Source organism: Mercenaria mercenaria, chromosome 1 (assembly GCF_021730395.1).
Source record: "Mercenaria mercenaria strain notata chromosome 1, MADL_Memer_1, whole genome shotgun sequence".
Classification (NCBI taxonomy): domain Eukaryota; kingdom Metazoa; phylum Mollusca; class Bivalvia; order Venerida; family Veneridae; genus Mercenaria; species Mercenaria mercenaria.
Window position 1 is genome coordinate 55,518,520 of NC_069361.1, and position 71,929 is coordinate 55,590,448.

The 71,929-nt window shown below is 36.2% G+C and overlaps 5 protein-coding genes across 8 annotated transcripts; 2 read left to right on the forward strand and 3 right to left on the reverse strand.

Annotated features, from left to right (window-relative positions):
• The first annotated feature begins 9,146 nt into the window (after positions 1-9,146).
• LOC123536932 (cartilage acidic protein 1-like) lies at positions 9,147-19,633 on the forward strand. 2 transcript variants are annotated; one of them, XM_045320447.2, is made up of 8 exons: positions 9,147-9,613; positions 9,894-10,154; positions 11,347-11,457; positions 12,108-13,021; positions 15,055-15,099; positions 17,879-17,903; positions 18,478-18,548; positions 19,179-19,633. In XM_045320447.2, exons 1-8 carry the CDS (start codon positions 9,334-9,336, stop codon positions 19,383-19,385), a joined length of 1,914 nt encoding a protein of 637 aa, XP_045176382.2. In that variant the 5' UTR covers positions 9,147-9,333; the 3' UTR covers positions 19,386-19,633. The 2 variants fall into 2 exon arrangements, with proteins under 2 accessions (XP_045176382.2, XP_053404350.1); XM_053548375.1 differs by lacking the exons at positions 17,879-17,903; positions 18,478-18,548; positions 19,179-19,633 and adding an exon at positions 16,604-17,562.
• Positions 19,634-20,804: 1,171 nt separating this feature from the next.
• On the reverse strand, positions 20,805-29,301 carry LOC123536940 (galactose mutarotase-like). The gene is made up of 8 exons (XM_053548379.1): positions 29,141-29,301; positions 26,265-26,392; positions 25,611-25,768; positions 24,937-25,146; positions 23,909-23,990; positions 22,329-22,473; positions 21,356-21,527; positions 20,805-20,962 (listed from the first exon to the last, which is right to left on the reverse strand). The coding sequence occupies exons 1-8, from the start codon at positions 29,194-29,196 to the stop codon at positions 20,879-20,881; spliced, it is 1,035 nt and encodes a 344-aa protein (XP_053404354.1). The 5' UTR covers positions 29,197-29,301; the 3' UTR covers positions 20,805-20,878.
• A 1,247-nt stretch (positions 29,302-30,548) lies between these two features.
• Positions 30,549-41,382, reverse strand: LOC123536908 (galactose mutarotase-like). Its single transcript, XM_045320409.2, has 9 exons — positions 41,115-41,382; positions 38,821-38,887; positions 38,147-38,274; positions 37,009-37,166; positions 35,484-35,693; positions 35,066-35,147; positions 33,293-33,437; positions 31,804-31,975; positions 30,549-31,441 (listed from the first exon to the last, which is right to left on the reverse strand). The coding sequence occupies exons 1-9, from the start codon at positions 41,227-41,229 to the stop codon at positions 31,358-31,360; spliced, it is 1,161 nt and encodes a 386-aa protein (XP_045176344.2). The 5' UTR covers positions 41,230-41,382; the 3' UTR covers positions 30,549-31,357.
• Positions 41,383-41,579: 197 nt separating this feature from the next.
• On the reverse strand, positions 41,580-45,230 carry LOC123536914 (ubiquitin-like-conjugating enzyme ATG10). 2 transcript variants are annotated; one of them, XR_008371747.1, is made up of 3 exons: positions 44,541-45,230; positions 43,780-43,851; positions 41,580-42,528 (listed from the first exon to the last, which is right to left on the reverse strand). XR_008371747.1 is itself a non-coding variant. In XM_045320422.2 (3 exons), exons 1-2 carry the CDS (start codon positions 45,148-45,150, stop codon positions 43,847-43,849), a joined length of 615 nt encoding a protein of 204 aa, XP_045176357.2. In that variant the 5' UTR covers positions 45,151-45,225; the 3' UTR covers positions 41,580-42,528; positions 43,799-43,846. The 2 variants fall into 2 exon arrangements, 1 of the variants encoding a protein (XP_045176357.2); XM_045320422.2 differs by having other exon boundaries at positions 43,799-43,851; positions 44,541-45,225.
• Positions 43,389-58,473, forward strand: LOC123536923 (AP-2 complex subunit sigma). 2 transcript variants are annotated; one of them, XM_053548388.1, is made up of 4 exons: positions 43,389-43,436; positions 45,577-45,726; positions 50,871-51,044; positions 56,749-58,473. In XM_053548388.1, exons 1-4 carry the CDS (start codon positions 43,392-43,394, stop codon positions 56,848-56,850), a joined length of 471 nt encoding a protein of 156 aa, XP_053404363.1. In that variant the 5' UTR covers positions 43,389-43,391; the 3' UTR covers positions 56,851-58,473. The 2 variants fall into 2 exon arrangements, with proteins under 2 accessions (XP_053404363.1, XP_053404367.1); XM_053548392.1 differs by lacking the exon at positions 43,389-43,436 and adding an exon at positions 45,286-45,426.
• The last annotated feature ends 13,456 nt before the right edge of the window (positions 58,474-71,929 follow it).

Sequence of the window (71,929 nt, forward strand, 5' to 3'; positions counted from 1 at the left end):
TGCCGAAACATTTAAGAACATGCGTTCTTGCTCGCACATTTTGTATTACAAGCAAAATAAATGATATTCAACAACTGAGATGAAAAAAATACAACAGGATTTCGCGCTCTATTCAAGAATGTTTACAAAGATGGTATTATTATTATTATTATTATTATTAGTAGTAGTAGTAGTAGTAGTAGTAGTAGTAGTAGTAGTAGTAGTAGTTTTTTGTTTTCGCTCTCTTTTTTGGCGGGGGAGTTGGGTGGGGGCGGTTACCGTCGCACCGATACACTTATAAGTCATATGGCGAATTTCCAGCTTTGATGGTGGAGGAAGAACCCAGGTGCTCATCCAATCATTATTTCATCTCGAGCGGGTACCTGGGTAGAACTACCGACCTTCCGTAAGCCAACTGGATGGCTTCATCACATGAAGAATTCAACGCCACAGGTGAGGATCGAACCCGACCTAAACGGCACCAGTATTAGTAGAAGAAGCGGTGGTGGCGGAGTGGTAGTGTGGTGGTAGTAGAAGAAGAAGTAGTAGTAGTAGTAGAAGTAGTAGAAGTACCAATAGTAGTACTAGTAGTAGTAGTAGTAATGGTAGTCAGTAGTAATAGTAGCAGTAGTTAGTAACAGCTGTAGTAGTAGTAATAGAAGTAGTAGTAGTACTTAGTACTAGTAGCAGTAGTAGTTGTAGTAGTAGTAGAAGAAATGGTAGTGAGTAGTAATAGTAACAGTAGTAGTAGTAGTAGTAGAAGAAGTGAGTAGTAGCAGTAGTAGTCGTAGTAGTAGTAGCAGCAGTAGTGGTTGTTAGTAGTCGTAGCAATAGAAGTAGTAGTAGTAGCAATAACAGAAGTAGTAGTAGCAGTTAGCAGTAGTAGTAGTAATTAGCAGTAGAAGTAGTAGTAGTAGTAGTAGTAGCAGCAGTAGTGGTTGTTAGAAGTAGTAAGAAGTTAGTAGTAGTAGTAGTAGTAGTAGTAGTAGTAGTAGTAGTAGTAGTAGAAAGTAGCAGTAGTAGTAGTAAGTAATTGGTGGGCGGATAGCTCAGTGGTTTGCACACTGGCCTTCCAATCCTGAGGTCTAGGGTTCGATCCCCGGCAGCTACTCGGGAATTTTCAGAAACGCTTTTCAGTGTTTCCCACCCAACTAGAGGTGTACTGATCAGAAACCAAGGCAATCCTTGCGTGTATCAGTGCTATACACTGGGCACGTTAAAGAACTAGGCTGTCTATTCGCAACGAGCTAGGCTAAGTTAGCCGGACAAGCCTGTATCTGATTTCTGATCTCTCTGTCGTGGGGTCTTTGTCTCACTCTGTCCCTCTGGTCAGATCGCTCTGTGTCTGTACTAGTAGAGGATGAATTATGCACCCTGTGTGGTTGCATTTGAACTATGTAAAGTGCCTTTGAACGTGAAATTGATCATGAAAAGGGCGCTATATAAATCTGGTATAATAATAATAATAATGAGTAGTAGTAAGTAGTTGTAGTAGCAGTAGTGGTGGTTAGTAGTTGTAAGTAGTTGGTAGTAATAGTAATAAGTAGTTGTAGTAGTTAGTAGTAGTAGTACGTAGTAGTGGTAGTAGCAGTAGTAGAAGTAGCAGAAGTAGTGGTTGTTAGTAGTAATAAGTAATTGGTGGTAGAAGCAATAAGTAGTGGTAGTAGTAGTAGTAGTAGTAGTAGTAGTAGTAGTAGTAATAAGTAGAAGTAGAAAAAGAAGAAGATAGTAGCAGTAGTAGTCGTAGTAGTAGCAATAGTGGTAGTTAGTAGTAAGTAGTAGTAGTACATGTAGACCCCAGGGGCCCCTCCGTGCATTATTTCATCACGAGCGGGCACCTAGGTAGAACCACCGACCTTCCGTAAACCAGCTGGATCGCTTCCTCACATGGAGAATTCAACGCCTCGAGTGAAGCTCGAACCCGAGTGAGGCTCGAACCCACATCGACGAGGGGCAAGTGATTTGAAGTCAGCGACCTTAACCACTCGGCCACGGATGCCCCTTTAGTAGTAGTAGTAATAGTAGTAGTAGTAATAGCAGTAGTGGTTGTTTGTAGTAGTAAGTAGTTGATGGTATAAGCAATAAGTAGTGGTAGTAGAAGCTAGTAATTAATAGTAGTAGTTAGTAGTTGTAGTAGTAGCAGTTATTAGTTGTATTTTTAGTAGTAGTAGTAGTGGTAGTTAGCAGTTGTAGTAATGGCAGTAGTAGTAGCTAGTAAGTGTGGTTGTAGTAGTAGTAGTGGTAGTTCGTAGTAGTAAGTAGCTGGTAGTAGTAATAATAAGTAGTAGTATTAGTGGTTGTAGCAGAAGTGAGTAGTAGCAGTAGTAGTAGTAGTAGTAGTAGCAGCAGTAGTGGTAGTTAGTAGTAATAAGTAGTACTTGTAGTAGTAATAGTGGTAGTAGTTAGTAGATATAGTTACTAGTAAGTAGATGGTAGAAATAGTAATAAGTAGTAGGTAGTAGTTATAAGTTGAAGTGATTGTTAGTAGTAGTAAGTAGTTGTTAGTAGAAGCAATTAGTAGTGGTAGTAGCTAGTAGTTAGTAGTAATAGTAGTAGCTAGTAGTAGTAGTTAGTAGTTGTAGTAGTAGCTAGTAATTGTGGTTGTAGCAGTAGAAGTAGTTGTTAGTAAGTAGTTGGTAGAAGTAGTAGTAATAAGAAGTAGTAGTAGTAGTAGTAGAAGTGAGTAGTAGCAGTAGTAGTCGTAGTAGTAGTAGCCGTAGTTAGTAGTAGTAAGTAGTGGTAGTAGTTAGTAGTTGGTAGTAGTAGTAGTTATAAGTAGTATTAGTAGTAAAAGATGTGAGTAGTAGCAGTAGTAGTCGTAGTAGTAGTAGTAGCAGTAGTGGTAGTTAGTAGTAGTAAGTAGTGGTAGTAGTATAATTGTAGTAGTAGTAGGAGTAGTAGTAATAGTAGTAGTAAGTAGGTGGTAGTAGTAGTAGTAATAAGTAGTAGTCAGTAGTAGCAGCAGTAGTAATGGAAGTTAGTAGTAGTAAGAAGTAAGTAGTTAGTAGTAGGAGGAGGAGAGAGGAGGAGGAGTAGTTATTAGATATAGTAGCAGTTAGTAGTAGTAATAAGTAATTGCAGTAGCTGTAGTGGTAGTTAGTATTAGTGAGTAATTGGTAGTAGTAGTAGTAATAAATAGTAGTAATAGTAGTAATGGTTAGTAGTAACAGCAGTAGTCGTAAAAATAGTAGTTAGCAGCAGTAGCAGTAGTAGTACTATTTTAAAATAGTAGTTATAGACGTAATAGTAGTAGTAATAGTTAGTAATAGTAGTAGTAGTAGTAGTAGTAGTAGTAGCTAGTAGTAGCAGTAGAAGTAGTAGTAGTCGTCCTAGTAGAAGTAATTAGCAGTAGTAGTGGTAGAAACAGTAGAAGCAGTAGTAGTAGTAGTAGTAGTGGTGGTTAGAAGTGGTAGTAGTGGTAGTAGTAGTAGTAGTAGTAATAGTTAAAAGTAGTAATAGTAGTAGTAATAGTAGTAGGTAGTAGTAGCAGTTGTAGTTAGTAGTAGTTAAAAGTAGTTAAAAGTAGTAATAGTTGTAGTAGAAGAAGTAGTAGTAGTTAGTAGTAGCAGTTGTAATTAGTAGTAGTAGTAGTGGAAGCAGTAGTAGTGGTTACAAGTAGTTTTTTTGGTTGGATTTAACGTCGCACCGACACATGATAGGTCAGTAGTAGTAGTAGTAGTAGTAGTAGTTAGTAGTTAGAACTAGCAGTTGTAGTTAATAGTAGTAGTAGAATTAGTAGTAGAAGAAGTAGTAGTAGTAGTGGTGGTTACAAGTAGTAGTAGTAGTAGTAGTAGTAGTAGTTAGTAGTTAGAACTAGCAGTTGTAGTTAGTAGTAGTAGTAGAAGTAGTAGTAGAAGAAGAAGTAGAAGTAGTAGTAGTAGTTAGTAGTAGTTAGAAGTAGTAATAGTAGTTAGAAGTAGTAGTTGTAATAGTAATAATAGTGGTAGTAATGTAAGAAAAGGATTTCCCTCTGTGTGCGGAGTGATTGCGCGAGTCATCGGGATGGTATAAAGGAATCTAGAAACAGTGAATATAAGTTCGTATAGGAGTTGTAAAAATGTGTGATCTTTGCTGGAGAGGTATAAGGGGTGCTTAAATCTATGGTGAAATATATACTGCTTATAATCATAAAGCCTTTTGTTAAGATGAAAAATTAGTCTGTACGAGGCCATCATATATCTGAAATATGAGCCGCACTATGAGCCGCAACCAACAAGTGCGACAGTCTGGTCAGTATCCATGCTGTTCGCTAATAAAGCCTATTGCAATCAGAGAAACCGTTAGCGAACAGCATGGATCATGACCAGACTGCGCAAATGCGCAGGCTGGTCTGGGTCCATGCTGGTCGCAAACGCACTATGTTGGTTGCGGCTCATATATACATTTACATTTATCATCCAAGACAGCTGAACAAAAGAGGTTCAACAGATATGTAGTTGTAGGAAACATACAACCATCATAGTAGTAAATGAGATTCATGACTTACTCCACATATAATGACTTGAATTGACTAATTGAAGATGTATTTTAATGTAATTTGAAAGAGCATTCTTTCTGAGTAATTCAATGTTAGGTTTCGAAGGATAAAAGGAATCTGAAAGTTCTGCTTTGAATGTCTGAACAGAACATAAATGAGCCGCACCATGAGAAAACCAACATAGTGGGTTTGCGACCAGCATGGATCCAGACCAGCCTGCGCATCCGCGCAGTCTGGTCAGGCTCCATGCTGTTCGCTTTTAAAGCCTATTGGAATTGGAGAAACTGTTAGCGAACAGCATGGATCCTGACCAGACTGCGCGGATGCGCAGGCTGGTCTGGATCCATGCTGGTCGCACACCCACTATGTTGGTTTTCCCATGGCACGGCTCAAATCTATTTCTGTGGTAAATTGGAGCAATAGGTCGTTAAGACTTTTGTACAACTAAATAGCTTCTTGAAAAATAACCCTTTCCGGAAATGTCACCCAGTTCAATTCAAGGAATAATTCAGCAGAAGGAGTATTAAATCCTTTATCAAGAATTTACGTTGCAGCCCTCTTTGAAATTTAATAATTATATCTTTTGATGAAGAAGAACAGTTACCGCAATTGTTACAGTAGCCATAAGTGTGGTACAATGTAAGATAAAGATATAAGCTGTTGCGCGAAATTGTAAATATGTTTGGAGGGGGGTGGGGTATGAGTTGCGGGATGTTTGGAGGGGGTAGGGTAGGAGTTGCGGGATGGGAAGAAATAATACGAGATAGAAATTAGCGTGGCGAATGTAAAAAAAAGGGGAAATTTGTAGATAGGTACTCGGGGAGGTAGAAGTGTATGCGCGTTTGGTTCGAAATGAGGGATACTAAGAAACTATAAGAAAAGTATTATATAATAGTATTATAAAGTAAATGTAAGATTAAAATATGGTGTAGGCGATATGGGATGCATGGAGGATGGGGAGACTGTGGAACCAAGTGTTTAAATGAATTTGAGAAACAATATGAGATATAAACTAGTGTGAGGAATGCATTTAAGGGTGGTGTATGAGGGATATTAAGAAAACATATGAGCTATATCCCTGTAAACATGAAGTCATTGGGCCAACGACGAAAAACCGTCAAAGGATAATCGTTGTTGGGCCACTGTTGGCCCAACAATGATTAATAAGTATTGTAAATACAGCTGTTGGGCCAACGTTGAACCAACGTTGAATTTCATTCACAGATATCTCTGCATTGGCCCAATATTGATTTTCAGAGAAAGACTTATACAGAGAAAACATCGTTGGCCCAACGTTGGCCCAACGTTGGCCGATTAAAAATAATAATATAATAATTATATATTTTACAGGTGAATGTTTTATCACAAGCTCCTACAGGTATACACGTTGTGTACGTGTAACATGCAATATTTAATTAATAATTAAATACTTTTCTGCACCAATTCGTAATCAGTTAAATCTGGGCTAATTAAACCTAAAATTTATCTGCAGCCGTAATGACATTTTGAACTATTTCAAATCTACTACCTTGAAAAAGAAAGTTAAAAAAAAAAAAAAAAACACTACTAACTCTATAACAAATATCTAATTTTATACAGTCATAAAATGTTTACAATTAATCTGTTGAGTATTCCAGAACATGAACTCTCGTTAACCCGGGTTATGTAAGAAATCCCAGAAAATGTGGTTGATTTTGCTCTCTAGGCCAGATTTCTAGCTGCATATATGTGAAGTAAAGGAAACTGTTATACATGTGATAGATCTAGATTTAACAAAAACCCGGTCTACCAGCTATAAACTGTAAGTAGAAGTTTTTGAATATATTTTATAAAGTTGTGGAATCAAGTAAACAGAGAATTTCTTAATCCTGTATGCAAGTAATATCCATGTGAGTTAAACATACGTTAAATATTTTTATCTAAAGCCGGCGGATGGCACTTGTGTTGAGTATTAAATTCTTTAAATGAAATAACTCATATTCTCGTTAATTCTAACATATTTTTCTCGGTTAAATACAGACAAAAATAAATTTCATACATTTTACGCAAGTTTATATCCAGAGGTTTATGTGCATTTCTTTTGTTATATTGTTATCAATTTGACGTAGATGGTTTAATCAACATTATGATTTTTTTTTACAGGGTGCTGTTCAAGAAAGTAATAATGGAGTGCCTAGCATTGTGGTGCACAAGAAAAAACAAGAAGAAAAAAAAGGAAAGCAGCAACTTCAGTGAGAAAAGAAAACAATTAAACAGAACTTGGATATATAATGAGTTAATATACAGAGAGTTATTCACTTTTAAATCAGTGGGATTTAATAAGTGACTGTAAAAAGAAACATATTTAGATTTATAAAAGGCTGGAATCAATAATTGACATGTTGTAGTGATGAAATATTCTGTTATATTTCTTCAGGAAAATTGCAAACAAACTTTAAATTACTGTTAGATTTCTTTTTGTTAAAGTTTAACAAAATCACAACTATTTGAAAATAAAATACTTACTAAATAATGTTAGTTTTAGTCTTTTTTTCAGTTTCGTAATCGTTGGGATAGCGTTGGCCCAACGCTGGACCAACCATGATAGACGAAAAAATGCTGTTGGCCCAATGGAGGGCCAACGATAAGTGCAGGATACCAGTTGTTGGCCCAATGGAGGGCCAACGATATGTGTAGGATTCCAGTCGTTGGGCCAACGGTGTACCAACCGTTGGGCCAACGTTGCGCCAATTAGCAAAATGGCGTTGGGCCAACGTTGGAAATCTTCGTTGGGCCAACGAAGAGTCTGCCGTTGGCCCAACGTTGGGCCAACGCATGTCTGCTATCTGGGATAATTAAGTAAGTGTAATAAATGTAAATTAAATAGAGACGTGATGCAGAAAGTATATTAGGGTGAGGGCACTTGGGTAATCCGAAAGCGATGGGTGTTAGAGGAAATCTAAGAAACAATTGGAGATACAAGTTAGTGTAGGAAAAGTAAAAAAACGGTGGTGGGTAGGGGTTGTAGTCACGGGGTAAAACAGAGTGGGTAGGGCACAGAAGTGGGGTTAAGAGAAATACAGGTAATAAAAAATTGTTATAACTGAAATTGAGAAGCATTCCATAAAATTTAGCCAACGCTATTACAAAACCTGACTCCAATGACGTTGACCTTTGAGGTACCTCGCCCTAAATCAATAGATGTCTGCCCCTTACTGAGATCGATCTTTATGTTTTGCTGATTGTAGGCACAGTAGTTTAGAAGATATAATGGAACTGAGAAGCAAGCTTGTCTGACTGACTGGCGTAAGTTGCCTTGAACTTTAGGATAAATGCAGGTTTTTCCTGCACTAAGACTAAACCTTATGTTAAGTGATTGTAATAAGGACGGTAGTTAAAAAAGATATAATAAAGTTGTGAGAAACTTGCCATAAAACCTTTAACCTGGATGCAAGGGCGACGCCGACGCACTGATGGGCACAATGCTCTTTCTTATTCTTCGAATACTAGCTGATTTTAGAGTGAAAATAATATATAAGTCGGACGAAATTCGGCCAAATATTTTCCGCTAAGCGGAAGTTAGCGGAAGTAACACTAAGTTGGAGTTTGCTAGCAACATTTTAAATGCATATGATAAGCAGACGAGAGGATAATGTAAATATTCCACATCTGCTCTAACTTGTAGTTTGTTTCATTTCACAGCACATATATCTTAATGTTAATTTTCCTGTTAAGTAAACACTATCATTAACACTAACCATTGAAAGATAAAAAAAAAAAATATTTCCATTGAATTTATCATTGTTTCAATTTACTTAATTTTTATCCCGTATGCACGTATCCATTTGAGACATTAAGCACCGCAATAAAGGGTTTAGCCGCTTTCTGCACTGAGGTGAAGATAATAATGTTTATGCTAACAGTTATCAACATTCTGTTCTCAAACATTCTGACGGGAGCAAGAGTAATATGTAAATATACCCTTTTTTGGAAATTCGACTTGCTTTTGACGTAGTACGTAATACAACTAACTAAAAGCGTCTCGTCCCAATCATGGAATATAATTTAAACGATAGAATAGCATTGGGTTTGTTATAAGGGATACTTTCAGTTTTCAGTAATTTAAAAGTATTCTTGTGAGTAAATAGTAGGCCCCCTACAATTCAGGCTAGATGTATTTTCTTTCTACTTTTACTGAAGAGCGTTTCAAAACAATCTTAGATATAAGAAGAATAATTAAGATAGGAATAATAAAGTAAATGCATATTAAATTGAACGCAGCCGTCGAACTGGGATAACAGTAGAACTAATAAGGAAAAAAATAAATAAAATGAACCATAATCATTAAGATAAAAGCCATAAACAATCCATTAAATCAGAATTTTTAAATTCAATTTGTTTTGCCTCTAACTGATGATGTTACCCAGCGCATATAAATAAATTAGATAAATGATCTGAAGTGTGGTTGTTACATTAAAAAGAAAGCACTTTTGCACACATGGCAGTTATAATTAAACCTTACCAATTATTAATAAAGATATTTATAAATAATTATTATCAAAAGGAAAAGACTAACCTTCCGGCTATTTATATAAAATTTATTTTTAGACTAAGATACTCCGCCCTTGAACTACTCGTGACCTTAACGGAGTTTCACGAAAAAATCCGAGGAGACGCGATTACTCAGTACTTCGTACGTGGAAACTTCCATTCAATACGTAGTTAACCGAACTTTGACGCGTTTACAAATAAGGAAGTCAAGGGAGGCAATCGTTTTGTTATGTAAACACACACGTGCTTTCATAACAGTTCTACCGGTGGTTATGTAAATTGGACAGTTAGCACGTTTATTTCCATGTTTAAACATATTTTCTAGAGTACAGACGAAAGACAGCACGATGCATTTGTTTCAGTTTTGTGCAATCTTTATTTTAATTAATAATAGTCATGGAATATTTGTGAAAGAAAATTGGCTAGACGGTATACGGACTAACCAAAAAAATTACGGAATAGCTGTTTCGGATGTAAACAACGATGGGGATCCGGATTTTATTGTGGCCGGGTACAATGGTGCCAACTTTGTCTTCACATATGATAAAACGTCCGGGACTGTGACAAACATTGCACAGGAGGGAACTCCCTACGCTAGTCTGCGGGATACGCCCGGTGCAGCAATAGGTATGTTTCTTTTAATTTGCATGCATGCGTCTACAGGCTATTCTTATGTGGATTTGTTGAGTGGAGTGGGGCGGGGAGGGTTACAGGTTGATATATGCACTGTACTGCCAACATTTGGCTACGAACATTTTCTCTGAAATTGTCACCCGTGGAGCTTTTGAAAGATCGTTTAATTAGTCCATATATAAAATAAATGGATCAGAACGCTAGTGTAGTGTCATATTATAGAAACACTCTAGACTTGTTTATTATATATAGTTTTACATTGCATTTTCCACAGGAGTTGCTGCCTGTGACATCGATGGGGATGGGAAGGAAGAGATTTATTTCCTCAACACAAATCAGGCGTATGCAGGACGTTCAGCTTATGGTGACAAAATATTTAAATTGCGTAATGGACGGTACGACGATCTGTTCTCCGACAGAGTTAATGACAACATGCCGGCGAAAGGGTTCGCCGGTAGGTCAGTCGCTTGTGTGGACAGAAAAGGAACGGGAAAATATTCGTTCGTGCTGGCAACATATTCCGCTTATGGTGAAGGTGAGTATATTTGATTAATACTTGTTGCCCTCTCAACATCTTAAAATTCTTAAGGCACCAACTCTTAACCTTTCCGCCAAGATTATTGAAAAGTCCTAGTCTAACTCGTAACTTCTAGTTATCACTTTCAATTTCATTGTATTTTGATGTTATATGCGGGCAGACTGTCACGGGGGTGGGGGGGGGATACTAAAGTCAGAGACTGGGTCTATAAATACATGAACGCGGATTTAAATTTTGTATTTACAGGTAGTGATACACTGGAGACAGATAAATGTAATTTTATCTTGCAAGTGTTAAACTAAAATAAAGAAAATAAAATGAAGATGTAACTAGTTTACTACAGAGATGAAACCCATTCATGCCGCATCTTACATCGTTTGCGGAAAAAAGATGAATACTGAAATCTTACATATTTAGTCATGTTGACCGTTAAACTGTCTGATCGTGAACTGTCTCAACATCTTGCATAGACACTGTCATCATGAGTCGCAAAGTAAACAGTCACCTGTTTTCGTCATGTACACTGTTATCATGCGTCAAAATGTACACGGTCATCAGTTATCGTCATGTACACTGTCATCATATGTCAAAATGTACACGGGCATCTGTTATTGTCATGCACACTGTCAGGATGTGTCACAATCTACACGGTCAACTGTTATCGCCATGTACAACGTCATCATGTGTCACAATATACATGGTAATCTGTTATCTAATAACTGCATATACTCACTCAGTCACTGATACACTGTCGTCTATATATCGTTATGTTCATTGTTGTTTTTATGGCAATGTACACTATATCTTGCATCGCTGTATACACTGTAATTTCACTTAGCGCTATACACACAGTCATCTTTAAACGCTATTTACGCTGCTATCTTGTATCACCAAGTACTTCGTTATTATACATATCGCCATGTTCATTGTTATCTTTTACAACAATGTACACTGTCGTTCTGTTTCGCCGTTTACACTGTCAAAATTGTATCACTGTATGACTGTCATCCACAAATTGACATATCATTATAATAACGTCATTAACACTGTCAGTGTGTCGTGTCCCTATAACGTCTTGTACACTCGTCTTATATCGCCATGTACACTGTCATGTTATATCGCCATGTACACTGTCATGTTATATCACCATGTACACTATCATGTTATATCACCATGTACAATATTGCAGGAAAGTTCGCATTGATAGAGATGGATGAAAGTCATCCAGGCAATGATGTCGCTTCTGGAAGAATCGTCCTAACTAATGTTGGAGGTCAAGCAGGAATAGCTAGGAACACAGGTAATCACAAAGAAAAGTTAAAGGTCCATAAGACTTTAAATATTTATGTGAACAGGAGATGAATCAGAAGTCCAAATAGATAATATGTATAATAACATGGTGAGAAAAGCGCTAGTCTTAATACTGCATATGAACATTTTAAAAGAGTTAGAGCTACAAAAAGAGGGCAATCAAAAACAATGTATTCAATATAACTTTCTTCAGTAGCCATCAATATTCAAACCTTTTTATACCCAAACAGAAAATGTGGCAGCCACATTTTAAGAAAAGGCATTATGAGTCCTACCCACAAAAATAAAAAATAAAAATCATGATTTTTTCAGCTGTCTTCTATCGTTTGCATTTCTTGTACCCAGTTTGTTTTCTAGCTGAAATAATCTAAATTTCGGTATTTTTATTACTCTTTTACAGGTAGCTTAGTTCCTCATCCTGAATTCATATTTTTCGATTAAACATCAGCACCCACATTTCCGTTACTGAGATTTCTTAAATTGTCATGTCGTGCTACTCTGGCATGATAATTTCTACCATTAATCATACTTCATATTTTGTGTGCAATTTGACTTTATTGAAACAAATACAAACGGTAGTTTGGCTCTTTTGCTCGGAGTATTGTTATCGATTCCAGAAGAAAGATTAATCTTTTGTAGGTGGGCGTGGCATTGTTGTCGGTCCTATCCTTGGAAACGATGGTCGTTCTGATATATTCTTTGGAAATGAGGGGAACTCTGGTCTACAGAACGCTGGTGCCAACTTTCTGTTTATGAATCGTGGCGACGGGACATTTACAGATATCGCTGAAGCAGCTGGAGTCGCCGACGCCGGCGAAAATGTCCGTGGTATAGCGCTTGCTGATTTTAATCGGGACGGTAAAATTGACATTGCTTACGGTAATTGGGATGGACCGCATCGTCTGTTTTTGCAGACTAGAAGCAACGGAAATATAAGTTTTACAAATTATGCTACTGGTAGCAGAAGTTACGAGACCCCAACACATATAAGAACTGTGATAGCCGCTGACTTTGATAATGACGGGGTTCTGGAAGTCTTGCAAAATAATATATACCATCCTCGTCACTTACAGCCGAACAAACTATTTAAAATACTCCCCAGTGGAGAGGGCGTAAGAATACAAAATTTGGATATTGGTGACGCTTTAGAACCAGAAGGATATGGCACAGGAGGTGCAGTGACCGATTTCAACGGTGACGGCAGATTAGAACTAATGCTTTCTCATGGAGAAGGGAGTTCTCAACCGTTGACTATTTTCACAGTTAGCACAGGAACTAATAATAACTGGATTAGAATTCAACCTAAGACAAAGTTTGGAGCCCCGGCTCGCGGGTCCGCAGTCAAAGTAACAACAAATATGGGCACGACCCATTTACATGTTATAGACGGTGGTTCAGGATATTTATGTGAAATGGAACCATATGCACACGTTGGGCTTGGAACAGAGACCCCGACGGAACTCTCCATTCAATGGCCCGACGGGACGACTGTAAGGAAGGCTTTAACAAGCAGCGATATGAACAAAGTTCACATAGTAGACTATCCAAGTGAGGTATGTTCAGCTGAATATACGTTATATCAAAACAACTGTTACAAATGACTGTTTGCGTTTGACATATGGGGTTAAAACAAGTTCAAATACAAGCTGTTGTCTTGTTTGAAGCAAATTTTGAGTTAACTAATGATGTGACAGATGTTTCTCTATCTGACCGTGGATGAAAAAATAACCCTATTTTGCACATACGCATACACATACACATACACATACGTATCATGTTAAAGAGGCTGCTATATGCATTTTTGTCAAGCTGGTTTAGGTAAAAAAATCATTTTTTATCAGTCTGATCTGGGTTTTTTTTTATCATATTTCAGATACAGGAACAGCTGGTATCATAGCCTCGTTTTTAAGCATCAGTGTCTAGATAGTTCTTAAAGTTACTAATTTGATTAGATTTGAAACAAGGCTCAAGAATAGCCCATGGAGATAGTTTTTAATGTGAAATATAACTTAAGGAGGTAGGTTACCTTGTTACCAGGGTAAATTCAAATTAGTTGAACCGCATCAATTTTTTGTATTTTGTGTAATATGATGTTTTAACAGCTACAATCTCAATTTCGTTTTTCTCTGGCCCTTCAAGTTCAATTTTTATCCAGGTTTAAAGAACATGACCCTCCAAAGGTATTTTATATTGAAAGAAGAAGGAAAATACGGATATTTAACACTTTTCAGTGTATTTTAGTTTCACTGATATCCGTAGAAGTCTGCATAATTGATAATTTTACTAGTATGCGCGTTAGCTTTCTAATATAAGCTTAAAATGTATATGTCGCGGGGCTCGTGTTTCCTTGGTAACGCATTTTCGCTCATTTTTAAACAACTATGTATAAAAACGGGGTTTTCGACGGCTTCAGTGCCATTCTGTTAATAACCAATATGGAATATTTTGGGTAATATTATTAGCAAAATACCAAGCACTTTACATGGTACCCTATTTTTCTTAAAGTTTAAAGTAACCATGGCAACAGAGATGTTTAAAATAGCTTATATCTTGCTTTTTGTCGCAATTTCTTATAAAAAATATTGCATAAAATTATCTTTCTTGTTAATGTAGCTTCAAAACATATTATTTCAAACGTAAGTTATATTTTCATGTTATTTGTATTTATTCAAACAAATTTCACAGCTTAAAATACTTACAGCAGTACCCTTCGTCTTGCATTTTTCATGGAAAAATCGTTCAGCATGTGCTATTATTCTCGTGGATGTTGTTGAAATGAAAATAAAAAGCCGAAGCTGTGTTCCTTAAATAGACCAGTGTCAACGCTTTTGAATTTTACATTTAGATATATAGGTCACGGGCTTCGTTTCCATGGTAACATCAATTCAATTCAAGAAATCACAATTTTCTACTGAAATTTGAACAATTTTAGAGCTTAGTTTTAGTATATAACTAACAAATTATCAACGAAAACTGAAAAATAGGTAATACAAATCAAACTGCAAGTTTTTTATTTGAAAATGGCCGTAACAAGTAACCTTTCACCCAATTATATTCCAAATAACATCGGTTACCATCATCCATTTTCTTACATTCCGCATAACATTTCAATATAACTACATAAAAGAAGCAAAATATTGATTGTTATTCAGAGCAAAAGACTCATAAATAATATTTCAGCAAATAATAGCTGTTTGAAAATAGTTCAAATAAAGAAAATGCACAGAATTACGTACTTTCAAAATAAAAGCTATTAAATTTGCGCGGTAACTGACACGTAACGTCATGACGTCAATGACGTCATTTTAAAGCAACATTGTTTTGAAGCGTTTCTGCGGCAATTTATTCATTATTTCTGCATTATTAAACCATAAAGCATCAGCTCGGAGACAGGTTCATGATTTGTTTTCAGAAGAATGGATTTACAAACACATTTAGTTTGTCGTAAACGTCGTCGCAAATCGTCACGTTAGCTTCCGGTTGGACATGCGCACTTACAAATATGAAGGTAACCTACCTCCTTAAAACCGCTACTGTTACGATATTACTAGGTTTAGTTTTGTACATGTTTTGCTATATATTTTAGGGATCAACAGACAATAGCGGACCTACTGGTTCAACAGACTGTCCGGTAAGTTTCTGGCAACTGGTAGATGCTGTACGCCGTGGTGTATACCGCATGTGTTTTGATTGAAAGAGGTACATGAGCCGGTCCATTATAGCGGACATGTAGTGTACTAACTAGTCAGTCATTTAAACAACTTTTAAAAAGACTTGCAATGCATGTTCAACGACATCGAACTATTGGAATCTCGTTGATCCGTCCTATACATAGCTTTAAATGTAAATAAATGATCATATTAAACATGTTCTCGCGAATTGTTGATTTTGTTTGCTAACGTGTGTGTGTCATGTGTGTGACATGTGTGTGTCATGTGCTTCTAACGCCGAAAACGCATATACCTATACTAATAAGAGGCTGCAATAGTTTTCAGTAGAAATTCAATTCTAGAGTCCCCAAAGCTATCTGGTGTAAAAACACCTTACTTTCGAATACATGCGAACTAATTTACGGTACTGCGATTGTGGAGAAGTATTGACGCTTGTCAAGTCTTTCAAACATAGTTGTCATGCTTCCATTCAAGAGTCACATAGTCGGTACAACTTACCAGTCATCCCAAGTGAAAACCAGAGACAATTGAATCTGTATTTGTTTCTCCAGAAGCTAAAATGATTAAAATCAGTGTTATAATGCCAACTTTCCTTTTAGAATAAACAATGGAAATCGACGACATATACAGGGTATATCATTAAAAGCAATGACCTCCGGTTTTTGACAAAAATGGTGTTTCTTTAAAAGTGAAGTTTGGTCTAAGTATGAACATTAAAACATGATTTTTTTCTAAACTATCTTAAAAATACCAAGTTAAGGAAAACGTGGCTGAGTCGGGAATCGAACACGGGCCGTCGCGGAAGTTGTAATTCCCCTGCGTTCTTAACCAATACAGCACAGAGTAATATGTCGTCAGTATGCCTACAGTACCTCATTACAAGCGCTTTTTAATTTTGAATGGTAAAATTAGTAAAAATAAATCTGATTCTAACGTGTTTCAATAACATATAATCTGTCTGTAACTAACTTACGGTTTCAAAGCCTTTTGAAGAAATATTTTAATACCTTTCTATTCTCTATTTGCAAATGTGTATGATCTGGAGGTCGGTACCTTAAATGAAATAAATGTTTTAATGTTTGACATTTTAACAAATAAAACCTAGTCACTATGAAAAGTTTGAAGTCTCATAATCTTTCACGGCTTGCCTGCTTCGAACCATTATTCTGATATGAATTTACTGTGTCAAGAATTCTACTTCAGTATATTATATTAGGTTAAAAGTTTGAAGACCATTCTCGTGAGAAACCATTCTTATTGGTTCATTATAAGCAGCCAATCAAATGTTAGAGTTTCGTGACTGGTTTCTAAACCAAGGTTTACAATGTTTTTTATTCTTTGTCATTTTTGTGTTTTAAGCATATGTTATATCTAAAAAAAAAAAATGCATGATTTCGAGAAAAAAAGCTGCACAGAGAAAACGATATCAGTAATAATCAGCATTTCCAAATTTTGTAATTGTAGATTGGCACGTGTCACACCGGGCACATTGAAAAGATACTAGAATATGCCAGTTCCGTACAAACCTCTGCAGCACGGCATTTAACCGCTTCCTGCTTCCTGTTGGTTCTGCAGATGTGCTTATGTGTTCTGTTCTAGGAATTTATTTGATAAACATCCATTTGGTGAAATTTCGACATTAAATGTGATCTACATAAGCCCAGGACATTGCTAAGTAATGTGATCTACATAAGCCCAGGACATTGCTAAGTAATGCGATCTGCATAAGCCCAAGACATTAAGTTATTTGTCCAGCTGAGATCAAAATCCTGAGAATGCATGCTGGATTAGAAAAAAGTTGGTGCAAATAATAGCATGACTTGAATAGGTGTGTATACGCAACGTAGATGGTGTGGAACAAGTTTTAAATAAAATTTCCTAACAAGGCATGAAAAGTGATGTGTTTTTAACGAGTGCATGCATGTTCTGGGACAACAGACGGTTTCTGTTCAATGTATGCAGAATATCAGGAAAAACTGAAACGGACGGATTCCCAACATCGTCATGTAACAGCATTATTGCAGATGTTGTTGAATGAACAGAAATACTCGTTTTTCTAGGTAACTGCACATTTAACATGTCAGTTTGAAAGTCAACGAACATGAATACTGTTTTTGTAAGAGGAGATGTTGTTATACTAGTAATTTTCCTGAAGCAGGAGGTAGATATACGTGATTTAGAGATATGCTCATCTGAAAGATATGCTCAGCCCAATTATTTCACAAATTTACTGCTGTCAAGTACATTCTGTTAAACACACCTGACAAAAGTTCGACGTCTTTTATGATATTTATTATTATGAATGCGATTATGTATAGCATGTGCTTGTTGTTTTAGTTTAAGTTAATACCTAATGAACAGTATATCCTTTCTGTGTTTTATTGACACAAATTTGTTTTAAAAAATAAATAAGTAAACCAGTACTGTACATATGTTTTATTTGTGTTACATGTATACGACTTATTTGAATACTATACTATAAAGTTAACTAATTTCGTGGGCACAAATTTTCATGGTTTCGGCTAAAACGGCTATACATTGTTGTGTGGGGGTATGAACCATAGAATTAACATATGAACTCTTTAACAAATGGAAAATTTACTTATCGTTTGGATTAAATTTCTAGAGTTGATTCCACGGAAAAAGTCCCGCATATTTTTTTTTATGATTTTACAATATTTTATATGAATATACAAATACAGATGATAGTATAATATGCTACAAATCGACTTGTTTCAGGCTGGAAACTGGCGAGCAACTCCATGTAAGTATCTATGAACAAACGTATATGTCCATTTTCGTATGTGCAATGAAAATACAGCGAAAGTTGAACTACTGTCAGGCGAATTATGCCTTGTATGATGTCAAAATTCCGCCTGATTAATTTGCTATTGGCATTCTCTGTTTGAAAAGGTGATATATTGCATTGAACCTCAAGACTTGTTAAGTAGATAATGTAGGATCATATAGGTGTTCGTGTACCTTAAGGAGCAAAAAAAAAAGGTTTCTGGATGCTACATCAACGATAGTAAACACTGACACTCGGTAACTTCCGTGTGATGACGTATTCTCGTAAGACAGAGGAACCAAACGCCCTCAAAACTTTCCGTCAAATCCGGGAAATGCCGGAAACGTTTACGGAGAAAAACGTAATTTGGCGGCGATTATTCTTACTGGTGTCCTGAATAGTGAGGATCTTCGCCGCAATTTACAATGCGGTTACAATTATTCTTTAGCATAAATGACATATATAATAATCCGTCCCTTTGATTATGTCACCGTTTACAAAATTCATTAGATAAGTGAAGGGTTCATGTTTTTCGTATGCCTGATTACAGACCGTGATTTACCGGTACTTTGTGAAGGAGATAGGGTAACACGAGGTCCAGGGTGGAGTTGGAGAAACGAGGTAAAGACGAAGTTTCCCTTGTATTTTACCTGTCAGTTGCTAGTCTTTAAGTTGAATCTTAAAAATAAAATGAGCCGCGCCATGAGAAAACCAACTTAGTGCATAATTTGCGACCAGCATGGATCCAGACCAGCCTGCGCATCGCTAACGGTTTCTCTAATTGCAATAGGCTTTGAAAGCGAACAGCATGGATCCTGACCAGACGGCGCGGATGCGCAGGCTAGTCTGGATCCATGCTGGTAGCAAATGCAATATGTTTCTCATGGTGCGGCTCAAGTATATATGCACTATTTCGAACAATTAACAAGAAATATTCTTGAATAGAAACTACTTTTTTCACTGAACTCGAGCATGTATTAACGGGAGAAAAATGATGTCTTAACAAGGCAATATACGTGCCGTTAATACACGATTTTTTTTTCATTTTTGAAAAGCTGTACCAGTGTCGAATATTTTTTATTGTGCAGATGGACGTCTGGTATCTGCGTCTTGTTTCTTTACGGTCACAAAACCAGTGAATTATCCATTTTGCTGCTCTTTATTTACTGTGTTATCCTGAATACGAACTCTTATATATATACATGTCGCAGCCTTTTTAACTAAACATGGTTTATGAAAAATGTTTTGTAGAATAATGGCGGCCCTGGTACGGTGATAAACGCTGCTGGCTCTTCCTACGTCACTTACAATATCAACAGAGGTGACCCCTACTGGGTTCTAGTCAGATGGGACAGGAACGGGGTCTCCTTTCCGTATCGTATGGGGTCTCGAGGAAGACAAGACCTGTGTCGGTGCTCGGACTGCGGTGTGAGGCCTGAATGCCAGTGTTCGTGCTAGTTATAGCAAACTCTATAAGTGCTTTGTAAAAGACTTGGCTTTAAAATCTACAAATATATTTGAAATAACTTTGACACATTCAGAACTATTCTAGTCGCATTTTCTAATGTCAGATTTATTATTTACATTTATGATTATAATTATAATATAGTATTCATACGTTGTTAACGCTAGTATTTATCAACAATCAGTCAGTAATTTGGACCGTTCAACACAAACTCCATTCGATAATTATCAAGTATAATAGATTATCCTCCTCCACGTCATTTTCATCATCATCGTCATCATCACCATCGTCATAACATTGTCGTTCTTGTCGTCCTCTTTTCCCATAGGAGAGATCGCCATTACGTCACGGATAAATACCTGTTTATCTGGTGGTGGGTAAAACAAATGTTTTTACACCGTTTGTGTATGGGATCTGAATTTTTAATTTTTAATAACTTTTTCGCTCATTTATGGATTTTAAAAATTAAAAAAGTTTTGGAATGCTTAGGATTTTCATATTTTCCCATTTAAATATCTTTTTAAAATGAATATCCGTTTTAAATGACATAAGATTTTAATAGCGGCGTAGCGATCCTCCAGACATTTTGAAAAAACACTGTAAGTTAAGCGTTCATAATTAATCCATTTAATTTCGAATTTATAATCAAAAGTAATCAATAAATTGCTTGTTTTATACACTTTCCATTGATCAAAAAATTATTGATATTATTTGTGTTTTAAGAAAGTTTAAGCCGTTAGAAAAACATCACTGTTTACAAAAAACATTGACGCTCGGCGTCGGCCCACCCGGTCTTTGTCTTATCAGTTCTAAAAATAGAAAATACAATGGATTTGTTTACAAACACGATCACTCCTATAGTCATCGTCGCTAAGGCCGTCGTCTTCATCATCATCATCAATAGCATCATAATCATACTTTATTAACAGTGTCTGTCCCATTGTACTGTCTTATAACTTAGGCCTACTACACTTTTATTTATTTAATTATTTATTTATTTAAATCATCCTGTTTCTGTATTGTATTATATTCTGAAATGGAGTACATGTACGTGTGACACTGGTCCAAATTACTTCCCATTAAATGAAAAAGAGAATCGGAAGTTGACATCGTCAGTTTCAGAACTGTCCGTAGTAAATAAAATCTTGTCACGCAGTTTCTGAATAACCCGAAACTTACTAAGGGTAGTTCAGGAAATCAATATAGTTTTCAGACCTTCCAGAATCTTTGTATTGCTACAATGTAATTAAAGTGATGTACTATACAATGTTTATCCTGTAACTGTTTTTTTCTTTTGCCGTGTTTGGAATTTCTTTCTTCTTTGGTAATTTGGGACATGTTCGTTTATTTTCATGTATGCTTGTTTCTATATGCGTAAAAGTAAAACAAATTTAACAAATTTAACAGAAGAAAACGTTTCTTTATATATTTATTTTTCACAGTTTTCAGTACTAGCAACTGATTCCAACGAAACGCGATTGCACGATCAGCTTTCTGCAATACTGAACACATACTTGGTTGTCTGCCTGTACGTTTCCCCAGGGCTGAGCACTGTTGATGGGAATGAAGGCTGAAATTATACATCAAAATGATAGGCCTATACCGTTAACGAGAGGCACACTTAATTAATTAACTAAGATTCGAGTACTTTGTTGCAGTCATAAAAGGATCGTTGTGTGCGATCTCAGTTTAGTCTATGGGCACAGCGAAATTAAGCCAGCCAACATTTCTATAACATTCTTTTTTTTAAATTTCACAAATTGAGATGATGGCCTTACGGATGGACATGATGGGTGTGTTGCCCGAGATGATGACCTTATGTTTGGACATATCATGTCAAAATTAGAGATAATGATTTCATGATGAGACAGACCCTGTAAGAATTTCCAGGAAAAATACCCAGAAGTCTCATTACGTCATATGGCTCCGGTCTCAACATCCTTGTCTTAAAAACTTGAGTTACCTGGTTTGGACTATCAGGATAATGTTGTGCCTCCAGACAAAAAGAACCCCACTTGACGTAATTTGCACCACCTTTAGCGTTGGCTATATTTACGTAAAAGCCCGTGTAAAACTGAAAACCTGGCTCTGTTGTATACATATCTATCTGACGTCCACTTGGAATATGACGTAGCCTGAAATTTTATATGTACATACATTGTATACAGAAAAAAAGTCCGTTTTGATTTCGTATTCGACATTCTTCAAAGGCTCATTTTACTCAAAGCGCACGTGGCGTACCGTTAACCCTTATCATTTCTGGACACGATTGATTCTGCCTTTGCGACCAGTGTAGATCATGATCTGCGCTGTAGCCATTATGTCAGTATCTTTTTGGTAAGCACCCCTTTTAATAGTTAATGGTACTGCCCAAATTGAAAGATGTACAAATTCATTATAGAAATTTAGCAGGGTGAGGGTTAAAAATGAGAATGCCGAAAACGCATTTGGAGAATAAGTACATGTAGTTTGCTTACAGTATGGGTATAAGAAGTATCATCGGACAAGGCAAGAAATTTATTGAAGTGTTGTTACTGTGTGAGCAAAGGCAACATAAACAATGTATTATCTTTTATTTTTACATGTCTGTCTGCTGCTTACAGTACAAAAAAAATGAATTTTCTGAATTCATTTGAGACGAATTGCAGTGCCATTGCATACATTATTTCCTTTTTTAACCCTTACTCTGCTTAATTTCTATAATGGACGTGTTTCGTCTTTCAACTTGGACACTACCGTTAACTGTTAAAAGGGGTGCTTACCAAAAAGATATTAACTGAATGGCGAACAGTGCTGATCATGGTCAGACTGCACGGATGTGCAGGCTGATCATTATCTATATTGGTCGCAAAGGCAGAATCAATCGTGGCCTGCACGATAAGGGTTAAATATATTCGCTTTCTTAGTTTGAAATAGGGTAGTTATACGAAGCATACCTTGCAGCATGTTTATCCCAGCCGGGCTTCTCAAGAACAAAATTGTGATCAAACCCTTTACCCCCTGGTACATTAGGCAACCTGTCTGCAAGGTTCGTGTCCGTTGTAAGATCAAACATGGTTCCTGCAACGCTATCAATCGCACCTGGAGTTAAGGTACAAGTCGGTAAATTACATAAGAAACGGCGTAGTGATTTAAATGTTACGTTTTTTCTTTCTTTTTTTTAGCTCACCTGTCACGAAGTGACAAGGTGAGCTATTGTAACCGCTTGATGTCCGTCGTCCGTCGTGCGTCGTCCGTCAACAATTTCTAAAAAAATCTTCTTGAAAACCACTGGGCAGAATTACACCAAACTTCACAGGAATGATCCTTTGATGGCCCCTTTCAAAATTGTTCAAAGAATTGAATTCCATGCAGAACTCTGGTTGCCAATGCAACTGAAAGGAAAAACTTTAAAAATCTTCTTGTCCAAAACCACAGGGCCTAGGGCTTTGATATCTGGTGTGTAGCATCATCTAGTGGTCCTCTACCAAAATTGTTCAAATTATCCCCCTAGAGTCAAATATGGCACCGCCCCGGGGGTCACGTGGTTTATATGGACTTACATAGGGAAAACTTTGAAAATCTTCTTGTACAAAACCACACGGCCTAGGGCTTTGATATTTCGTATGTAGCATCATCTATAGGTCCTCTACCAAGATTGTTCAAATTATCCCCCTAGGGTCAAATATGGCCCCGCCCTGGGGGTACCAAGTTTAACATAGACTTATATAGGAAAAAAAATTTTAAAATCTTCTTGTCTGAAACCACAACACTTAGACCATTGATATTTGGTTTGTAGCATTGTCTTATGGTTCTCAACCAAAATTGTTCAAATTGTACCCCTGGGGTGAAAAGAGGCCCTGCCCTGGGGGTCCTAAGTTTTATATAGACTTATATAGGAAAAAAACTTTAAAAATCTTCTTGTCTGAAACCATACGACCTAGGCTTTTGATATTTGGTATGATGCATTGTCTAGTAGTCCTCTACCAAAATTGTTCAAATTATGCCCCTGGGGTTAAAAGAAGCCCCGCCCTGGGGTCACTTAGTTATTATGTGAGTTATATAGGAAAAAATACTAAAAATCATCTGATCCTATTTCCAAGACTGTTTAATTATAATTACCTGATAACCCCAAGTAATATGTTGTCACTTGACTGTGACCTTGACCTACTGACCTACTTTCTTGTTTTTTAAGATACAGCCTTGAAATTTTGATGACATAAACAGTTTTGCACACCAAGCGTAAAACTGAATTTCATTGACCATGAATGTGACCTACTGACTTTCTTAATATTTTATCATCAGTTTGACATTTGAAACATGTAGCTCATATTACTCAGGTGAGCGATCCAGGGTCATCATGACCCTCTTGTTTAAATATATAGTTGTTATCGAAATGAAGTTATCACACAATGGAAAATGAGAAGTATATCTGGTATACTAACAGCGTAAAAATCAATTAACTGAAATTGATAAAACGTTTTATAAACACTTTTTAGAATAATTTTTGGCTGTAACATAAAAAGGTTAAGTATACCAGTTGGCAGTGATGTTTCATCTACTGGTGTGTACTTGTGGGCTGCAAGACGAACATTGTGGCCATCCAAGCTTCCTGCAGCCTAAAACATCAACTAAATCATTTGAGCCGCGCCATAAGAAAACCAACATAATGGTTTTGCGACCAGCATGGATCCAGACCAGCCTGCGCATCCGCGCAGTCTGGTCAGGATCCATGCTGTTCGCTTAACAGTTTCTCCAATTCCAAAAGGCTTTAAAAGCGAACAGCATGGATCCTGACCAGACTGCGCGGATGCGCAGGCTGGTCTGGATCCATGCTGGTCGCAAACCCATTATGTTGGTTTTCTCATAGCATGGCTCAAAATATTTAATTCAATGACTTTTTGTGATCATTTCCTTCACAAAAAGCTTAATATATTAGCTAAAATACACATTTACATTTGTAAATGCAACATACTAAGTATAATTTTACCTTTGAGGGTACATTTAATTAAAAGGATTTTGTCGAAAGACCCAAAATATTAAGGATGCTACTTGAAAGAAGAAAAGAAAATGAGGAGAATTCATGTTATTTGTTTGTTTTTATAATGGATAGGTGTTCGAAAAATAGCTGTTCGGTAAACATTCTTCAGATGGTCACAGATAATCCAACTCGTGGTGTAATTATTTTCACCGATAATTTATCAATGAACATTATGACTCTCTTTTTTCAGCTATCTGTGACCGTACATATCTGGCTATCCGTGTATAATATGTATAGGTTTATGGTTAGTATTACCATGTCATAGATAGCCAGGTATGTACAGTAACGGATAGCTTAAAGTAAAACACGAACATTATGCGCTAATCACATTCAGTGAGTACTTTTCATTAAAAAGACAGTGTATGTGACTGATTAAGATAAATTTAAAGCTGGTATCAAAATCAAGCTAGAATAGAGATTAAAACCTAAACAGACACCAAAAGAACTAGCCATTGAAAGTTCATTATTTTGGACAACAAAAAATGTTCGGTTGATGAGTAACTAGTTTCATAAGGCCTACTCACATGCCCCGCGAGATTGAAATAAGCATGGTTTGTCAAATTAATAACTGTCTTCTTGTCTGTTCTAGCAATGTAGTCAAGAATTAATTCATTCTGATCCGTCAGCTGATAAGTGACCGTGACCTTGACCTCTCCCGGATAATTTTCTTCCCCATCTGCGCTGGTATATTGAAGGACTAGTTTGTTTCCTACTATGCTTGAAGTCCATAGACGCTGAAAATAAATTAGACATTAATATTCTCTGTGGTTGTTGTCATACTATCGGCAAGGTTATAATGGAAAACTCTGAAACCATGACAAGAAATCGTTTAATATGTACCATGTGGTGTACGGCAGTTTGTATGCGGGGATTGTTTAGAGAACTCTTTAACATGTAACCCACCATTCTGACAGCACTATTTTCTAGTAATTTTTACTTCGGGTCAATGGCGGAGGAAGAACCAGGTGCTCCCTCCAGCGTAACTTTCACGGACTCCTTGGGGGAAAAACACCAAGTTTACATAAGAAATCTGAGCCACTTCCCCAAATGACAACCCGATAATTAGCAGGTAATTGGCGGGTAAGACTTAAACTATATTATATTAGTACAATACTATGAAAAAAATCATATACTTTACGTATTGAAAATGCACTTGATTTGTTAGTATTATGGTAGCATACTACTTTGTTTCACATACCTTATCAAAACCTTTGATACCGCCATGGAGTGCATTAGGGCCGTTGTTGGCTGCGAGGTTGTATGTCTTACCATCCAACGTGAACTGACCTTTGGCAATACGGTTGGCATAGCGACCAACCAACGCTCCAAAATAACGACTTCTTGTATCATATCCATCTTAAATAATTTATACTTATTTATTTATTTATTTATAATTAAAAGCATATCGTGTATAAAAGATGCAGTTTCCGCCAACAAAGCAGGCTAAAGCTTTTTCATGGCACTTGATTGCGGGAAATTTTGCGTTTTATATACAAATTTTGCAATTTTATATAGTGCACAAACAATTCGCCATGAAAAATCAAAATTTAACAGTAAAGTAAGGTTTTCGACTAACTTTCATGTCATGTATATTTGAATGCGTAAACAGTAGTCCGAATGGGAATTGTACTAGTAGGAGCCCCTCATTTGCTTTCTGTTGCAATGAAGCATGGGTATTGTTATTTAGAAACGTTAATGCCTCTACTGTAATTGACCTATTCGTGTAAATGTTACGCTTCTTAGTGTTAAAAAAATCTTAGAAACGTTTTTTAAAAACTTGATTATATAAAATCCATTAGAACAACCTACATCTTCTACTAGTATCATTTATGAAACTAAAATTCATGTTTACCTTTAAATGTATCAAAACCAAGTGTCACATCTTCTACTTTTCCGTCTTTATCAGGTACAAAGATGTTCGTGATAATACCTCCATAGTCAATTATCCTTACTTCAACTTTGCCATTTTTCAGGCTGAAACTGTAATTCAGAAATGACCATAAATGAGCAGCACCATGAGAAAACTAACATAGACTAAGTGCATTTGCGACCAGCATGGATCCATGATGGTCGCAAATGCACTATGTTGGTTTTCCCATGACGCGGCTTAATTCTAATATTGCAACTTTAGTGCAATACTTGACTTTTTTCTTTTTATCTTTACTAATTTCTTTTCATTTCATTTTTCGGTAAATCGGCATATAACAATACCGCTGACCTTTTACAAACAAACAAGAGCCATGTTAGACATGGCCAATCCCCCCGCCGGGCATATTATAATTGAAGGCTAAAGTTCCTGGCAAGTTAGTGTCTGAAATTATTCATTTTGGGAGAAGCTTTGAAAAACCGTTTAGTTGTGGTCCACATCAGGGGTTTTAAAGATGTGGAAGAAGAATTATTCAGTGGTGAGGTGGTTTACTGCTAAATTCTATTAATTTTCATGAACAGTATAGCTGTATGATGTTTTCTATATGGCTACTGTAAAAAGAAGGAATGGAAAGGTAACAGGGAACGAGAGTGCCAGAATGTCACAATATATGCCCGTCACAGCAAATTTCTTTACTCTAGCAGCTGTATTTGCAAATGGAATTTTAATTTTGTTGTTGTTTAGTAATCATTGTAAGTCTTTTGTTTTTCTAAGTCTACAAAAAAACTCCTTACCAGGTAGAGATGTCTTAAAATACACCTAAAATTGGTAAGTAACATCCAGGTTGTACCACAGAAAAGTGGTCTTGTTTTTTCCCTGTGGTCAATTATAAAAATGTTACAACATAAGTTATATATAGTAACATCTAATGGAAGTTAATCTTTAAAAAAAAAAAAAAGTCCACACAAAACTCTTTACTAGGTAGAGATTGGTCAAAATACACCTCAAAATTGGATGTAGCATGCATGTTGTACTACTGAAAAGTGGTCTCGATTTTTCCCTACGACTAGTAATGAAAAAGTTACAATAAAAGCTATTTAAAGTAACAACAAAGGGAAGTAATTCTAGAGAAGGGAACTGCGCATAACACTTCGTCTCATGATGGTGTATAATTGTGCCAAGTTACATCAAAATCCCTCCATGCATGAAGAAGAAAAGCTTCGGACAAAGTCATTCTTGTATCTGACCTTTGGCCTCTAAGTGTGACCTTGACCTTAGACCTAGGGACCTGGATCTTGCGCATTACACTCTGTCTTGTGGTGGTGAACATTTGTGCCAAGTTATATCAAAATCCCTCTATGCATGAAGAAGAAGTGCTCCGGACAAGGTTTTCATTCTTGTATCCTTTGACCTCTAAGTGTGACCTTGACCTTAGAACTAGGGACCTGGTTCTTGCGCAGGACACTCCACCTCGTGGTGGTGAACATTTGTGCCAAGATATATCAAAATCCCTCCATGCATGAAAAAGATGTGCTACGGACAATTTTTTTAAAGAAAATATGATAAAGGGGAATAACTCAAAAAGTAGGCAAGGTAGAGTTATTGTTCTTGCACACTGCACTTCCTCCCAATGTGTTCTATCAGTGTATGAAGTTTGAAGAAAATCCCTCCAGTACTTTTGGAGTTATGCTCCGGACAAATTTTTTAAAGAAAATATGATAAAGGGGAATAACTAAAAAAATAGGCAAGGTAGAGTTATTGTTCTTACACACTTCACTTCCTCCCAATGTGTTCTATCAGTGTATGAAGTTTGAAGAAAATCCCTCCAGTACTTTTGGAGTTATGCTCCGGACAAAGATCGTTGCGGACGCATGGACGGACGGACGCACGGACGGAGAGCATTTCTAATATCCCCTTCGCCTTTAGCAGGGGGATAAATAATTACAGCTAAGATACAGAAAAAGAATTCGCATTTTCAATATGCATGTTTAAACATTTATTTAAAATATATACAAAGTCTTCGCGCATAATCATGTGCAATTTCACATAATACAGTTAAGAAGAAAAATATATTCCAAGGTTTCTTATCTCGTACAATGCCATATTTTTCTATCAATCTACACTTATAATTTGCGAAATACTATTTCATACCAGTTAATGCAATGTCACATTAATTTTGTCTATCCATCTATACCCATTTGCGATACTATATTTCCATTAATCTATATGAATATACCAAATAAGTGAACACATTTTTGTGTCTATCTGTACCACATTTAGTGTAATACCATACTAGTATGTTGCGGTATCAATTCAGAGTCTCTACTGCAATACCTTCTATTTATATTCAAATAAAGCAAATTATCTATAGTACTAAAGTCTTTAGTTCAATACCGTATACTCGTACTTATCTTCAACTACACCGAACTAGTGCAATACCAGAATAGCGCAGTACCAGTTTACTTAGACTATTGCAGTATTTTAGCTACACTCACATTCAGCTAAAACAAACCAGTGTAATACCACAAATCTATTCATCTTTATCTAACAAGGACAACATCGTATTTTCTATTCATCTTCATGCGCAATGCCACGCTTAAAAAGCACAGCCATACTTATTATGAATTATGTTATACAATTAAACATGTTCGAAAGACCACGTCTGTTACGAGAACACTTGAATTTTAATAAAAAAAGAATCACTTTTGCAGTTCCTTCTCTGTCGTTATGGACAAATTATGTTGTATGGTGTGTAACCATTCTGTCCTTTTGATGGTCTCTTAATACAAGTTATACTGTATAAGTGATTGCATCGGTTTTCGTGAAAGAAGCGTGTAATAAATGAATTAAGTAGTACTTACATGAAAATATCTTTTCCGTCCTCTGTTTTACCATATAATTCTTTAGTTATAGGCATGACAAACAGCAAACAAGTTTAGAAGATAGAATTAATTTATTTATATGACATCCAACACACACGTAGTGTTAAAGTCAATGATGAAATAAGATAACAACTGTTTAGAGTGTTTATGAATATCTTTATCTCAGCCAAGATACTAGTACTCAAATGATGACCATCGATTCTCGATTTTAGTTTTGTATTGTGTAGTGTAACATCTGTACAGTACACGTAAAAGTTTTATTTAAGGATGCATTGGTACATATACAATGTTCGATATGTTAAGGTTTCAGACATCTATATGATATTTTGCAAACGCGTTTGACTTCCAAGCTGCTGGCCAAATTGATAAATCAGATTATTTTACACGTTTAGCTTTCATTCTCGTCGTCGTCGAGGTGCCCGTCGGCGGTGTCAATTCCAACCATTGTATTATTGATACCATGATAAAGCAATGTATAACAATACAGATGTGTAAACTAAGGTGTTGGCCGCTCATCATTACGGGACAAGGGCGCCATCTATCTAATCTGATGCACCAAGGAGCCTATCCGTGCAGGTAAGAATGCCCTTTGGCAATGCCCATTGGGACTCCTGTGGTCTTACTCAACTACTGAAACCAAATAGGAAGTGACTACTCAGTGTTACATGTCAAATAGTCCAAAATGTAGTTCCACGTTGTTGATGAAATGTGGTATAATGAGGTATGTCAGGATGTAGCAGCTGTATTTTTTGCTTAGTTTTATTGCTTACTATTTGGAGAAAAAATTGAGGCCACTTTCATTTTGAATTTCTAGGTTTGAGTTTAATTCATTGCGAAAATGTCTACTTACGTGTAAATGCTAAACGGAAGATTTCATGGGAGCATTTTCAGAGGATGATATTTTTCAGAATAGATTAGTTTTTGTATGTAACATAACATCTCAATATTTTTTGCTTTGTAAGAAGCCATGTTATACTAACTGGCAATGTATTGTTTTCCTATCACTGAAATGCTCTAAAGTATTGAAAATAAGGTCTTGTGATATTGATTGTTCATATGGAATAAAGAAGGAACTGAATTGGTACAATGTCCCCTAGAAGGTCGCGGTACAAACAGAACAGGTGCTAGGAGAATAAAATAATATCCAAATTTGGAAGGTCTAATTACCGCACATGTTCTTAGTTCTACTGTAAGCAACGCTTATATAACCATAAAGGACTTCGTCGTCGTCATCATCATCATCATCATTATCATAATCATCATCAGTCGGCATCTCAGCATCATCATAAGTACAGCACTGAATTGTCTTGTGACTTACATCATGCCAAACACACTTTATTTTAATTTGACAGGGAAAATGTAAATTACAAAAAAGTAACGACATACAAAACTTATACATAAAAAGTATTTATTATCTTTCAAAAGTTTCTACATGTTGGAGTTCACAGATGACATAAGTTTCTCAGAATACTGTTTAGTGATGATTTCGAATCCCACAAGACAATAGGGCACAAAATACATTTTGAAACTTCGAGGGGCATACACAAAACATATAAGAATGCACCTCTGACAGACACGCAATTCTAACATCCGTAGACCGCGGTCCCATGTTCACAAAACATTTTTCGGTCTCAGCGGAGATTTGATAGGAAACTTTACTAGAACTCCAATCAATACTGAAGTAACTTGAAAATGACCATTAAGTTAACATTTAATGGTAAACATTTAATTTAGATTTACATGTAAATGACAAATGAAGTTTCGTTATCAAACTCGGCTCGGAAAATATTTTGTGATCATTAGGCAAAGAACACCACATCTTACACAATAAAAGCTTATAAAATGAAAATGGACAATCTTAAGAAAATCTTCTATAATGTAAATGAATAAAGAAAAACTTTTATAATGAACATGAAAAACAAAAAGCGTATATAATGAAAATGAATAAAGAAAAGCTTATATAATGAAAATTGACTAAGGAGTTAAGACTTATTTTACACAACGACAAACTGATTTACACATTTAATTTAAATAGCGCGAAGCTATCAGTTGCATTAATAAAATATGAAATGGGAAGCACATGTGTATATTAATCACAATTTCGGTGATCCGCGCACTACACTGTAACGTAAGATTAATTATTGTTTCTCTAAATGAAAAATAATTCATGAAAACAACACAACAATCAAATGAACATTAACTTTCTGCAATACTGAACACATATTTGGTTGTCTGTCTGTACGTTTCGCCAGGACTTAGCACTGTCGTCGGAAATGAAGGCTGAAAAATGGAGATGAAATGTTTAAGTCATACAATGTATTTCAATAAATTGTTTAACAAATAAATTATATTGTATTCGCACAGTGCTTTGTTGCAAACGAATTCTTAATCGCAAAATGGAATGCAGAATAAATACTTTATTTTTAATAAGCTATGAAAAGCAGTACGGAAAACACTGCTCGAAATGTTTTTGTTTTTGTTGTTTTTTGTAGGGAGGGTAAATCCACCTATCATATGAGAAAAGTTATCATACACAAAATCTAGCGGAACTGAGAAAGGGAAAAGACGCTTAAGCAATAACTTATACATGTGTATGTTACATAAGAAAGCGATTGCAGAAGTATATCGTAGGCTTGCGTTACCTCATTTGGACTATCGGGGTAATGTTGAGCCTCGAGGCAGAATGCACCAAACCTGCCATAGGTCGCCCCGCCCTTGGCGTTTGTTTCATTTAAATAAAATGCAGTGTAGAATTGAACACCGGGCTCTGTAGTGTACATATCTATCTGTCGTCCACTGGGAGAATGTCTCAACCTTGAAAAATATTTTTACAAGAAAATGAGTATCGCTCAAATGTAACAAAAAGGTGACCGCTTTTATGATCAAATACATTACAAATACAAATACATCAGTATAGCGCAAAAACTATTTCAAAAACATTCTATTGCGCTTCCCATAGTTACAGGTCATTAACAAATTTCATGCTATGACATAAAGACATTTCAGCAGTTCAACCGTATAACATTCTAAAGATGTAAGTTTTCAGGGTTTTTTCTGAAATATTGTTCATTTTTCATAAGTTTAAGATCACTAGGAAAACTGATTGTTCCACCATTTTTGTCCAGTAACTGCAAAGTATCTATCAGCGAGTCTCGTTCTTGGTCAATAAACTGGATGTCGTTTGAAGATCTTGATCTATATTTTCCATGAGCACACGTTTATAAAAAAAACTCAAATAAGATGGAACTTTTCCTTGCAAAGTACAAAATACAAGAACAAGAATTTTGAAAATAATTCTTGCCCTTACAGACAGCCAGTGATTTTTTTTTTTAAAGATTTTTTGTTGTAGGAATGGATGACTGTCTTGAATGGCATTGGTAACAATTCTGGCTGCTTGGTTTTTCGCTCTCTGAAGTCTTTTGATCTGATAGGCAGGGATATCGGTGAAAAGGTCCATTGTAAAAGTCAAGATGAGAATGAATAATCCATGCACTATGATCTCTGTTCACTTTTGTGACAGTTGTTTACGAGTGGTCTTTTTTTGCAGGTTTCTAAGCTGGACATGCGCAGTTTGGCATTTCTTTCTTATATGCATATCGAACACACTGCATTGTATATCCACCAACATTCACATTTAATTACTAATTAAGTACTATTATCAGCTGTATCAAACGCGGCGCTAAGATCTATCATAACCTCGATTGTTACAAGATTCTTGTCAATAGCGTCTAATAAATCGCTATATATATATACATTTTTAACCATTGCTGTTCCTACACCATGACCTTTTCAATATGCACTCTGATATGCTGAAATTATTATTATGAAAGTTATTTGTCGCAGGGCTGATATCTCAAGTAATTTTGATAGAAATGACTAGTTTGACAGAGGTCTATAGTTCTCAAGTTCTAAGTGGAAACCCTTCTTCAATACTGCATTTTCCCACTTACTTGGAAACACACCAGATGATAAAGATCTATCGATAATTTCAGTAACAACTGGAGCAAAGAACTTTCTTTCAGTTTTTGCTTTGGAAAAACATCAAATGTTCTACACAAGTACATATATATTCGTGCTGACAACAACAATTGCCTAGTAATGATTTTTTAGTAAATAAAAGATGTAACATACCTGGCAGCATGTTTATCCCAGCCTGGCTTCTCAAGGACAAAATTATGATCGAACCCTACACCCCCTGGTACATTAGGCAACCTGTCTACAAGGTTCGTGTCCGTTGTAAGATCAAACATGGTTCCTGCAACGCTATCAATCACACCTGAAATCGAGGACAGTATGTTTCTACTAACACAATCTACTAACACAATTCTTCTCATATAATAACACCTTTTAGCAACATTTTCTCCATATGGTTTCTCTGATATACCCAAAACAAACGAACTTTGTAAATATGGCATTGTCAATTCCAGTCTAAAACTTTTCTTTCACCGATCGCCTGAAACTAACGTATGAATCGCCGTTTTTAATAAATGTGAAATCATTTTAAACAAGCAAATTCGATGAATTGGTATCCCCCGCCGAAAGGGTTTGTGGTGAGGAATGGCAAAAAGATATATCCGGCAAAAAGTTAAGGATGTTAATAAGAAGCAAATAATTTCATTAGTCAAAATCAATTTAACAGAAAACAAACGTTTAATTAAAGAGTACATAATAAATGTATGATACTTTGATCCTGACTAAAGAATTTATTTTGATTGGGATATGCTTACTGTAATAAGCTTAGCTTTTAAAATTAAATGCAGTTAATTGAAATATGAGCTTGAAGTTTAACTGGAATGAAATATGTCTTTGAGTGGTTTGGCACCAGGTGTTGCTGTTTACATGTACATTTGAATTTAAAAGATCAGATGTCCTTAAGAGAACACAGGTAAGATATCTTGAACATGGCTGAGGGCAAGGTTTGTGCAGTCACAACTTAACATGTTGAAGGTTTGAACATTAAAAAAAAAAAAAGGAATGGAAATATATATATCTATATATAGATATATGTATATATTTATTTTTTAGGGGATGTGGGTGCAGGGGAACGGGAGATGTTGATTATAAATATTGATTGAAAATTAAAAATGAAAAAAAAAAAGGTAAAAGGGTGAAGTTGGAGGGGGTGAACATGTATATGAAGTTTGTTTGGAAAAAATCTAAAATAAGGAATGAATCTTTTCTTTTCTTTTTTTTTTTTTTTTTTTTTTTTGGGGGGGGGGGGGGGGGGGGGATGGGGTGATCAAGCTAAGAGGGTGACCAGGTGTGGGTACACAACTTCACATGTTTACAATAAATGTTCATGGAAAAGAATGAAAGAAATTTAATGAAATTCTACCAAATGGTAAGTTTGTTATGTACAAATATGTGGATTTTTATACAATTGAAGGGCAATAACTCTTAATTTACAATTAAATCCAAATGAAATTGTGTGTACACAACCACATTATGGTGATCTAAATTCTGTAATTGCCATATTTATAGTACCTATATAGTTAACACTAGAAACTTCTAAGGGTCATAACTCTGGTGTTACTTGGGCAATCTGACTGAAACTTGACGGGCCGCAAGAACTCATTGAGGTGAACATGTATATGAAGTTTTAAATAAATATTCGCAACCATTTCCTAGATATGGCTCCGGACGGACGGAAGGACGGAAGGACGGACAACGCCAAAACTATATCCCTCCGACTTTCGTCGGGGGATAATAACTTAGAGTCCTATTTGAGTGCGGGAGGTCGGGGTTTGATCCCTGACTAAGTCGTACCAAAGACGTGAAACTGGCGCTGTGCGTCTGTACTGTATATATAAAGCGCCTTGAAACCTGTTTGTTACAGAAAGGGCGCTATATTAATCTGCTATATAATATGATTCACAAAAAAACTTTTAAATTAATCGTACTCACCTGTTGGAATTGAGGTGTCATCTACCGGCGTATATTTGTCGGCTGCTAGGCGTACGGTATGGCCATTCAAACTTCCAGAAGCCTGAAAAGTCAACAAAACGGTCCAACCTTTTGCTATAATTATCAGTATGAGTCTTGTTATTGCATGCCTTATCGCATGCAATAATGCAATAACATATACATAGTTAAAAAGGCAACAGAAGAATTTATCGTCTTGAGGTTATCACGATATTTATAGAGAATCTGCTCTATGTTCCTAGGAGTTTAAGATCTACGTGTATTTTACAAGAACATACCAGCAGATGTTTGATTAAGCCAAGTGCGGCGACAGGCATACTACAGGGCTGGATAGAACAAGAGTATGGCGTGTTTCTATTCAAAGGAAGCCGTCGGCAGAAAAGCAATAGCTATTACTCACGTGTCCCGCAAGATTGAAGTAAGCGTGGTTTGTCAGATTGATAACTGTCTTCTTGTTTGTTGTTGCATTGTAATTGATAATAAGTTCATTCTGATCAGTCAGTTGATAAGTGACCATGACCTTGACCTCTCCCGGATAATGCTCTTCACCATCTGCGCTGGTATACTGAAGGACTAGTTTGTTGTCTTGTATACTTGAAGTCCATAGACGCTGAAATATAAGCATAAAAGCGTTTTATGATCCTTCTCGGAACATGGTCGTCTGATGGCTGACAATGTCTAAAATGATAAAGGTCAAGATCATAAAATAATCCTGAACACGAATAATACAGAAACACTCATTTTCCTGTCCGATTTTAAGTTCGATTTATTATCTTGCTTGGTAGCTTTCTATGGTTCTAAAAGATTTTTTGATAATTTGTATGAACTATCACAAGTACCATGTGGCGGTCACAGAATGTCTCCACCTACTTGGACTTAGTGGTGTTATTTTGGTGGTCTTTTGGGATTTTATGGTCCATTCAATGTATTACAGAATTCCGCTTTTAAAAAAAACAATGCAAGTAGGGCATGAGGCGTGTTGCAATTTCATGTCATCTGCTGAACATATTAAGTGAAACTGAGTCTGCTAATATTTTGCCCGGTTGTGCTTTATGCTTCCTATAAGAAATGGCCATTAAAAAATTCTTCCTTTATGAAGATTCTTCCTATAAGAATTGTCCATTAAGAAGAGTCTTCCTTTAAGAAGATTTTCCTGTAAGAAATGGCCATGAAGAAGATTCTTCCTTTTGGAAGATTCCTCCTATAAGAAATGGCCATTAAGAAGATTCTTCCTTTAAGATTTTCCTATAAGAAATAGCCATCAAGAAAATTCTCACTTTTATAAGAAATGGCCATTCGGAAGATTATTCCATTAATAAGATTATTCCTATATTAAAGAAGATTCTTCCTATAAGAAATAGCCATCATTTCTTGACAAGACAAGAAGATTCTTCCTATAAGAAATGTTCATTAAGAAGATTCTTCCTATAAGAAATGGCCATTAAAGATTCTTCCTGTAAGAAATGTCCATTAAAGATTCTTCCTATAAGAAATGTCCATTAAAAAGATTCTTCCTATAAGAAATGGCCATTCGGAAGATTATTCCATTAATAAGATTATTCCTATATTAAAGAAGATTCTTCCTATAAGAAATAGCCATCATTTCTTGACAAGACAAGAAGATTCTTCCTATAAGAAATGTTCATTAAGAAGATTCTTCCTATAAGAAATGGCCATTAAAGATTCTTCCTGTAAGAAATGTCCATTAAAGATTCTTCCTATAAGAAATGTCCATTAAAAAGATTCTTCCTATCAGAAATGGCCATCAAGCAGATTCTTCCTTTTGGAAGTTTTATCCTATAAAAATGGCTATTAAGAAGACTCTTCCAAAAAGAAAATATTGATAGATTACATTTCTTCCGTTGATCAATATTATCTTTACAGGTAAAAGTGTTTTTGTATATTTCTAAAATTGTAACCGTTACCTTATCAAAGCCTTTAATGCCGCCATGAAGTGCATTGGGGCCATTGTTGACAGTGAGGTTATATGTTACCCCATCCAGCGTAAAATGACCTTTGGCAATTCGGTTGGCATAGCGACCAATTAACGCTCCGAAGTATGGAGGATTTTTGTCATATCCGCCTGTAAAATACATAGTAAAGCATGTTCGTGATAATAACAAATGCTGTGCGCGGCGCATATCAAATCATATATCTACTCTGACAACAACAGTAGTAGGATTGGCCATATAAGGCAAAGAAACAACCGTAAACTGGCAAATGCTATATTCCGTGACTGGTCTCCAAAGTTAATTTTATAATTTTTCAGTCTGGTTAAAACATTCCGGCCTGCGGTCTTGTGTCCTATATATAATTGGATGTGTTACCCCTATTAGACGTACAATACCATTGTAAATACATCTGGGCTGGGACCAGGGAAACTATGCCCAAGCCGGATAGACACCCACAAAAGAGTCACTCGCTACTCGTCACATGCATATCTGATAGTTCGTTAGCTGAATATATACAGTTACCTGCTAAACTCAGCTACTCAAAGAAAAACATAATTGAGCCGCGCCATGAGAAAACCAACATAGTGGCTTTGTGACCAGCATGGATCCAGACCAGCCTGCTCATCCGCGCAGTCTGGCCAGGATCCATGCTGTTCACTAACGGTTTCTCTAATTGTAATAGGCTTTGAAAGCGAACAGAATGGATCCTGACCAGACTACGCGGAGGCGCAGGCTGGTCTGGATCCATGCTGGTCGCAAACCCACTATGTTGGTTTTGTCATGGCACGGCTCATATTAATTACATTTACATGAAATTCATTCCGTGTAACATTAAGTAGTATAAATCAATTAAGTTTCGTATACAATATCTCTTGGAAGATCTATTCTTCTTCACGTAACAATTCTAATTAATAACCAAACAATTTATCCTAAGGCTTTTCTGGACTACTTGATTCACTGTAAGAAACAAAATTCATTAACCATAAAATTTAATGATTTTATGTAATTAAAAGCACTAGTTTTAAATGAATAATTGACACATTTCTTGAGACTGGCATGTACTTAAAAATTCATACCCACGTTCAATGTCATTAAAAATAAAAGGTACAACCTTTAAATGCATCAAAACCAAGTATCACGTCGTCAATTTTTCCGTCCTTATCCGGGACCAAAATATTTGTGATAATGCCTCCGTAGTCAATAATCCGTACTTCAACCTGGCTGTTTTTCAATGTGAATCTGTAATTCAAATAATATTTATCAGCAAAATGAGTGCATGCTCTCTTTATTATGCAGCTTTAAAGTAACATGCATAAACTAGTCAACATACTCTCTTCTAAAATGATGTTATAAGACATGTATATACAGCATATTAACTATACATTTTTGATATAATGTATATATGTGTGCACAATTAATGGGTATAACTGCCTGTTAACAAATAAAACTAATAAAATTTAGTAAAAACTAGTAAAAAGGTGTATTTCAAAAAGAATTTTAACTAGATCAAGCTATTGTATATTGCAAAAAAAAAGATACTAAGTAGGGGAAATAATGTTGAATATACGAGCCTACACAGGAACCACCAACGCACATATACGGTGTCCCGTTAATGCCATCTCTATTACACTGACGACAGCACGTGTAGCTGATGCGACAACTATAGCACGACGGCCCTAACAGGACACCGTATAGTCGCGATGATCATCTAAACGTACACCAAACTAGCATATATACATACAGATTGTAACACATGCATATAATTTAATGCAATATTCCACTTACATTGATATCTCCCTGTCATCGTCTGTTTTAGCGTATAACTCCTTGCTTATAGGCATGACAGGTTTCTCTAGACAGGAAAGAGTTTAAAAATAAACTTATTATAAAGCATACAAAAATTGTTGTAAGTCCAGTCAAGGTTGAGATAACAAATACGTGAAGGTTAAGCGTATAGTGTGTGTATTTGGCCTAAAACATATTGGTTTCTTATACCTGTGTATGGTGACTTAAGTATACAATGTCAATGTATATTAACATCTGCCTTTATCGAATACCGATATCCAGCTACTGTACTTAGATCCCTATGGTTCTTTTTTTGTAAGGCCTAAAAATAATTGTTTGTTTATGGTAACGTAGGATTGGGAGTGTGGGCAGGGGTATTTAATTTTGATAGGATATCAGAAATGTGAACGTTACATAGGCTAGAGAATGTAGTTGTTAGGATCGTTTTATAGATTTTATTATCTATCACAACGCTGTACGTATCCAGTGTTATTATATTTTCTGGTCCTTTACCAGTGAATTTGATATCTATGTAATAGAATTCCGGTTAAGTCGGTGCTTGGGGCGTGAGGGATGTTGCGCATACTATTCACCTCTCACAAACATACTCAAACAAACCCAGTTTGATATTTTACATATTAATATTGTATTTATATTTTGCTTTGTTGCGTCCTATTCGTCTCAAGGATATTCTAAATATAGATTTCTGATAAACAGAAAACATAAAGGATTATCATTTAACATTTATTTCCAGTTCATACATTAAAACTCCTTTTCACCTGAGTTATGAAAATGTTGCAGATAAACTAGAATAAACATAATATCTTCGTTGTGTGTTGCGGTTGCGGGTGGGGGTCAGGTTACCATACTGTAAACACTTAATATTCTATAGGCTAAGTGCAATTAAAGTAACTCGTTCATAGCTGCAGTGATCTTTTTAGATATGTTCAGTGATACAGCAAGTGATATAATTAAAATACTAGTGCAGTATATATGTAATATCAAAAGAGAGGTCTCAGAGTCTGGGAATGGAGAAAATAGTAGAAGTTAAAGCCCTGGATACATTAAACACTGTATTTTCATGATTCAGAAAAAAAACCCATATGAACCGATGTAAAAATACCATTGTGTTCAACTACAATTAATATTTTGTCAAACGTTGATTCATTAGCTTGTCAAAGTTATTCAATATTCTGGATTAACTGACAACTTAACGTTGGACGCAATGGAAATCGGGTATATGCGATTTTCTGGTCTGCCCTCATCATTTTTCTGAATTGATTTTATAGTCACAACGATATTAACAAATTAATTTCATGCTCATTCAGGTCTATATGCAGAACCTTCGCCTAAAATTTCTATATCAGAATACAATGAGCGGGTTATTTGTTCATAAAGTTTGTTGTCGAAATAGGACATAATGACCTTTTATGGTAAACGTTACAAAATAAAAAGATATTTCCTTGAAATTGCGTTTAGATATTTCAAAAAATTTACATCGTGTTGATTGAAAGAGGCTCAGTTATACACTAGCTTTTTTTTTCATTTCTCCTTGTGTAGTAAGAGTCGAACAGTTTCAACTTTGTTGAAATATGATAACAATGTATATGGCAGTAAACGTGTTACTTCTTATGTCAAACTGCGAGTAAACATTTTCACTACATGTACGAGTAGCTTTAATGGACACATCACTATTGCATCATATCAATCATCAATATAGTTTCAAATATAGAGTAGCCTTATTCCATCTTCATTTTTTTTTACATCCTGAAACTTATATTGTGTGACTAACGCATTTATACTGCTTGACTAACGTACTTGTGCTGCGTAACTAACGTATTTGTACTGCGAAACTAACGTACTTGTACCGCGTAACTTACGTACTTGTATTGCGAAACTAACGTACTGCGTAACTTACGTACTTGTACTGCGAAACTAACGTACTTGTACTGCGTAACTTACGTACTTGTGCTGCGTAACTAACGTACTTGTACTGCGAAACTAACGTACTTGTACTGCGTAACTTACGTACATGTACTGCGTAACTGACGCAGTCATACTATGTAACTAACGTAATCATACTGTGTAACTGACGCGAAATAGAAAATGAAATTTCTACACACGAGTGTTGCAATGTTTGTTTTTATATATTTAGATACAGTCTAATCTGCATGATTCACTTTTTCTGACTTAAATGAAGTACTTTCTTTAAAAACATTTGATAAAGGTCTGCAGGCGTGTCCTTTTGATGAAACAAAAATAAGCCTCAAACTAAAGACATACGGCTTTCTTACCTTCACAGTCTGGTCTTGAGACAGCAAAGTATATTGTAAGTGCCAGCAGAGCTATTGCAATCAAACAAACTACAGTCATTGCAATACATATCGGCCTTTGTCCTCCCTTCGGCATGCTGTTTTTAAAAACGTTTGCACAACACGTTGAATAAGTTCCGTAATTAAAAACGTAGAAACAATTTTCCAGTTGTGTGAATCGTGTAAAACTTACTCTTATTTCAAAATGTTAAGTATTTCCAGGTAACCAAATACGGATAGAATCCAATCCTCCTTTTTCAAACCGAGGTAACACACCTCCAGATCATTGACCTATGTCAGCGTAACATTATGTTACCTGCATTTTAAACAGGGCCTAATTTTAAAACGACTTTAAAGATAAAGAACAAGGTTAATTTTTATCTGTGCTTTTAGTTGACATAATACAAACAAGACGTTAGTGTTTACAAAAAAAAATATTTCTCATAAAATACACATAGAATATAAAGTACCACCATACATAAAGAAAACGTAAATTATTCGACAGACATTATAAATGCATATATAGTTATTTACAATTTGCGTGCCAGGCTATATGCGTGAGTGCGTGTGGATAGAGTTTATAGGATATCTTAAAACACAGTTTGAATAACTTTTGATGTAACTACACAGATTTTATCCGTAGTAAAGACGAGTATTCTTAAATACTGACATCTCGGTATGAATGTATTAGCTTTACATAAAAATAATAAAAAGGAAAGACAAAATTGTGTAAGTAAGTGCCCACGTGGAATGATGATAATTTTCGCAAATTAAAATCGTTGCAACGTTATAAATGGGCCTTTCGTAACATTGATATACGTTATATTAATTTCTCAGTAAGTGTAGATCTATACAAATAACGCATTAACAAAACCTTTTTTCTGTTCTCTGCAGTATATTTTACATATGAAGATAAAACAAATAGTACCGCAATGTGGTGAAATATACGCCCGAGGGTATGACCTTTGACCCCCTAAGTGTGACCTTGACCTTGAAGCAAGCCAACCGAAACATGCGCTCTGCACGTCGTCTCATTATATTGAACATTTGTGTCAAGTTTCTTTGAAATTCTTCAAGGGGTTCAAGAGTTACAGAGCGGGCACGAAATTTAGGAAGAAAGGACAGACAGACGGACAGACGAACGTCATAACATAACACGTCCTTTCGGGCGTATAAAAACTTTAATAATGTTGTTGGTACTCTGGCCAAAGCAGTAACACGTACTGCATTGGAGTCCATTACTGAGGTCCGGTTGTGCACTTTGTGTAAATATGAATACTTGTCACGTTGCTCATTATTCAGGCGGTCAGTTCACCCCTTTTTCCTATTTCATAGTGATACACTATTCGGACACGTACTAAATTTTCATCAGAACAGCTGATCTATTATTCGTCATCTGAAATCAACAATAAGAGAAATTTTATTATACATATGCAGAAATTTTACTCTGAACTCCGTGGCAAATTAGACGACAGACCACTCGAAGGTCTTGATTATTTGTTAATTTCATTACACGACCTTAAAACAAAAACGAGCTTATGACCACCAAAAGATATATGTCACTAAATGGAATTACCCGTCATAATTTAATTCTGAACCAGGCTGACAACTTGAGGATAAAGATTTACTGCATCTTACCCCTTAGTTTCTGACTGAGGGAAAAGTGCCCAGTTTTGACTGTGGTGTATTCCTCTGTCACTGCATTTTATTTATAAGGACAGTGATAAAATTAAGACTATGAAAACAGATAAAAATATATGAAACATTACCCCCAAGAAAGGCATACTGTGCAAAATGCAGTAGACTCTTCGATCTTATTATTATTATCATTATACTGATTTCTAAATTATATCTGTATTCATTGATGAAACTATGACTCTAATAAAAACCATTCATTTTGTGTTTTCTTTTTCGTTATCTACGCTATATGGAAGAAGCATACTATATTTTTGTGTAATGTTGAAAGAAAAATACATAGAGGATATTTGTTTGTTTTGAGTGAATATGGAATATAATTATCTCACTGAGAAGTGAGAAAATTTCAAATATTTTCACGAGCGCTTAGCGCGAGTGAAAATGTGAAAATTTTCTCACTTCGAGGTGAGATATAGTCTATATTCACGAAAAACATACAAATTTTCTTTTTATTTTATGCTCAATTACGTTGAGATGTGCATTTTGCAACTATTTTAATCTCAGCGCGGGAAACAGACGCGCGTAAACAGACATGACGTCAGACGTGCTGTGACCTAAAGACGCATGCAACGTAAAGTTCCATTTTGTTTTATTTCTTGCTGCAAAACGGTATGAAATTCTTTAAGTAGAATAATTTGAATCGAGAAATATACTATAAAGAACAAAGTGCGGGTACAATTTTCATCCTGTTTTAAGCAAATAATTTAAAATTCATACACAATGTAATGAGGGGGTGGAGCTATAATTATCTCTCACAGTGTGAAAATATAGATTTCATATTTTCACACTGTGAGTGATGAAATATGAAAATATTTAACTGATAGAATACAGTATTTCATTGGTAAGCATAAAATAAATTATTGTATTGCTTAAAATAATTAAAATATATAATAATCTATGAATAAAGTTCTTTTCTCAAGAGACGATATATTACTCAGCTGCAAAAGACAACTTGTAAAGGTACTACATACCGTCTTGTATGGATCACAAACTTGGTAGCCTAAATTCTGAGTCCTTTGTCAACCTGGAAGTGTAATATTACGAGGCATAGGTATACTTTCTTTGACCTTGACATGGACAAACTGGACATTGAAAGAGTATTTAAACTGAGACTATACAAACGGAACAGAAGCAAAGACTATCTTGGTGAGTTTTAGATTAACATTTTGTGTTTTACAGATGTGTACAAGTGCACTTGCAGATGATAAATTATACAATCATATTGTAAACAAATAAAATATAAAAATATAAACAACATTTATCACATAGATCTACAGGTACGTAACCTATACAAAATGACTTTAAATAATAAATAGTTGATGTTGCAGTTTCCTTGGCAATTACTATAGGACTTAAAGCTGAAAATACATTCAGAATAACAGACTGAAAAAAATACACATATAAACAAAAACAAACACATGTAAACATATCTTTTAGTGTATTAATAAGCTTTGATAATATAGCAGTTGAGTCCAATAAGTGCAGGGATGTTCAAAGATAATCCATTACAGATCTATTGTAAAACAATTATTGGTTTTACCTGTATTGGAAAATAAACAATGTCGATTGTATTGAGGTCAACTGTCACATTATCAAAGTTTATTAGTAGATCTATATTCATACTGTACAATGATACACTTATTTGCTATGATGTTCTTAGTCGAGAGTCCTACAAGTCACATTGTGAAGTAAAAGAAGACGAAGATTACCTACCTACATATTCAAATGGCATATTCAGTAGTACTACCGGTCCAACAGAGCTGAGCCAGCCAATCAAATAATTGCTCGGACTTCCACTTGGGTTTTGTTCCACTGAAGATACGGCGGCCATGAGTTTATCAGTATGACATGGGTGTAGCTGGTAGAACGGTCTCCCTATATAGGGATGCTCTGTTTGTGTCAGGAATGTCCACTTGTCTTCATCTAATCTCTCGCGAAAATACTCTGGGACAAGTTCCCACACCTTGACCAGTGGCAAGAGGCTACCATCTTGTCTGTAAACATTGAAATAGAGAACTGGTACGGAGTAACTTTCACTGTATATTACATGATATTCAAACATCAACACCTGTTTATTCTTATCATCACAGACAACTGAATTGTCATCTTCATGAGCATGTTCTATTCCATCACTGAAATCATCAAATTTTAAGTTTTTCACGTCGTCTTCTTTGAATGAACATGTTTGCAGTGTTTTCTTAGTTAGATACGTTTTTCCATTGAATCTTGACAACTCCCATGAATCTGAAATATTCTGGGATCGTCTGAATAACTCTTCCATACAAGATTTACAATCGTCTTCATTAATAAATCCCGAATTCATCGTACAGCAATGTCATTCACTCCACACCAGCTACTTTCACTTTGCAGGATCAATTTCCGGTTTCGCTTTAAGATTCCTTTTGCTACCACCAGTGAATCCATTTAGAACTGGCTGGTAGCACAGATCTTTCACAGAAGAAAAGTCATTAAAAACTTCACCTCAAATCAATGAATATATCGGTTAATCAATAAAAAAAAATTGGTTCTACGTGACCACAACAATTCTGATGTCTATTCGCATAACTATATTTTGGGGGAGTGTTTCCGGTTAAAAATGGTAAATTAACATTTTGTTTATTTTTGCAAATAACAAGATTACTGGAACATTTATTGAAATTCTATTAGTGTCTTTCAGTATATTCCAATTAATTGCTCATATGGAAGTGTTTTTTTAGTGTTTAAAAGTCTTGCATGCTTTACATTCTAGATTCGGTTCATACTCATACAGAACAGGGCAGGGAAAACTCGGCTTGCCAAGTGGTACATGCATTTTGATGATGATGAAAAACAGAAATTGATTGAAGAGGTACATGCTGTAGTCACTGTCAGGGATGCCAAACATACAAACTTTGTTGAGGTACATTGATTTATTATTTTTGAAATTTACTTTCATAAACTGAAAGAAAAGTTTTAAATAATTTTATGAAGCCTGCCATGAAAATATTATGTAGAGTTAAGAAATTTCAAATAGATATATGACTATCTACTTCTGCATTAAATGGTGTGCTGTTCTTTTCAAAATAAAGAAGTCCTTTTTAGCTCACCTTGTCACTATGTGATTTTGTGATCACCCTTCGTCCGTCGTCCGTCGTGTGTCCGTGCGTGCGTGCGTGCGTCCGTCAACAATTTCTTGTCTGCACGATAGCGGTTTCATTTATGATTTTATTTTAACCAAACTTGCACACAACTTGTATCACCATAAGATCTCGGTTCCTTTCTTGAACTGGCCAGATCCCATTATGGGTTCCAGAGTTATGATCCCTGAAAGGGCCAAAATTAGCTATTTTGACCTTGTCTGCACAGTAGCAGCTTTATTATGTCTCCCACCACACAGTGGTGTGGGAGACATATTGATTTACTACAGTCTGTCTGTCTGTGTGTGTGTCTGTCACAAAGCTTGTCCGCACTCTAAGTCGAACATTTCTTATCCGATTTTCACCAAACTTGAACAAAATGTGTTTGACCATAAGACCTCGGCCAAGTTCGATAACTAGCCAAATCGGTCCAGGCATTTTGGAGTTATGGCCCTTGAATTACCGAAAATCGGTCTTTTTACTCTTGTCCGCACTCTAATTTGAATATTTCTCATCCAATCTTCACCAAACTTGAACAAAATGTGTTTGACCATAAGACCTCGGCCAAGTTCGATAACTAGCCAAATCGGTCCAGGCATTTTGGAGTTACGGCCCTTGAATTATCGAATAATTGGCCTTTTTACTCATGTCCGCACTCTTAATCGAACATTTCTCATCCGATCTTCACCAAACTTAAACAAAATGTGTTTGACCATGAGACCTCGGCCAAGTTCGATAACTAGCCAAATCGGTCCAGGCATTTTAGAGTTGCAGCCCCTTGAATTATCGAAAAATTGGCCTTTTTACTCATGTCCGCACTCTTAATCAAACATTTCTCATCCGATCTTCACCAAACTTGAACAAAATGTGTTTGACCATGAGACCTCGGCCAAGTTCGATAACTAGCCAAATCGGTCCAGGCATTTTGGAGTTACGGCCCTTGAATTATCGAATAATTGGCCTTTTTACTCATGTCCGCACTCTTAATCGAACATTTCTCATCCGATCTTCACCAAACTTGAACAAAATGTGTTTGACCATGAGACCTCGGCCAAGTTCGATAACTAGCCAAATCGGTCCAGGCATTTTAGAGTTGCAGCCCCTTGAATTATCGAAAAATTGGCCTTTTTACTCATGTCCGCACTCTTAATCAAACATTTCTCATCCGATCTTCACCAAACTTGAACAAAATGTGTTTGACCATGAGACCTCGGCCAAGTTCGATAACTAGCCAAATCGGTCCAGGCATTTTGGAGTTACGGCCCTTGAATTATCGAAAAATTGGTCTTTTAACTCATGTCCGCACTCTTAATCAAACATTTCTCATCCGATCTTCACCAAACTTGAACAAAATGTGTTTGACCATGAGACCTCGGCCAAGTTCGATAACTAGCCAAATCGGTCCAGGCATTTTGGAGTTACGGCCCTTGAATTATCGAAAAATCGGCCTTTTTACTCTTGTCCGCACTCTAATTCGAACATTTCTCATCCGATCTTCACCAAACTTGAACAAAATGTATTTGACCATGAGACCTCGGCCAAGTTCGATAACCAGCCAAATCGGTCCAGGCATTTTAGAGTTACGGCCCTTGATTTTCCGAAAAAATAGGCCTTTTTACTCATGTCCGCTCTCTAAGTCAAACATTTCTCATCCGATCTTCACCAAACTTGAACAAAATGTGTTTGGCCATAAGACCTTACCCAAGTTCGATAACTAGCCAAATCCGCCCAGGCACTTTTGATTTATGGCCCTTGAATTACTGATTGGATCCACTCATCCAGACCATCTAATTGGATCCACTCGTCTAAAACATCTAGAGAAACTAACATTTTTCATAGGGGCAGTTGTGGGAGACATGCGCTTTTCTCAAAAGCATCTCTAGTTTATGATTTGATTTTAACCAAACTTGCACACAACTTGTATCACCATAAAATCTTGGTTCCTTTTTTAAACTGGCCAGATTCCATTATGGGTTCCAGAGTTATGGCCCCTGAAAGGGCCAGAATTACCTATTTTGACCTTGTCTGCACTATAGCAACTTCATTTATGATTTTAATTTAACCAAACTTGCACACAACTTGTATCACCATAAGATCTTGGTTCCTTTCTTGAACTGGCGAGATTCTGTTATGGGTTCCAGAGTTATGGCCCCTGATACGGCCAGAATTAGCTATTTTGACCTTGTCTGCACAATAGCAGCTTCATTTATGATTTTAATTTAATCAAACTTGCACAAAACTTGTGTCACCATAAGATCTCGGTTCCTTTCTTGAACCGGCCAGATCCCGTAATGGGTTCCAGAGTTATGGCCCCTGAAAGGGCCAAAATTAGCTATTTTGACCTTGTCTGCACAATAGCAGCTTCATTTATGATTTGATTTTAACCAAACTTGCACACAACTTGTATCACCACAAGGTCTTGCTTCCTTTTTTTAAACTGGTGAGATTCCTTCATGGGTTCCAGAGTTATGGCCCCTTAAAGGTCCAAAATTGGCTATTTTGGCTTTTGCAGCCATATAGAGACTTCATTTATGGTTTTAATTTGATACAAACTTCCAAAATATCTTCAACAACAATAAATCTTGGATTCAGTGACAAATCAGATCCAATCGTAGGTTCCAGAGTTATTTTATATCTGATTACCTCCCCTGATTGTAATCAAAATGGATTTATATCAGTAAATACTTATAGGACTTATTTGAAATTTCATTATTGTTATTAGTTGGACTGAGACAATCAGGGTAGGTAACTATGGACTGATTTTATGTCAGATTACCTCCCTTTATTTCAAATTAAAATGGGTATTTCTCCATAACTAATGAAGATATTGATCTGAAATTTCATTTATGTCAACAGATTTATTTGGCAGATCCTTCTTTTGTTCACTTACAATATTTTTTTTTTTAATTACTTCCCTTTTACGTTGCTATAAATAGCTTATTTTTAGTAACTTTTTTATTATTGGCCGTAGGGAAAAACCGAGACCACTTTTCTGTGGTACAACATGGATGGTACCTCCAATTTTTTGGTGTATATGACATATCTATACCTTGTAAGATTTTTTTTTTCTTTTTGGTTAAATTTCTTCCCTTTGTTGTTCCTGTCCTTTCGGCTTAGATATTTTTTCTGAGGACCTTCTTGTCCTCAAGTGCAATGATAACAGATGAGCGATATAGGGCCATCATGGCCCTCTTGTTTAAAAGGTGGTATTATTTTTAGCTTGACTACACGAAGTATGGAGAGCTGTCCTACTCAACCCGGCGTCTGCGTCTTTCCGCGTCCACACCTCAAAGTTTTGATGCACTTTCTCTTCATCTCTGTAATTACTTGATGGATTTGTTTCAACCTTAAAATAGTTATTTCTCATCATTACCCACATCATATCATATGATATGGCACATGGGCCATAACTCTCACACCAGTATTTCATGAATTATCCGCCCTTTTTACTTACAATTTCAGGTTAAAGTTTTGATGCACTTTCACCCTATCTCAGTTATTACAAGATGGATTTGATTCAAACTTAAAATAGTTGTTCCACATTATCAACAACATCATATGACACAAAGGGGATCCGGACATTTGCCCCCCAGGACATTTGCCCCCCAATAAAAAAGTGGACTGCTGGACATTTGCCCCCCAGTGGAAATGGTAGATAGGACATTTGCCCCCCAGTGCTTATTTCTGAAACGGACATTTGCCCCCCAATATTTTTGTCCCCTAGTGATTTTTTAGGAACTTAGTAGAAGATAATTATCATATTGTAGATAACAATATCTTTGTTTCTTACATCTTTCTAGTATATAATTGCCAAATTAACAAGTTTGAGTGTTAAAAACATTGCACAAATTAAAAACTTATAACATTGTTATGAGCACTTTTATAACTCAATAATGGGCTATTATTTACCTTAACACCTGAATGTAATTTACATATTCATCAAATTTTTATCAATAAAATAGTATTTTTTTTTACTGAAAATTGCCTTTTAGAGTAATTTTGATAATAAAACAACATAAAACACAGTATATCTACTGGCACATAGGACAAAAATATTGGGGGGCAAATGTCCATTCTAAAGATAAGAAGTGGGGGGCAAATGTCCTCTCTGCCATTTCAACTGGGGGGCAAATGTCCGGTAGTACATTTTTTCATTGGGGGGCAAATGTCCTGGGGGGCAAATGTCCTACAATCGACACAAGGTACATAACTTTCACACCAGAATTTCATGAATTATCCCCCCCCTTTTTACTTAGAATTGCAGGTTAAAGTTTTGGTGCACCTTCACTCTATCTCAGTTATTACTAAATGGCCTGATTTAAAGTTAAAGTAATTTTTCCACATCAGCACCCACATCATTTGACACAAGGACCATCACTCTTGCACCAATATTTCATAAATTATGCCTCCTTTTTGCTACGAATTTCAGTTTACTTTTGATGCTTTTCACCATGTCCCTTTTATACTTACTTTATATTTTGATTTTTGAATCACTTTATCTTCATCTCTCTTGTTACTTAATACTTTTGACACAGACTCAAACTATTGTCCAATATCTTCATCCACATTAAACACTCCAGTGACAGCTCCAGCTTCCTCAGATGTGCCCAGTTTCACTTTCAGTCATCGTAATAGTCGAGCATGCTGTCTCCTGTGACAGCTCTTGTTATGCATTAGTATTCTAGCCAATAAAATCTATTACAACTTGTATCTATAACCAGTAAATGTTCAAAATGATGAAAGGAGGTATCATCGCATGCTTCTAATCCTTTCTGACTAGAATGAGGTGTATTTGTACATGATTTTGTATATAATTGACAATAAAAAGAGAACTTGTTGTACAAAGCAAATGTTATGAGAAAGGATACCTTTATCTCCATAATATCAGAAGACCTTTACTTTCACATTGTCCTCTTTCTAATTTCAGTTCCGTAATTTCAAGATAGTGTACAGAAGGTATGCTGGGTTATATTTCTGTATTTGTGTGGACGTCAGTGACAATAATCTAGCCTACTTGGAAGCAATACACAACTTTGTTGAAGTCCTCAATGAATATTTCCATAATGTGTGTGAGCTGGATCTAGTCTTCAACTTTTATAAGGTACTGGTATCCAATATTGTTGCATTGTATGCTTGAAGTCACAGTTCTTAAATGTATGAATGGATTGACAAATGCTATTGTTGCATAGCTGGACCAGACAATAAATTTTTCCACATTAAAATTTGAATGTCTGACTCTCACAGATGAATGGATGAAGTCAGCAATAGTTACTCGAAAACGTATGTGACTTGTACTGAATTTAAAAGTTTTAGACAACCTTTCATGATTTGTTTCAAAATGGACATATGCATTAATTATGAGAAATGTTTCATTACTGGCTGGTAGAAGCAAGAAGTTAAGTTTCGTCACCCTTATTTGCAATATGCAGCTGTGTTAGACTGGAACATGATAAAAATAACATGAATATTTTTAGCTCACATGTCACAAAGTGACAGTGTGAGCTTTTGTGATCGCGCAGCGTCCATCGTCCGTGCGTAAACTTTTGCTTGTGACCACTCTAGAGGTCACATTTTTCATGGGATCTTTATGAAAGTTGGTCAGAATGTTCAGCTTGATGATATCTAGGTAAAGTTCGAAACTGGGTCAACTGCGGTCAAAAACTAGGTCAGTAGGTCTAAAAATAGAAAAACCTTGTGACCTCTCTAGAGGCCATATTTTTCAATGGATCTTCATGAAAGTTAGTCAGAATGTTCACCTTGATGATATCTAGGTCAAGTTCGAAACTGGGTCACGTGCCTTCAAAAACTAGGTCAGTAGGTCAAATAATAGAAAAACCTTGCGACCTCTCTAGAGGCCATATTTTTCATGGGATCTGTATGAAAGTTGGTCTGAATGTTCATCTTGATGATATCTAGGTCAAGTTCGAAACTGGGTCACATGCTGTCCAAAACTAGGTCAGTAGGTCTAAAAACAGAAAAACCTTGTGACCTCTCTAGAGGCCATATTTTTCAATGGATCTTCATGAAAGTTGGTCAGAATGTTCACCTTGATGATATCTAGGTCAAGTTCGAAACTGGGTCACGTGCGCTCCAAAACTAGGTCATTAGGTCTAAAAATAGAAAAACCTTGTGACATCCCTAGAGGCCATTTTTTTCAATGGATCTTCATGAAAATTGGTCAGAATGTTCATTTTGATGATATCTAGGCCATGTTCGAAAGTGGGTCACATGCGATAAAAAACTAGGTCAGAAGGTCTAAAAATAGACAAGAGGACCATGATGGTCCTGAATCGCTCACCTGTCCCAACATGACCCAGTTTTGAACTGAGTATGACATCGTTTTTTTTTTCTATTATTTGACATAGTGACCTAGTTTTTGACCTCATGTGACCCAGTTTTGAATCTGACCTAGATATCATCAAGATGAACATTCAGACCAACTTTCATACAGATCCCATGAAAAATATGGCCTCTAGAGAGGTCACAAGGTTTTTTCATTATTTGACCTACTGACCTAGTTATTGATGGCACGTGACCCAGTTTCAAACTTGACCTAGATATCACCAAGGTGAACATTCTGACCAATTTTCATGAAGATCCATTCAAAAGTATGGCCTCTAAGAGAGGTCACAAGGTTTTTCTATTTTTAGATCTAATGACCTAGTTTTTGACCGCAGCTGACCCAGTTTCGAAATTGATCTAGGTATCATCAAGATGAACATTCAGACCAACTTTCATACAGATCCCATGAAAAATATGGCCTCTAGAGAGGTCACAAGGTTTTTCTATTATTTGACCTACTGACCTAGTTTTTGAAGGCACATGACCCAGTTTCGAACTTGACCTAGATATCATCAAGGTGAACATTCTGACCATTTTTCATGAAGATCTTGTGAAAAATATGGCTTCTAGAGAGGTCACAAGGTTTTTCTATATTTAGACCTACTGACCTAGTTTTTAACCAAAGTTGACCCAGTTTCGAACTTGGCCTAGATATCATCAAGATAAACATTCAGACCAACCTTCATACAGGTCCCATGAAAAATATGGCCTCTAGAGAGGTCACAAGGTGTTTTCATTATTTGACCTACTGACCTAGTTATTGATGGCTAGTGACCCAGTTTCGAACCTGACCTAGATATTACCAAGGTGAACAATCTGACCAATTTTCATGAAGATCCATTCAAAAGTATGACCTCTAGAGAGGTCACAAGGTTTTTCTATTTTTAGACCTACTGACCTAGTTTTTGACCGCACGTGACCCAGTTTCGAACTTGAACTAGATATCATTAAGATGAACATTCTGACCGATTTTCATAAAGATCCCATGAAAAATGTGACCTCTAGAGAGGTCACAAGCAAAAGTTTACGCACGGACGGACGCACGGACGACGGACGCTGCGTGATCACAAAAGCTCACACTGTCACTTTGTGACATGTGAGCTAAAAATAGGAGGTGCCCAAGTTATATCATGATTAATATACATGCAAGGTTTCATGAATCTATATCAAATACTTTTTGAGCTAGGCGTGTCACAAGGTGAAAATATGCATTTTTGACTATTTCAGGGGCCATAACTCTAACAAGAGGACCATGATGGTCCTGAATCGCTCACCTCTTCCCACATGACCCAGTTTTGAGTATGACATCGTTTTTTCTATTATTTGACATAGTGACCTAGTTTTTGAGCTCATGTGACCCAGTTTTGAACTTGACCTAGATATTATCAAGATAAAAATTCTGACCAATTTTCATGAAGATCCATTGAAAAATATGGTCTCTAGAGAGGTCACAAGGTTTTTCTATTATTTGACCTATTGACCTAGTTTTCGAAGGTACGTGACCCTGTTTTTAACTTTACCTAGATATCATCAAGGTGGATATTCTCACTAATTTTTGAGAAGATCTCATTAAAAATATGGCCTCTAGAGAGGTCACAAGGTTTTTCTATTTTTATATCTACTAGCCTAGATTTTGACCGCACGTGACCCAGTTTCGAAACTGACCTAGATATCATCAAGGTGAACATTCAGATCAATTTTCATGAAGATCCATTGAAAAATATGGCCTCTAGAGAGGTCAAAAGATTTTAATAATTTTAGACCTACTGACCTAGTTTTTGACCGCAGTTGACCAAGTTTCAAACCCGACCTAGATATCATCAAGATGAATATTCAGACCAACTTTCATACAGATCCCATGAAAAGTATGGCCTCTAGAGAGGTCACAAGGTTTTTCTATTATTTGACCTACTGACTTAGGTTTTTAAGGCACGTGACCCAGTTTCAAACTTGACAAAGATATTATCAAGGTGAACATTCTGACCAATTTTCATGAAGATCCATTCAAGGGTATGGCCTCTAGAGAGGTCACAAGGTTTTTCTATTACAAGACCTATTGACCTAGTTTTTGATCGCAGTTGACCCAGTTTCAAACTTGACCTATACATCATCAAGATAAACATTCAGATCAACATTCATACAGATCCCATGAAAAATATGGCCTCTAGAGAGGTCACAACGTTTTTTCATTATTTGACCTACTGACCTACTTTTTGAAGGCACATGACCCACTTTCGAACTTGACCTAGATATCATCAAGATGAACATTCTGACCAATTTTTATGGAGATCCATTCACAAGTATGGCCTCTAGAGAGGTCATAAGGTTTTTCTATTTTTAGACCTACTGACCTAGTTTTTGACCGCACATGACCCTGTTTCGAACTTGACCTAGATATCATCAAGATGAACATTCAGACCAACTTTCATACAGATCCCATGAAAAATATGGCCTTTAGAGAAGTCACAAGGTTTTTCTATTATTTGACCTACTGACCTAGTTTTTGAGGGCACATGACCCATTTTCGAATTTGACCTAGATATCATCAAGATGAACATTCAGACCAACTTTCATACAGATCCCATGAAAATTATGGCCTCTAGAGAGGTCACAAGGTTTTTCTATTATTTGACCTACTGACCTACATTTTGATGGCACGTGACCCACTTTCAAACTTGACCTAGATATCATCAAGGTGAACATTCTGACAAATTTTCATGAAGATCTCATGAAATATATGGCCTCTAAAGAGGTCACAAGGTTTTTCTATTTTTAGACCTACTGACCTAGTTTTTGAAGGCACGTGACCCAGTTTCGAATTTGACCTAGATATCATCAAGATGAACATTCAGACCAACTTTCATACAGATCTTATGAAATATATGGCCTCTAGAGAGGTTACAAGGTTTTTCTATTATTTGACCTACTGACCTAGTTTTTGAAGGCACGTGACCCAGTTTCAAACTTGACCTAGATATCATCAAGGTGAATGTTCTGACCAATTTTCATGAAGATCCATTGAAAAATATGGCCTCTAGAGAGGTCACAAGGTTTTCTATTTTTAGACCTACTGACCTAGTTTTTGATGGCACGTGACCCAGTTTCGAACTTGACCTAGATATCATCAAGGAGAACATTCTGACCAATTTTCATGAAGATCTTTTGAAATATATGGCCTCTAGAGAGGTCACAAGGTTTTTCTATTTTTAGACCTACTGACATAGTTTTTGATGGCACGTGACCCAGTTTCGAACTTGACCTAGATATCATCAAGATGAACATTCTGACCAACTTTCATAAAGATCCCACAAAAAATGTGACCTCTAGAGTGGTCACAAGCAAAAGTTTACGGACGCACGCACGGACGGACGACGGACGCTGCGTGATCACAAAAGCTCACCTTGTCACTATGTGACAGGTGAGCTAAAAAACCTTGTGACCTCCCTAGAGGCCATATTTTTAAATGGATATTCATGAAAATTAGTCAGAATGTTCATCTTGATGATATCTAGGTCAGGTTCGAAACTGGGTCACGTGCCTTCAAAAACTAGGTCAGTAGGTCTAAAAATAGAAAAACCTTGTGACATCTCTAGAGGCCATATTTTTCAATGGATCGTCATGGAAATTAGTCAGAATGTTCACCTTGATGATATCTAGGTCAAGTTCGAAACTGGGTCACGTGCGGTCAAAAACTAGGTCATTAGGTCTAAAAATAGAAAAACCTTGTGACATCCCTAGAGGCCATATTTTTCAATGGATCTTCATGAAAATTAGTCAGAATGTTCACCTTGATGATATCTTGGTCAAGTTCGAAAGTGGATGACGTGTGGTCAAAAACTAGGTCATTAGGTCTAAAAATAGAAAAACCTTGTGACCTCTCTAGAGGCCATACTTTTCATGAGATCTTCATGAAAATTGGTCAGAATGTTCACCTTGATGATATCTGGGTCAAGTTCGAAACTGGGTCACGTGCCTTTAAAAACTAGGTCCTTAGGTCAATTAATAGAAAAACCTTGTGACCTCTCTAGAGGCCGTACTTTTCATGAGATCTGCATGAAAATTGGTGAGAATGTTCACCTTGATGGTATCTAGGTCAAGTTTGAAACTGGGTCAAGTGCCTTCAAAAACTAGGTCATTAGGTCAGATAATAGAAAAACCTTGTGACCTCTCTAGAGGCCATATTTTTCAATGGATCTTCATGAAACTTGGTCAGAATTTTTATCTTGGTATCTAGGTCAAGTTCAAAACTGGGTCACATGAGCTCAAATACTAGGTCACTATATCAAATAATAGAAAAAAACGACGTCATACTCAGTTCAAAACTGGGTCATGTGGGGACAGGTGAGCGATTCAGGACCATCATGGTCCTCTTGTTAAATGATCATTTCTATTCCATTAAAAGTGAGAAAGTATCTAAGTTGCCTTGTATTTATGATAAATATGTTTTTCCTTTTGTTTTTCAGGTATATAGTGTAGTGGATGAGATGTTTCTGGCAGGAGAAATCAGAGAGACTAGCCAAACTAAAGTTTTAAAGCAATTATTGATGCTTTCTTCACTAGAGTAGTGATTCAAGTTATACTCAAAACATTGGTCATTGTACGCTGTAACTTAAAACCTGTAAGTGATCTAAAGTCTAGGAATTTGGTGCACAGTACTGGGAGTATATGAAGTATATATTTATTCAATGATTCTTCTTTGTCCTGGTCATGAGATGAAAGAAATCTGGAGAAGAAAACAAACAACATGCAAATTATACATATGCACTGAATATTCAATACCATATGTTATTAAGTGCAAGTAGTACACAAGAAGGACAGGAAGTTTCATTATAAGATCACTAAATTAAACGTTTGTTACATGTACAGTTCAAACTAGAAAACTTAAAAGTCATAGAGTCTGTTAAAAACTTGAGATTTTAGGAAAAAGTTGTACTTTAACATGCAGAATAAGTTTTTATAGGATCTCATTGTTGATGATGATTTAAAAGACAGAATTTTCACTCAAGAGATTTTGAGTTATCTAGTTTCAGCTGTATTTGTATTATACCGGCATTCTACCTATTTTGTGCAATTTCATTCTCCATTTTACATGTACCAGTTCTTAGTTTTGCTGATAATACCATTTTCATTTTAAAAGAGAATAATATATTTTGGTGAATGGCTATCATTTTAAATGTTTGGAAAATGGTCATGAAAGTTTAGAACTCCAGTAATGTTTGCTAATTTAACACTGTTAGTATGTACTCTGCTTTAATTTATTACCCCACCTCTTTCATTCTGTAAGCTGTATTATTAACAAGTGGGTACTTAAACTTTATGTAACTTGATGTTTAATTTGTTTTTTTTTCTCAAATTTAATGATAAGCTTCAATATCAACAAAATTTTAAGTACAGTTGAACCTGTATTTAGCTACTACCTATATTAAGTGGCCACTTGCCTTAAGCAGACAGTCAGCTAACTTTCCAAATTGACTTTTTGCTCTTTTTCATTTTGTTTAAGCAACAACTTGTCTTAATCAGCCAGACTATGCCACTGTCTTGACTGGCTGATTAATACAGGTTTGACTGTACTGGCATTAATTATTGTAGATGAGCAATGTTTTTTCAGCACAACTTTTTTTCAGAACCCCTACCTTTAATTCTTAGCTCACATTTGAACAGAAATTTAAATCTTCTTTGGAAGATAAATGCTATGAACTCTACCAACAAACATTCCATCACATCTATGATTTTCATTGTCATATGAATGTTGTTTATTGTTTGTAGATCATAATTAGTTGCACTAAGTTTACATTCTGGTACCATCAAGTTTCCTTCAGGTTTGCATTACAGTATAAACTTAAAGCAAACATGAATATGACAGAATTCAAACTAGATCAAATTTGTTAAAGTGTGAAATTTTGTTGCTGTTGTTTGTATCTGCCGAATCACATCATTTTATTAGTGGTATACAAAACACTCCCGTACATTCTTACTCAGTATTGGCTTTTTGCAAAATTTCTGTTTCCGAAAAAATAACTTTTCTCCGACATGCACTTTTAAGTAAGGTTATGTGTTGCTTTCTTACATTGCATAGAAAGATGTCATTTGTTTTGTATATAAATATTGTGATATATTAATTTTAAATAGATATGTTATAGACATGTATATGTACTTAATTTGTGCAAATAAATAAGATACAACTTTTAGTAGTTTTCAACATTATGCCAGATCAAAAATATCCAAGGCCATCATTTTCGTTTTGTCTGGAATAGGAATTTCAACCGTGTTCCTATCTCTGATTGAAATGAGTACACTGTGAACTTGTTTAATTTTGTGGAAATGAGTTTTTAGCTCACCTGAACACAAAGTGTGCTATTGTAATCACCTTGCATCTTTAAGAAGTTTACTGTTAACACTACAGAGGTCACAATTTTGGCCCATTTGTAATGAAAACTTGGTCAAAATTTTTGCCTCATTAAATCACTTCGGGACTACTGACATGGTTTTGAACGAGTAAACTGGTCTGCATTCAAAAACTAGGTCAGATGGTCAAGACATTCTCAACTCACCTGAACCAAATGTTCAAGGTGAGCCATTAGTAATGGTAGATGGTCCTGCATCCATTGTAAACATTTCATTAGCTCACCTGTCGCATAGTGAAAAGGTGAGCTTTTGTGATTGCCCTTCGTAGGTCATTGTTGTCTGTCCACAATTATTTGTGGACATGATAGAGACCACATTTTACGTTCGATTTTAATCAAACTTGCACATAACTTGTATTGGCATAAATTCTCAGTGTCTATCGAAAACTTGCAAGATCCCATCATTGGTTCTGGAGTTATGGCCTTTAAAGGGCCAAATTTCGCTATTTTGGCTTGTGAACACCATAGAGACCACATTTTGCAATCGATTTTAATCCATCTAACTTGTATCTTTGTTCCTTTCGAAAACTGGCCAGATCCCATCATGGGTTCCAGAGTTATGGCCCCTTAAAGGGCTGAAATTTGCCATTTTGGCTTTTGCAGCCATATGGAGACTTCATTTATGGTTTGATTTGATACAAACTTTCAAAATATCTTTAACAACAATAGATCTTGGATTCAGATCCTACCATAGGTTCCGGAGTTACAGCCCCTGATTGACTCCTGAAAGAGCCAAAATTTGTTAATTTTTACCTTGTGAACATGATAGAAGTGACATTTTATATTTGATTTTAACCACACTTACAATTAATTTAGGTCACAATAAGATCTCGGTTGCTTTCAAAAACTGGCTAGATTCCATCATGGGGGGTTCTGGAGTTATTGTCCATGAAAGGGATAAAATATTCTATTTTGGCCTTTTCAGCAATAGAGGTTTAATTTATGTTTTTGATTTGATACAAACTTGCATAGAATGTTTATCTTGACGATCTCTAGGCAATGTTAGAAACTGAGTCATGTGGGGTCAGAAACTAGGTCACCAGGTCAAATTAAAGGAAAAGCTTGAGGCCACATTTATGACCCTACCTTTATGAAACTTGGTCAGAATGTTTATCTTGATGATTCCTAGGCCAAGTTCGAAACTGGGTCATGTGGGGTCAAAAACTAGGTCACCACTCAAGGAAAAGCTTGTTTACACTGTAGAGGCCCCATTTATGACCCTATCTTCATGAAACTTGGTCAGAATGTTTATCTTGATGATTCCAAAGCCAAGTTTAAATCTGAGTGATGTGGATTCAAAAAGTAGGTGTCTCACTCAATTCAAAGGAAAAGCTTGTTAACACTATAGAGGCCACATTTATGATCCAATCTTCATAAAACTTGGTCAGAATGTTTATCTTGATGATCCTTAGGCCACGTTTGAATCTGTATCATGTGGGGTCAAAAACTAGGTCACCTGCTCAAATCAAAGGAAAAGATCATTAACATTCTATAGGCCACATTTATGACCCCATCTTCATGAAACATGGTCAGAATGTTTATCTTGATGGTCCCTAGGCTGAATTTGAAACTGGGTCTCGTAATAATAATACTGATAAGTTCTAAGCCAGAGTAACTTGTACCATTGTTCATATCTTTTGTATGACAGGACTGTTGAGCTAAATACTGACCTCCCACTCAATGCAACTGCTTTACCACTAGCCTACCAGGGCTGTCTATGAAAAATGTTGTATCGAAATGAAACCAGGGTTTTAATACAGATGAAGACAGAAACAGTTACTGCAGGTGATTGATCTGTTATCTATATCCCCATTGCAACTTCCAGTTGTGACTCGTGTTATGTAACTTTTACCAGGAAATGAAATGTGAAGGTACGGTGCCCGACACACCTTAACCTGCTTAAAGTTTGGTAAAGTTTTAGGGTCGATCCATTGAAATAAGAATTAAATGTTATTTTGTTTGTGCATTTAGACGGGTATATTAACATTCCCCGTATCCTTTTCCAACGAAAATTATGACGTTCATTTCGTATGAACAGCAAAAGGAAAGGCGCCAAAGTTGGGTCAGTGCTGCTTTGTGATAACGAGCTGCTGTTTTAACGATGTCCGCTTATAGTCAGGGAAAACTTCGGACTTGATCTGTTTGGTGAACAGAATGGCCGGGAAGCTGATTTTAATGTTAAATGTAACAAAATGTGTGCAATTTATAGTTTAAACATATTTACAGATGGAAAGAAAATACAACGTAAATATCAAAAATGAAACTTTTTTCTGGTGTTCATGCAAAATGAACGTCAGACTAGGATCGGCAAATTAAACATGAATTGTGCTAGCTCACAGATTTGCCGATCCTATTTTGTCGTTCATTTCGCATGAACACCGAAAAAAAAATCATTTCTTAAATAGACCACTTTGGGATTTACTGCAAATCCACAAGTCTTGAAATTTTGTTCAAAACTACAATAAACAAATGTGTGAGGGGGCAGATTTGACCTTGATCTTTGAGCTACCAGCCTGGTTCATGCGCTCTGCACATCGTTACATTGCCACCTACCTACATCTCCAGTATGAAGCCAATATCTTGAATGGTTAAAATGAAATGCTCAGGACACAAACAAGAGCTTCACAGGAGACAGCACGCTTGACTATTTCGATGATGGATAGTAAAATTGGGCACATCTGAGGAAGCTGAAGCTGTCACTAGAGTGTTTAATGACTCCAATGTGGATGAAAACGAGTCTGTGTCAAAAGAATTAAGTAATAAGAGTGATCAAGATAAAGTGTATCAAAACATTAGAAAAGTAAGATTCTAAGCAAATGGGGCAAAATTCATGAAATATTTGTGCAAGACTGATGCACCTTGTGTCATATGATGTGGGTGATGATGTAGAACAACTACTTCCAGTTTGAATCAAATCCATTTAGTAATAACTGAAATATAGTGAAAATGCATCAAGATTAACCTTAAATTCTAAGAAAATGGGGGACATAATTCATGAAAAATTGGTGTCAGAGTTATGGATCTTGTGTCATATGATGTAGGTGATAAGGTGGAACAACTATTTTAAGTTTTAATAAAATCCATTTGGTAACAATAGGGACATGATGGCCCTACATTTCTCACCTGAGTTTAATTGCTTGCTTGAACAAATTTTTTTGCTAAAGCTTCAAAAAGAACAAGGCAGTGTGAAAGACAGCTAAATCCCCCGCCACTGTTATGGGTAGTGAAAGGGTAAAACTTTGACCTTGAGCTTTGACCTTGAACTGACATGGCCAGGGTTTTTTCTAGCTAATTTAGGAACATAGCCTATACCCTCAAAATTGGGAATTATGACACGTAAATGTTCCAAATTGGGAAATATTTAGTCCCATTGGATATAGTAAGGATGAGTTTTAGCACTTTCTCATACACTTGTTTCACATTGCAGAACCTCTTAAGCACACTTCCATTACAAATTGTCCATAATTTGGTCAATTTTTGTGCAATATTGATGAATTTTTTTTTTCAGAATGTAGATTGGGAATTTTTGCACTCATTTTGGGAAAAATACATAATTTTTGGCATTGGGAATATAGCCGAATAACGGCTATAAAAACAGCCAAAAAAAACCCCTCTGATGGCTGACTCCTGAATTCTGCACATCGTCTTGATGAGGTGATCATTTGACCCAAGTTTCATGAAAATCCTTCAAGGGGTTTAGGAGATACAGAGCTCAAACCTTTGACATTGAGTTGTGGCCTTGACCTTGAGCTGACATGGCTGACTCGTGAGTCCTTGATGAGGTGATCATCTGACCCAAGATTGATGAAAATCCTTTAAGGGGTTTAGGAGATACAGAGTGGACACAAAATGGAAGGCTCAAATCTTTGAGCCTAAGTTGTGACCTTGACCTTGAGCCACCATGGCTGACTCATAAATTCTGCACATCATCTTGATGAGGTAATCATTTGACCCAAATTTTATATAATTCCTTCAAGGGGTTTAGGAGATATAGAACGGACACGAAATGGAAAGCTAAAACTTTTGACCTTGAGTTGTGATCTTCACCTTGAGCCAACATGGCTGACTCATGAGTTCTGCACATTGTCTTGGATAGGTGATCATTTGACCCAGGTTTCATATGAATCCTTCAAGGGGATAAGGAGATACAGAGCGGACACAAAATGGAAGGCTCAAACCTTTGACCCTAAGTTGTGACCTTGACCTTGAGCCGGCATGGTTGACTCATGGGTTCTGCACATCATCTAAATGAAGTGATCATTCAACTTAAGTTTTATAAAATTCCTTCAAGGGGATCAGAAGATATAGAGCTGACAAAAAATTGAAGGCTAAAACTTTGACATTGAGTTGTGACCTTGATCCAACAAAGCTGACTCATGAATTCTGCACATCATCTTGATGAGGTGATCATTTGACCAAAGTTTCTTGAAAATCCTTTAAGGGGTTTAGGAGATAAGGAGCAGACATGAAAGTGTTAGGGAAGGAAGAACAGACGGACAGAGACTATTCCTATAACCACCCACCATTGGCGAGAAGGTCATGGTAAAGATTCTTCAAGATAAGTACTGAAATCTGCAAAAAAATATTAAATTCTCTTTTCTGTATGTAGCTTTAAAAACAAGAAAGTAGGTCAGTAGGTTAGGGCTAAGAACATTAAAGATGTGTATTGAAATCTTTATCGAAAGTTACCGAGGTGGTCATGCTGTTATGATGGTGTGCAAAACTGTAAGTGTCATCCACATTTCAAGGCTCTATCTTAAACAAGAGGGTCACTGACCCTAAAGTGCTCACCTGTGTACAAGGCTTCAAGTGTGTTTGTATAAGTATAGAGTTAGGTTTCTTTTATGTAAGCCTATATTATATACATGTCACACACACACTTTTGAACCTAGAACAATAATTTGAATAACTAGAGCTATCACTAAAGGTGATGAATGTACCCCCCGCATGCACTGACAGTACATTGCAATTTGACGCACACAAGATTGCATAATTATGTGGACTGTATGTATATAGAATGTATGTATACAGTATAGTAACAAAAAACAAAGTCCCATAACTATGCAGAATATTTATCTAAAAGAATGTAACATGCACCATGCACAACTAGGGTTGGTACTGATCACTTGTGTGAAGTTTCATTAAATTGTGTCAAGGGGATGAGGAGATATGGTGCGCACAAGATTGTGTCTATGTATATAGTATAGTAACAAAAAAAAAACTAAGTCCCATAACTCAGCAAATTTTTTTTCTGAAAGAACCTAACATGCCCCATGCACAACTACTGTTGTTACTGATCACTTGTGTGAAGTTTCATTAAATTGTGTCAAGGGGATGAGGAGAGATGGTGTGCACACAATTGTGTCTATGTATATAGTATAGTAACAAAAAAACCAAGTCCCATAACTCCGCAAATCTTTTTTCTGAAAGAACCTAACATGCCCCATGCACAACTACTGTTGGTACTGATCACTTGTGTGAAGTTTCATTAAATTGTGTCAAGGGGATGAGGAGAGATGGTGCGCACAAGATTGTGTCTATGTATATAGTATAGTAACAAAAAAACAAAGTCCCAAAACTATGCAAAATTTTTTTCTAAAAGAACCTAACATGCCCCATGCACAACTACTGTTGGTACTGATCACTTGTGTGAAGTTTCTTTAAATTGTGTCAAGGGGATGAGGAGATATGGTGCGCACAAGATTGTGTCTATGTATATAGTATAGTAACAAAAAAACAAAGTCCCATAACTCTGCAAATTTTTTTTCTAAAAGAACCTAACATGCCCCATGCACAATTACTGTTGGTACTGATCACTTGTGTGAAGTTTCATTAAATTCTGTCAAGGGGATAAGGAGAGATGGTGCGCACAAGATTGCGTCTACGGACAGACGGACAGACAGACAGACAGACAGACGGACAGACAGACAGACAGACAACCTGAAACCAGTATACCCCCCCTTACAACTTTGTTGTCGGGGGGTACAATTACGGTAGACATTACAAATCTGATATCACATATAGTGGACGCAACTTGACCCCGATGGTTGACCTTTGCATTATAATACATAATGAGGCACAACCTATTATTGAAAAGGAGTGTACGTAAAACACGAGATGCATGAGAAAAAGGAAATATAATTTTGTGTAAATATAAATTAGTGTATTGGAAAGTTTTAATTGATCAAATATAGATCTAAATACTATATATACTTTGATACTGCACTGTATACAAACTAATTCCATATAAATATACACGGCTACCCTAAGCACCCTTGATTTCTATAATGAAATAACTGATATGAATAATCAGCCTAAGGTCAACCATCACGGTCAAGTTGTGACTACTATACTAAATATCAAGGCTCTAGCTATTATTGATTCAGAGAAGAATACTTTCAAAGTTTCTAATATAAAAGCCTATAGAAAGTACATGTCAGACACAGGGGCAAGGCCACTTTTTTTTCCCTTGGGGCAATCATTTGGACAAGTATGGTATACACAAAGGGAAAAGTGACCATGTCCTCTGGCGACTATGTTTTTTGACAAATCAAAATAATTTGAACAATCTTGGTAGAGGGTCACACAAGGACCATTTGTGTAAAATTATTCTAAAATCGGGCTAGCAGTTTCACACAAGAAGATTTTTAAAGTTTCAACTAAATACATATAGGGAAAAGTGACCATGCCCTTGGTAGCCATGTTTTTTGACGAATTGGAATAATTTGAGCAATCTTGGTAGAGGGTCACATAAGGATCATTTGTGTAAAATTATTTTAAAATCGGGCCAGCAGTTTCACACAAGAAGATTTTTGAAGTTTCCACTAAATATATATAGGGAAAAGTGACCACCCACATAGCGGCCATGTTTTTTGACAAATCAGAATAATTTGAGCAATCTTGGTAAAGGGTCATGTAAGAATCATTTAGGTAAAATTATTTTAAAATCGGGCTAGCAGTTTCACACAAGAAGAATTTTAAGTTTCCACAATATACATATAGGGAAAAGTGACCACGCTCTCTGGAGGCCATGTTTTTTGACAAAGCAAAATAATTTGAACAATCTTGGTAGAGGGTCACACAAGGACCATTTGTGTAAAATTATTTTAAAATCAGGCCTGCAGTTTCACACAAGAAGAGTTTTTAAAGTTTCCACTATATACATATAGGGAAAAGTGACCACGCCCTCTGGCGGCCATGTTTTTTGACAAATCAATATTATTTGAACAATCTTGGTAAAGGGTGACGTAAGATCATTTGTGCGAAACTATTTAAAAATTGGACCATCAGTTTAGGAGATGTAGTTTGAAGATTTTTCTATTTTTAGCTGTTGCGGCCCCTATGTGCAACCAAGTGGAACTGTTTGAACAACTATCTAACGAACATCCGTGCCAAGTTTCATCAAAATCCATTCAGTGGTAAATGTCTTTTAAACACAATTGTTGACGACGGGCGGACGCACGCATGCATGGACGCACACAGCATGATCACAACAGAACAAGGAAGTAGGTCAGTAGGTCAAGGTCACTGTCAAGTGACCCCTAATTACTTAAAAATAGCCTCGGCGGGGCTATATTTGCCATACTGACCCTAGGGGGATAATTTGAATAAACTTGGTAGAGGACCATTATATGATGCCACATACCAAATATCAAAGCCCTAGCTACTGTGGTTTTGGACAAGAAGATTTTTAAAGTAGAGTTCTGTATGGAATCCATCTCTTTGACAAATTTTCAATCAGGATCATGCAAGGAACTTTCCTGTGAAGTTTTCTCAAATTGGACTGGTGGTTTAGGCTGGGAGGTGTTGACGGACGCCGAACAATCACTGACCATAAAAGCTCACTCTTGAGCACTCTGTGCTCAGGTGAGCTAATAACCGAGATACACATGTATAATGAAAATGCATCAAAATTAACCTGAAAATTCAAAGTAAAAAGGTGGGATAATTCATGAAATATTGGTGCAAGAGTTATATTCCTTATGTCATATGATGTGAGTAATGATGTTGAACAACTATTTTAAATTTGAACTAGAAGATGCTTTTGTCGACACATGTCTCCCCCAATGCATACTGTGTGTGTGCGTGCATGTGTTCGTTTGGGTTTAACCTCTTTTTCAACAATTTTTCAGTCAAATGCACTTATTTTCACGGTGTCAAAATTTCACAAATTTATAATTTTGAGTATGTTTGCGAGGTTTGATATTCGCGAAATTGTAAAAATAGTATCCTGCTTGAATTAGAATTATACTAATGATGAATATTTACGCAAGGATTAATTTTCGCGAGATGTAGGGCATCGCGAATACAGTGAAAATTAAACCCTCGTGAAAATTTCTGCTTTTGCAGTAGTCATATAGGCAAGAAGTCAATAGGGGACAGGAGCAATCAAAGAGACAATGATGGTTGGCTGTAATAGGGATCATCTGCTTGACATGTTCAATTATCCAACTAAGTTTCAACATTTGGGTCCTGGGGATTCTCAAGTTATGAACTGGAAACAGTTTTCCATGTTTAGGGCCATGTTGCCTTGACCTTTCATCAACTGACCCCCAAAATCAGTAGGTATCATCTACTCTGCATGTCCAATCATCCTAGTATGTCTCATGTCAAGCATATGTAAAGTGGTTTTCAAGTTATTGATTGGAAAGAGTTTTCTATGTTCAGCCCACTGTGACCTTGAACTTTGGAGTGACCCCAAAAACATTAGGGAGTCATCTGCTCTGTACATCCTTTCGCCTATGAAGTTTGAAGGTTCTAGGTCAAATGGTTCTCAAATTATTGACCGGAAATGGATTTAAAAATGTTCTGTCCGCTGTGACCTTGACCTTTAATAGAGTGACCCCAAAATCAATAGGGGTCATCTACTCTGCATGTCTAATCATCCTATGACGTTTCAACATTCTGGGTCAAGTGGTTCTCAAGAGTCAAGTTATTGATCGGAAATGGTTTTCAATGTTCAGGCCCCTGTGACCTTAACCTTTAACAAAGTGACCCCAAAATCAATAGGGGCCATCTACTCTGCACATCAATTATCCTATCAGGTTTCAACATTCTGGGCCAAGTGGTTCTCAAGTTATTGATTGGAAAGAGTTTTCTGAAAGAGTTTTCTATGTTCAGCCCCCTGTGACATTGACCTTTGATGGAGTGACCCCCAAAACAATAGGGATCATCTACTCCATAAGCCCTGCCACCCTTTGAATTCTGAAGGTTCTAGGTCAAATGGTTCTCAAGTTTTTGACTGGAAATAAATTTCCATGTTCTGTACACTGTGACCTTGACCTTTAACAGAGTGACCCCAAAATCAATAAGGGTAATCTATTCTGCATGTCGAATCAATCTATGAAGTTTCAACATTCTAGGATAAGCAGTTCTCAAGTTATTGATAGGAAATGGTTTTTCATGTTCAGGCCTTGTGACCTTGACTTTCAGTGGGCTGAACCCCAAAAACAGTAGGGGTCGTCTACTCCATAAACCCTGCCATCCTAAGAAGTCTGAAGGTTCTAGGTCAAATGGTTCTCCAGTTATTGAAAATGAATTGTGACAGATGGACAGGGCAAAAACAATGTCTCCCCCAGTGCGTGTGTTGAGGGGGAGGGGGTGGGGGAGGAGGGGAGACATAATTAAATCCATTTAGTAAAAACTGACACAGTGAAAGTGCATCAAAACTTTAACCATGAAATTTTAGGTAAAAGGGTGAGATAATTCATGAAATATTGGTACCGGAGTTATGGACCTTGCGTCATATGATGTGGGAGATGATGTGAACAACTACTTTCAGTTTGAATCAAATCCATTTAGTAACTAGAAGATACTTTTGTAGAAAAGCACGTTTCCTCCAATGCAGTTGTATTGGCAAGAAGTCAATAGGGGAAAGGAGCGAATGAGGTTGGCTGCAATAGGAATTACCTACTTGGCATGTCCAATCATCCCACTAAGTTTCAACATTCTGGGCTTAGTGGTTCTTAAGTTATGAAATAAAAAATGGTTTTCCATGTTCAGGCCCCCGTGACCGTGACCTTTGAGACCCCAAAATCAGTCGGGGTCATCTTCTCTGCTTGTCAAATCATCTTATTAAGTTTCAACATTCTGGGTCAAGTGGTTCTCAAGTTATTGTTATATAAAGAGTTTTCTATGTCAGCCTATGTTACGGCCCTTGTGTCATATGATGTGGGTGATGATGAGGAATAACTATTTTAAGTTTGAAACAAATCCATCAATTAGAGATAAAGTGCATCAAAACTTCAACCAAGATGTGAACGCAGAAGGATGCCGACGCCGGGTCGAGTAGGACCACTCTCCATAAATTGTATAGTCTACTAAAAATGACACAAATTTGACATTTGAGTTCAATTTGTGAAATAGACCTTTGACCTAGACCCCAATTCATGTGCTCTGCACATCATCTCCTACCTACATGCCAAGCTTGAAGTCAATACCTTGCATGGTTATTTAGTTTTGCTCTGGATGCAAAATATGCTTGGTACATCTAAAAATGCAACATTTCTTCCCTCGATCTTTTCTTACTTTCCTTGTACATGACATTGTATATTTGAAGTTTGTGCAGTAGTATTTTAAAATCATGTAGAAACCTGACCATCATCCAAAACCAAAATCCCCCAAAAAAGCAGTAGGTGCAGTTTTCTTGTAAATTATCAGGTTAAAAAAATATTGACTGTAGACGAAGTATTGCGTTTTTAGATGTACTCTGTATAATGATGGACAGTTTCGACCTTTTAGCTCAATTTGTGACCTAGACTTTTGACCTACAAAGCCAATTCAAGTGCTCTGCACATCATCTCAACCCGATCTATTTATAAGCCACGTCATTATCTTTAATGTGGATAAAGTTATGCTCTGGACACGAATAATGATGGACAGATGGATGGATGCACACACCATCACAATATACGTTCATTTTTTTTAAAATGGGCATATAAAGTCATACCTGTTACAAGAAGTGTTTTGGACAAAACAACGGAGATGAGTAGTGCAGTTACTTTAAGCCTGCTATCTGGAATTTCAAAAATAACAAACAAACATATTGGTTATTCATGATATAATGATTGACAGATTATTCCTAATAGACTTATAATAAACTGTGGAGCTAAAGAGAGATGGAGAGACTAGATTGAACTGAGACAAACATTTAGACTGGCACTGAAGTTTCTTTTAACAAATGTAGGACAAAAACTCTTAAAATACAGTAAAAACTGTGTTAAACCTTATTTGTTACTGAAAAGCTAAATTTCAGTCTGTGAATACAACCATCCGCAAAGACTGACCATTTCCTTGGCTCTCCCAGGCAGGATTTTGACAGGTTTGACTGTAAACCATCAAATGAACAGAATCCATGTGTGTGATCTTTTTTTAAGTATTCAAAGCAAAATCGTTATTATGAAAGTTCCCAAAAACACTTCCTATTGACTGAACTTAGTAACATTCAAACCTTTGCAAAGGCACTTGTGAAAAGAGACCATGTAGCTAAGAACACCAATAATATTAACAACTGAAACATTTTCTGTGTTTAGCTTTGAAAAAAAAGAAAGAACATTTTTTGGTGGATACCAAGTACAGTGCAACCTCTGTAGAGCAACACCCTGTGGGAGATAAAAATATTGACTGTGATGTAGAGGTTGTTGTTCTGGAGAGGTAAATTCGATAGTATATTTCAGCTGAAGGAAATTTTGATGTTGTTATAGAGAGGTTTTTACTTAAGAGAGGGCCACACTGGAGAGGTTGTACTGTATAGTCTTTATGATTTGTATTTGAAATTAAGCAAAAAACTGATAGGGCACAGTCAGTGTTCTGTCTATATAATGGGGGTCCAGGGAAGGGGATATTGTCTGTAAGCCTCATCACACAAAACTGTTTCTGACAAATTGGTATACATAACAGTAAATGTTAATATTGATAAACTCTTGACCTTGTTTCGAATTCCTGTTTCACTCAAAAATAATATTGAAAACTCAACATATATTTCAATTCTGTATATTTGTGCAGACTTTCCATTATGTGAGAACAAATTAAACTGGCTTGAATGCCTTTTTTAAAAGTATTAATGTACTAGGGATAACACGTTTTTTCATATAATAAGATCTGCAGAATCCCAAGGGATTGTTGCTATACGAAAATAACATGCGATAACACATTTCTAGTATAAAACACGGAAAAACTAATAAATGAATACATCATCCCTCAACGTCATTAAATTTCCATGAAATGCGTGGGAATACAGGAGTTGTTTTTCACGTTGACGTCATTCTTTGAATAATTCGTTTTGGGGTCGTAATATGCCAAGGAATGTGCATATATAAAAGATGTTTTAACAGCATATAAGCGCGAGAATCTCTCTAACACACATTTCTCTCCTGTTAAAACATCCCAGAAAAGTGACAAGAACAGCAGTTTTATGCTAGAACGATAGCATAACCGAATGCAAATGTAAAATTGGTGTTAAAACTAGAAGATACTTTGAATATTAAAGTACCAGTAGATATACTTTCATGTACTTGTATGATATTAGATATATTTTTGATTTCAAGTGCAGTTCCATCCAGAGAAAGTATATAAGAACAACATTTTTACAGTGACATTATCTAGTAAAAATGAAATTATCATACATAATTCACTTTCATATTTTCATAATCTGCTAAATAGCATGTATTAAAATGAATTAATGAACATTTTTCTCTGCTTACAACAGCATGATTTCTAAAATCTACAGAACTATAAAACTGTGACCATGCTACCTCAGGAGAAGCACAAGCATATATCAAAATCGACTGTAAAATCATTTGATTTTGTGGACATGAAATTTTGTGGATTTTTTCTTGTGGGGATAGGTATTTGTGGATTTCACTTTTGTAAGCTTAAATCAATGGGAACTGTATTTGTTCGTTAGGATTTAATTTCATGAATTAACTAAACGATGAAAACCACAAAAATTGGTCCCACACAAATATAAATGATTTCACAGTTATCACTACTGCATAATTAACCTGTACCCTGCTGAATTTCTAAAATGGGCTGGTCCATCATTCAATCTGGACAATATCAGTTATTACTGGAAGGGGTGTTCACTGAAAATTTACTGACTGAATAGCGAACAGTGCAGACAAAAATCAGCCTGCATGTCTGTGCAGAGTGATCTTGGTCTGCACTGATCACAAAGGTAGAATCACTTGCTGCCAGCAGGCTGAAGGTTAATCATCATCAGGAAAAAACTTATACAGCTGAG

What these genes read in the sequence shown, in the direction of transcription:
- LOC123536940 (XM_053548379.1), bottom strand. Translation starts at nt 29,196, where the DNA reads ATGCCTATAACTAAAGAATTATATGGTAAAACAGAGGACGGAAAAGAT. An exon ending in GTATCAAAGGTTTTGATAAG is followed by an intron (nt 25,147 to 25,610) that starts GTATGTGAAACA and finishes ATTTATTTTCAG; the next exon opens with CGTCTATGGACTTCAAGCAT. An exon ending in ATTTCAATCTCGCGGGGCAT is followed by an intron (nt 23,991 to 24,936) that starts GTGAGTAGGCCT and finishes TTGATGTTTTAG; the next exon opens with GCTGCAGGAAGCTTGGATGG.
- LOC123536932 (XM_045320447.2), top strand. Translation starts at nt 9,334, where the DNA reads ATGCATTTGTTTCAGTTTTGTGCAATCTTTATTTTAATTAATAATAGT. An exon ending in TAGTAGACTATCCAAGTGAG is followed by an intron (nt 13,022 to 15,054) that starts GTATGTTCAGCT and finishes TATATATTTTAG; the next exon opens with GGATCAACAGACAATAGCGG. An exon ending in CTGGTTCAACAGACTGTCCG is followed by an intron (nt 15,100 to 17,878) that starts GTAAGTTTCTGG and finishes GACTTGTTTCAG; the next exon opens with GCTGGAAACTGGCGAGCAAC.
- LOC123536914 (XM_045320422.2), bottom strand. Translation starts at nt 45,150, where the DNA reads ATGAATTCGGGATTTATTAATGAAGACGATTGTAAATCTTGTATGGAA.
- LOC123536923 (XM_053548388.1), top strand. Translation starts at nt 43,392, where the DNA reads ATGCAACGTAAAGTTCCATTTTGTTTTATTTCTTGCTGCAAAACG. An exon ending in TTATTTCTTGCTGCAAAACG is followed by an intron (nt 43,437 to 45,576) that starts GTATGAAATTCT and finishes TTTACATTCTAG; the next exon opens with ATTCGGTTCATACTCATACA. An exon ending in TAGTCTTCAACTTTTATAAG is followed by an intron (nt 51,045 to 56,748) that starts GTACTGGTATCC and finishes TTTGTTTTTCAG; the next exon opens with GTATATAGTGTAGTGGATGA.
- LOC123536908 (XM_045320409.2), bottom strand. Translation starts at nt 41,229, where the DNA reads ATGCCGAAGGGAGGACAAAGGCCGATATGTATTGCAATGACTGTAGTT. An exon ending in GATGACAGGGAGATATCAAT is followed by an intron (nt 38,275 to 38,820) that starts GTAAGTGGAATA and finishes TTTGAATTACAG; the next exon opens with ATTCACATTGAAAAACAGCC. An exon ending in TGGTTTTGATGCATTTAAAG is followed by an intron (nt 37,167 to 38,146) that starts GTTGTACCTTTT and finishes TGTATTTTACAG; the next exon opens with GCGGATATGACAAAAATCCT.